This window comes from Rutidosis leptorrhynchoides, chromosome 1 (assembly GCF_046630445.1).
Source record: "Rutidosis leptorrhynchoides isolate AG116_Rl617_1_P2 chromosome 1, CSIRO_AGI_Rlap_v1, whole genome shotgun sequence".
NCBI lineage: Eukaryota > Viridiplantae > Streptophyta > Magnoliopsida > Asterales > Asteraceae > Rutidosis > Rutidosis leptorrhynchoides.
This window is the reverse complement of record NC_092333.1, coordinates 628,654,814-628,726,902: the sequence shown is the minus strand read 5'-3', so window position 1 is coordinate 628,726,902 and position 72,089 is coordinate 628,654,814. Positions and strand designations below refer to the sequence as shown.

Genomic DNA, 72,089 nt, shown 5'->3' with positions numbered 1-72,089 from the left:
TTCGAAAGTCTAAATCTCCACCAACCAAGACCGTTGAACCAGAAAAAACGATTGGTAAGAACCATGTTGTTTTACCAACTCCAACGGTAGTGCTTAATAATAATAAAACGCCTAAGTGTGGGGAAAATGAAGTAACACCTAATGATGACATGATAACAAAGAACCCCGTTATTGATACGAAATTAAATGACCCCGTTATTAACAGTTCAATGAAGAAACTTTTTAAACGGGCTATTGATGCTAGAAGTAAGGGGAACTTTAAGTTATGTAACCGGTTAGTATCCAATCTGTCGCCTAAAGAAAGGGCGAAACTAGTTGAAATTGTGGATATTACACAGGAATCCGACCAATGGCTTAAAGAAAAAGTCACGGATATGCAAGTTGATTATGGACCAAGAGAAATTGACAATGAAGTTAATCACAATTTCAACACCACAGCTACCTAAGTGTGGGGAGATTCAAATGTTCTAAAAAGAAAATGCTATCTAGAGTTAGTTGTTATGTTCTCGTGTAGTTCCGAGAATGGAATCCGATTGGTCTTTTCCGCTAGCAGACACTAAAGAACTAGTTTTCTCCCTCCATTCTGAATTTTTGTTTTGTAGGTTTTTTTTATGAAATTAATATGCATTTTAATTTAAGTTTTTAAAAACAAAATTTACTTTAATTCATTAAGTTGAAAAAATGATTTCTAAAATTCGTCGTGAGTTGAAGACTAGGTCATTAAGCCGAAATTACTTTACCCGAGGGCGGGGCGACAAATTTTGTTATCATTATTTTTAATTTTATTGATTTAAAGTATGCCAAAAATATTATACTTTATAAATTTTTGAAAAGTGGGGTTATAAACCAAACTTCAAAAATATATATATATATATATATATATATATATATATATATATATATATATATGTTTGTATTTTATCTTATGTACAAAACAGGGTAAAACAACGCACTTTCAAAGACTGTCATTAAGTTCAACAAAAGGTACTAATTTTGACGACAAGACGTAAAATATCAAATGTGAGATAACAACAAGATGTTTGCAAACTGGGTATTTTTAATCATTTCTCTACGCTAATCACCCTCATGAATTTATAATTATAGTCTGATTTCATGCAAATGAGGGCATTGTATGATCTTAAGTGTGGGGAAGGGTTATAAATTCTCTCGGGTTTACACTTAGTTTATTTGCCAAATTTTGTGAAAATTTGAAAAATTTTCAATTAAATGAAGTCAAAATCATGTTTATACATATTTATGAACGGTGAAAACTAGGTGATAATACCGAAATTATCGTTACCTCGGAAAGGACATAAATTGAGAAACACCCTAAAACGATTGAATTCATTTAAAATGGAATAAAGGAGAATAAAAAAAGCAAAGAAAGAAACTAAGTGTGGGGAGAATGTACCAAGTTATTCAATTAAAAACTATCTATCACATGTTTCTGTAAAGTTATTGCAGGTACTTTTGTTTTGGACGATTTTAATCAGTATTACCCAATTTACTGTAAGAAAGATGGATCTACACGATGAATCAATTCCATCATTAAAAGGAAGTAAAGTCTTCCGAAAAAGACACGCGCTTCTTGATTTAGGTCATGAAGTTGTCGTCCAGACCAGCTGTAGGTTGACGAAACATCTAGAAAAGTCATCTCTAAAATCAGCAGGAAATCCACGGACCTCAGCATCAAACAGGGTCGCCAAGTGGTCAGATTTATCCTAACCATGAGAAGGATTTATCTCGTACAATGGGGATGCACCGTGCAAATTAGCTTGATAAGACTAATGAATCAGATCCCCAGAAAAGGATAATCTCCTTAAAGATTAAAAATCAGCTTTTAAGACTGATAATACTCAATCCTAGAGATTGACCTTAAAGATTGAGAATTCAAACTCATGGAATTCAATGATATCTAAACTCGAGCTTGAACGAGAAAATATTTTGATCAAAATTGCAAACCGATTTGTTTTTTGAAAATCCATTTTCAATGCGTTCATTACCATTGAACGTAAAATCCTAAGAAATTCACCTGGAATTCATTAGGTCACCTGAACCAAATCGGGTGTCAACCGTAAGAACGGTGGTTGCATAGCATGGTCGGAGACAGGACCTTGTGCCAGACCGAAAAATTATAGGATGATCTTTACTATCGCTCCTACCAAGGATAGTTCTAGCATCCGACACGTTAAAAGACCATAATCATCTGCATGTCACGGGACATTGCCTTAACAGTTTCTTGTTCATCGCTTTCCTTTACAACCGGACGGTAGTTTACCGAAAGGTAATATACGGAACAAGTAAACTGGATGTGTGCTTTCCGATACCGGGATAGCAGTGGATTACACGAACCTAAAAGTTTTAGCCAAAATATTGATCCACAAATATATTTTGCAACACCAATGATGGATCAAATCAGAAAACTTGTCTAGGGTAAAATCTAGCTTGAATTTTCAAAAGATCAAATGTTTTCATAAAGATCCAATTTCCTTAAGGATCTAAATTTTTATAGTCATGTGGGACTGTAAACCGCCTTTCAAATGTGCACTTTGCTTTGGAAACCGAAAGTAAATCGGCTATTTGATTGCAAGTGTCGTTGACCTAAACCCAAGGCAACTGTGGATGGCACAACCACCTTTAACCATGGTTCTATCGTTACTATCATTGTTTATAACACCGTATCAAAATCACTGATGTATAAAGTGTGAAGAATAAAGAAGTGATTCTAGTATGTTTTTATTTCAAGACTGTATTGCTTGAGGACAAGCAACGCTCAAGTGTGGGGATATTGATAAGGCTAAAAAGGAACATATATTTCATAGCATTATTCCCCAAGAAAGACAAGATTTTAGTTGCAATTGTTCCATTTTCAAGTAATATTCGTTTATATTTAATAAGTGCGAAGACAAAAGGCGAAAACGACGAATTGAAGACGCAAAGGTCCAAAAAGCTAAAAAGTACAAGATACAATAAAAAAGGTTCAAATTATTGATGAGGAACGTCTAAAAACGACAAGAGTACAAGTTACAAAACGCAAAGAACACGATATAAAATTGTGCGAAAGGACGTTCGAAAATCCGGAACCGACACATGAACCAACTTTCAACGCTCAACGCAACGGATCTGAAAGTACAAGTCAACTATGCACAAGAATATAATATAATATTTAAATAATTCATAATAAGAATAATATTAAATATTAAAAAGTTGTTAATTGAACATAGTTCAGGGGTCATAAGTGAAAATTTCAATTTATCATTTGCCTATAAAAGGCCATCTAAATCGATGATTTAGATACACCTTTTCAATTCTCTTTCTTTGTAACATATATATTTATAATATTAATTTTAATTTTAAGTTTAATAATAATTTTGGGGTAGTGTAACAAATGTTTAACGGGTTTTAAGTCGGAACTCTGTCCGTGTAACGCTACGCTATAAATAATCATTGTAAGTTATGTTCTTCCTTTTTAAATTAATGTCTCGTAACTAAGTTATTATTATGCTTATTTGAGCCGAAGTAATCGTGATGTTAGGCTAAAATATTAAGATGGGGTTATTGAACTTTGGACCATAATTAAGGTTTGGGCAAAAGACCGACACTTGTGGAAATTGGACTATTGACTATTAATAGATGGGGGGTATTGTCTAATTGAGTGACAACTCATTGGAGTCTGTCGAACCTATCTTCAAATTAATTAACCTAATAATTAATAATGATTATGGTTGTCCTATTTAGTGACGTTCATATGGAATCTGTTATAATCATTTAATTAATCAATTGGGTTGGGTAATTGATTATTCATTCTGATCAAGTGGATGAATTAATATTCATAAACTAATTAAAACATGGGTGGATTACATACAGTGATAACTGGTGTAATTGTTGACAGAAGTGATAACTGCGTCACAGTTTAAATCCTTAATCAGTTGGAATATTTGACTTCGGGTATAAGGGTAATTTGACGAGGATACTCGCACTTTATATTTATGACCGATGGACTATTATGGACAAAAACCAGATAGACATATCAAATAAACCAGGACAAAGGACAATTAACCCATGGTAATAAATTAAAATCAACACGTCAAACATCATGATTACGGAAGTTTAAATAAGCATAATTCTTTTATTGTATTTCTCATCGTATCTTTATTTACTGTCATTTTATTACTCGCAATTTTATTTACTGTCATTTTATTTATTGTCATTATTTTACGCACTTTAATTATCGTCATTTATCTTTGCGCTTAAAATATAGAATCGACAAACCGGTCACTAAACGGTAAAAACCCCCTTTTATAATAATAATAATACTACTTATATTTATATATTTTTGTAAAAATATAGTTTTATAAAAATATAGCGTTAAACTTCACGAGCTCCCTGTGGAACGAACCGGACTTACTAAAAACTACACTACTCTACGATTAGGTACACTGCCTATAAGTGTTGTAGCAAGGTTTAGGTATATCCATCCGTAAAATAATTAAAACTTGTGTAATATTTTGTAGTATTTCGTAGTAAAATTAATACTATTTCGTACCCTCACGCTACAATCATCAAGTTTTTGGCGCCGCTGCCGGGGAGCGCTAAAACGCTATATTTTTAAATATAATAATATTGAAATAAAATATAATAATATAATAATATTGAAATAGAATATAATAATATAATAATATTGAAATAGAATATAATAATATAATAATATTTTAAAATCAAAATTGAATCGTAAAAGTTTTAAAAAATCGTATTTATTAAATACTTCAGGGGTATATATTGTAACTTATAATTAATAATTTCTATCATGTCGCTTTCATGTGAATAGTAAATTAATTAATTTCTTTCCATTTACTATTCATGAATAGTAAATGAGTTAAAAAAAAAGTTTTGAAAAAAAATAATATTATAATAAAAAATATTCGTTTGTAAAAAAAAAAAAAAAACGTTTTTTTTTTAAAAAAAAAAATTCGTTTTAAAAAAAATTGTAAAAAAAAATCATTTTTTTTAAAAAAAAAAAAAAAATTTTAAAAAAAATAATAAATAATAATATTTTTTTTTTAAGTTTTATTACCTTTAGATTTTTAGATTATAGTGACAACTTTTAGTATTAAGTTTATTTTTGGCGTAGTTATTTTTTTTATTTCTAGATTTTTAGGCTTTGCCGTAAAATCCCTTAAGTGCTTATTCCTTAGACTAAGATTTAGGTGCTTTAGAATTTTGCGACGCCATTTTTCGTGCTACCTTCTTATTTTTATTTTTCGACGCTTATTTTTCGACCTTTTTATTTTTCGACACTTTTCGACGCGCAATCTTTTTCTTTCTTATTTCTCGACGCTCTAGTTATAGGATATAGAATTTTCTTTACTTCTTATCTAATTCTTCAAACAGAAAGAAAAATTATTTAAGCGGTTAAGTTAATAGACGTTGACATTTTTCTGGTTCGTAGTAATAGTTGGATTTGTTAGTGACAAGTTGTGGGCTTCCGATTTAAAGGGTCCTGGCTTCCTGCTGCATCTTTTGGCTATTCGAAACGTGGGCAAAATCAGAAAAGTCTATTAATTGGACAACTTATATAAGTTTTTCTATTTTTATAACTAATAGGATATCCTGTGAATGCACCGAGCAAAACGTTCACCACCTTTCATACGTTCACCACCTATAACTCGATCAAGACATCTAGCGAATATTGCCGCCGTTGATTTTTCTTTAGAATCATCATCTAATCAAACAAGAACTCCAACTCAAATTTCCGATAATCCATCTTTTGAACCCGATTTCACAACTGAGAACCCGGAGGATATTCAAGGACAATTCCAAGATCCTGAACCACTAATTATTCCTCCTGAACCACAAACCGTTAAATCAGAGTCCTCTAGTGATTCGTATTCAACGAATTCAATTATGGAAAATCTAGAACCTCTAAGTATGGAAGATCGAATGAGAGCTAAACGCACTGGCCAAGGTCACGCCATTATTAAGCCAGAAGTTAATGCTCCAGATTATGAAATCAAAGGACAAATCCTACACATGGTAACTAATCAGTGCCAATATAGTGGTACGCCGAATGAAGACCCAAATGAACATCTTCGTACGTTCAATAGGATCTGTACACTATTCAAAATCCGAGAAGTGGAGGATGAACAGATCTATCTCATGTTATTTCCCTGGACCTTAAAGGGAGAAGCCAAAGATTGGTTAGAATCGTTACCTGAAGGGGCGATTGATACATGGGATGTTTTAGTAGAAAAATTTCTTAAACAATTCTTTCCGGCATCCAAAGCCGTGAGACTTCAAGGAGAAATTGTTACATTCGCGCAAAAGCCAAATGAAACATTATATGAGGCGTGGACAAGATTCGGAAGGATGTTGAGAGGATGTCCTCAACACGGATTAGATACTTTTCAAATAGTACAAATCTTCTATAAAGGCGTAGACATCGCCACACGAAAAGACATCGACATAACCGCTGGTGGATCCATTATGAAGAAAACCGCAACTGAAGCTTACAAAATTATTGATAACACAGCCTCCCACTCACATGAGTGGCACCAAGAAAAAGATATCTTTCAATCATCTAAAGCGGCTAGAGCCGATTCTAGCCATGACTTTGATTCCGTTTCCGCAAAAATAGATGCTTTCGAAAGACGAATGGAAAAGATGAATAAAGATATTCACGCAATACGAATCAATTGTGAGCAATGCGGTGGACCACACTTATTGAAAGATTGTCACATTGAACCAACCATGGAACAACGAGAGAATGTTTTCTATATGAACCAAAGGCCGGGAAATAATTATCAAAATAATTATCAACCGCCAAGGCTAAACTTAAATCGAAATCAAAACATTCTTTACAATCCAAAAGGACCCGAAAATAACTGGTATAACCAACAAGGTCCGAATAACCAACCGACTCAAAACAACACTTTCAATCAACAAAGACCTAGCTTGTATAAACCACCACAACAACCCGAAGAGAAAAAGCCAAATCTAGAAGAAATGATGGCAAAGCTGATTGAATCTCAAACACAATTCATTACATCTCAAACCCAAACGAACGAGAGGTTTGATCAGTCATTAAGAACTCAACAAGCTTCCATTTTGAATCTTGAAAAACACGTAGGTACTCTTGCTAGCATGATGAGTGAGAGGGAACAAGGAAAGCTACCGAGTAATACTGAAGTAAATCCTCGGAATGAGAATGTTAATATGGTTTCAACGAATTCTGAAAAACCAGCACCAGAAGATGGGAAGGTTTTAGATGAGAGTAACAATGAAGAAGTTACACCACCACCACCCGAGTATGTAAAGCCAGTGGTGGCACCATACAAACCACCCATCCCGTTTCCAAGAAAAGGAGTTGAGTATGAGCAAGTGATAGTTAATAAAGATTGTGATACCATTGGAAAGAAGAAGAAGAAAAAGAATAAGAAAGTGCAAGAAACAAAAACAGTAGAAGTAAACCCGGTGAATACAGTTCCATCAAAACCTCCACCTAGGGTAGGTGATCCGGGTGAATTTATTGTTCCTTGTCTACTTATCGATTGTGTCATGTATGATGCACTAGCAGATTTAGGTGCAAGTGTGAGTGTTATGTCTCTTTCATTATATAAGAGATTAGGAGTAGGTGGGTTAAGTCCAACGGATATGAGTGTTCGACTCTTTGATCAAACCATTAAGCACCCAGTTGGAATTGCTGACAGCCTACCCATTCAAGTAGGTAATTTAACCTTTCTAGTCGAATTCATTGTCATTGACATAGAAGAGGACCCAAACATTCCTCTAATTTTAGGTCGACCATTCTTTGCGTCCACCGGGGCGTTATTTGATGTAGGAAATGGAAGAATGACACTTAAAAGTGGTGACAAATCTATCACCTTTATGATTCGAAAGTCTAAATCTCCACCAACCAAGACCGTTGAACCAGAAAAAACGATTGGTAAGAACCATGTTGTTTTACCAACTCCAACGGTAGTGCTTAATAATAATAAAACGCCTAAGTGTGGGGAAAATGAAGTAACACCTAATGATGACATGATAACAAAGAACCCCGTTATTGATACGAAATTAAATGACCCCGTTATTAACAGTTCAATGAAGAAACTTTTTAAACGGGCTATTGATGCTAGAAGTAAGGGGAACTTTAAGTTATGTAACCGGTTAGTATCCAATCTGTCGCCTAAAGAAAGGGCGAAACTAGTTGAAATTGTGGATATTACACAGGAATCCGACCAATGGCTTAAAGAAAAAGTCACGGATATGCAAGTTGATTATGGACCAAGAGAAATTGACAATGAAGTTAATCACAATTTCAACACCACAGCTACCTAAGTGTGGGGAGATTCAAATGTTCTAAAAAGAAAATGCTATCTAGAGTTAGTTGTTATGTTCTCGTGTAGTTCCGAGAATGGAATCCGATTGGTCTTTTCCGCTAGCAGACACTAAAGAACTAGTTTTCTCCCTCCATTCTGAATTTTTGTTTTGTAGGTTTTTTTTATGAAATTAATATGCATTTTAATTTAAGTTTTTAAAAACAAAATTTACTTTAATTCATTAAGTTGAAAAAATGATTTCTAAAATTCGTCGTGAGTTGAAGACTAGGTCATTAAGCCGAAATTACTTTACCCGAGGGCGGGGCGACAAATTTTGTTATCATTATTTTTAATTTTATTGATTTAAAGTATGCCAAAAATATTATACTTTATAAATTTTTGAAAAGTGGGGTTATAAACCAAACTTCAAAAAAAAAAATATATATATATATATATATATATATATATATATATATATATATATATATATATATATATATATATATATATATATATATATATATGTTTGTATTTTATCTTATGTACAAAACAGGGTAAAACAACGCACTTTCAAAGACTGTCATTAAGTTCAACAAAAGGTACTAATTTTGACGACAAGACGTAAAATATCAAATGTGAGATAACAACAAGATGTTTGCAAACTGGGTATTTTTAATCATTTCTCTACGCTAATCACCCTCATGAATTTATAATTATAGTCTGATTTCATGCAAATGAGGGCATTGTATGATCTTAAGTGTGGGGAAGGGTTATAAATTCTCTCGGGTTTACACTTAGTTTATTTGCCAAATTTTGTGAAAATTTGAAAAATTTTCAATTAAATGAAGTCAAAATCATGTTTATACATATTTATGAACGGTGAAAACTAGGTGATAATACCGAAATTATCGTTACCTCGGAAAGGACATAAATTGAGAAACACCCTAAAACGATTGAATTCATTTAAAATGGAATAAAGGAGAATAAAAAAAGCAAAGAAAGAAACTAAGTGTGGGGAGAATGTACCAAGTTATTCAATTAAAAACTATCTATCACATGTTTCTGTAAAGTTATTGCAGGTACTTTTATTTTGGACGATTTTAATCAGTATTACCCAATTTACTGTAAGAAAGATGGATCTACACGATGAATCAATTCCATCATTAAAAGGAAGTAAAGTCTTCCGAAAAAGACACGCGCTTCTTGATTTAGGTCATGAAGTTGTCGTCCAGACCAGCTGTAGGTTGACGAAAAATCTAGAAAAGTCATCTCTAAAATCAGCAGGAAATCCACGGACCTCAGCATCAAACAGGGTCACCAAGTGGTCAGATTTATCCTAACCATGAGAAGGATTTATCTCGTACAATGGGGATGCACCGTGCAAATTAGCTTGATAAGACTAATGAATCAGATCCCCAGAAAAGGATAATCTCCTTAAAGATTAAAAATCAGCTTTTAAGACTGATAATACTCAATCCTAGAGATTGACCTTAAAGATTGAGAATTCAAACTCATGGAATTCAATGATATCTAAACTCGAGCTTGAACGAGAAAATATTTTGATCAAAATTGCAAACCGATTTGTTTTTTGAAAATCCATTTTCAATGCGTTCATTACCATTGAACGTAAAATCCTAAGAAATTCACCTTGAATTCATTAGGTCACCTGAACCAAATCGGGTGTCAACCGTAAGAACGGTGGTTGCATAGCATGGTCGGAGACAGGACCTTGTGCCAGACCGAAAAATTATAGGATGATCTTTACTATCGCTCCTACCAAGGATAGTTCTAGCATCCGACACGTTAAAAGACCATAATCATCTGCATGTCACGGGACATTGCCTTAACAGTTTCTTGTTCATCGCTTTCCTTTACAACCGGACGGTAGTTTACCGAAAGGTAATATACGGAACAAGTAAACTGGATGTGTGCTTTCCGATACCGGGATAGCAGTGGATTACACGAACCTAAAAGTTTTAGCCAAAATATTAATCCACAAATATATTTTGCAACACCAATGATGGATCAAATCAGAAAACTTGTCTAGGGTAAAATCTAGCTTGAATTTTCAAAAGATCAAATGTTTTCATAAAGATCCAATTTCCTTAAGGATCTAAATTTTTATAGTCATGTGGGACTGTAAACCGCCTTTCAAATGTACACTTTGCTTTGGAAACCGAAAGTAAATCGGCTATTTGATTGCAAGTGTCGTTGACCTAAACCCAAGGCAACTGTGGATGGCACAACCACCTTTAACCATGGTTCTATCGTTACAATCATTGTTTATAACACCGTATCAAAATCACTGATGTATAAAGTGTGAAGAATAAAGAAGTGATTCTAGTATGTTTTTATTTCAAGACTGTATTGCTTGAGGACAAGCAACGCTCAAGTGTGGGGATATTGATAAGGCTAAAAAGGAACATATATTTCATAGCATTATTCCCCAAGAAAGACAAGATTTTAGTTGCAATTGTTCCATTTTCAAGTAATATTCGTTTATATTTAATAAGTGCGAAGACAAAAGGCGAAAACGACGAATTGAAGACGCAAAGGTCCAAAAAGCTAAAAAGTACAAGATACGATAAAAAAGGTTCAAATTATTGATGAGGAACGTCTAAAAACGACAAGAGTACAAGTTACAAAACGCAAAGAACACGATATAAAATTGTGCGAAAGGACGTTCGAAAATCCGGAACCGACACATGAACCAACTTTCAACGCTCAACGCAACGGATCTGAAAGTACAAGTCAACTATGCACAAGAATATAATATAATATTTAAATAATTCATAATAAGAATAATATTAAATATTAAAAAGTTGTTAATTGAACATAGTTCAGGGGTCATAAGTGAAAATTTCAATTTATCATTTGCCTATAAAAGGCCATCTAAATCGATGATTTAGATACACCTTTTCAATTCTCTTTCTTTGTAACATATATATTTATAATATTAATTTTAATTTTAAGTTTAATAATAATTTTGGGGTAGTGTAACAAATGTTTAACGGGTTTTAAGTCGGAACTCTGTCCGTGTAACGCTACGCTATAAATAATCATTGTAAGTTATGTTCTTCCTTTTTAAATTAATGTCTCGTAACTAAGTTATTATTATGCTTATTTGAGCCGAAGTAATCGTGATGTTAGGCTAAAATATTAAGATGGGGTTATTGAACTTTGGACCATAATTAAGGTTTGGGCAAAAGACCGACACTTGTGGAAATTGGACTATTGACTATTAATAGATGGGGGGTATTGTCTAATTGAGTGACAACTCATTGGAGTCTGTCGAACCTATCTTCAAATTAATTAACCTAATAATTAATAATGATTATGGTTGTCCTATTTAGTGACGTTCATATGGAATCTGTTATAATCATTTAATTAATCAATTGGGTTGGGTAATTGATTATTCATTCTGATCAAGTGGATGAATTAATATTCATAAACTAATTAAAACAGGGGTGGATTACATACAGTGATAACTGGTGTAATTGTTGACAGAAGTGATAACTGCGTCACAGTTTAAATCCTTAATCAGTTGGAATATTTGACTTCGGGTATAAGGGTAATTTGACGAGGATACTCGCACTTTATATTTATGACCGATGGACTATTATGGACAAAAACCAGATAGACATATCAAATAAACCAGGACAAAGGACAATTAACCCATGGTAATAAATTAAAATCAACACGTCAAACATCATGATTACGGAAGTTTAAATAAGCATAATTCTTTTATTGTATTTCTCATCGTATCTTTATTTACTGTCATTTTATTACTCGCAATTTTATTTACTGTCATTTTATTTATTGTCATTATTTTACGCACTTTAATTATCGTCATTTATCTTTGCGCTTAAAATATAGAATCGACAAACCGGTCACTAAACGGTAAAAACCCCCTTTTATAATAATAATAATACTACTTATATTTATATATTTTTGTAAAAATATAGTTTTATAAAAATATAGCGTTAAACTTCACGAGCTCCCTGTGGAACGAACCTGACTTACTAAAAACTACACTACTCTACGATTAGGTACACTGCCTATAAGTGTTGTAGCAAGGTTTAGGTATATCCATCCGTAAAATAATTAAAACTTGTGTAATATTTTGTAGTATTTCGTAGTAAAATTAATACTATTTCGTACCCTCACGCTACAATCATCACATATGCACATTAAAAGTATTGTTTGTTGCTTTTTATAGATTGTTATAATACAAGTTGCATTTATTTAATTTTAGTGATTCTTTTTATTTATTTTTTCATACTGTTGCTACATTTTAAGTCACATGACGTTTTGATGATAATTTGTTACATATCATATGCGACTCTGTTTTTGGTAGAATTTTTTTATGATTACCGTATTTGATACATAAGTATGAATAAATGTTTATCATGCTCAAATATAAATATTTGATTATTTGTCATATAAAGATTACTGTCGTTAGCTTGGCAAAACGATAATACAAGCTTGAACTTTTGTCTTATTTTTTAGTGTTGAAAAATTTGAGATTTTTTAAAATTTTTGAAGATTTCAAAAATCAAGTGTAGTTATTTTATTGAGCAGGTGTTATCACTATTGCGAGTTGAATTGTGCAGGTACCTCAATGATGTTTGGTGTTTTGTATTTTTCTTTTGTTTTTGTGTGCATGTGTATGTGTTTAAAAGGAAGTAAAGTCTTCATGTTGTCCCATTTAAAACTTAGAAGTAAAGTCTTTCAAGATTGGTTATACTTGATATAAAATCTTCCTAAACTATACCATTTCGTACTTACATCTTTTCTGGTGTAAAGGTAGTGTGAGATGAGAGAGTCTTGAACTTTAAAAACTATCATGTTACATTTCCATCTTACTCCTTCAACACCGGAGTGATTTTGTTAGGGTTTATTACTTGTTTCGTGTCACTGACCATACCATGTTGGCTATGGATGACACTTAAACACTCACAATTGGCAAATGTTACCTCATCGCTTTTCTCTATTACCGAGAAGTTTGTCTACGGTGGTAGTATGTTGTCCGTGCGGTTGTTCGACACCAGAATGGCCTTGAGTGCACATGACCTTGTAGGCTAAAATTCCGGAAAACTTGTTAGTGTAAAAGCTAGCTTGTTTATCCTTTTAAAATGATAAAATGTTTTCATAAGGTCATGTGTTCCCTAGGATCAAATTTTTCTGCAACTCGCCTATCTCATTATAAATCACGTGAGACTTAAATTCCAAGACCCTCCTTCGAGTGTCCACCCTGCTCTAGAGCCACCAGAGTAGTCATTGGAGCATGAGATGAGTGTCGTTGTCCTGATCCCGGGGACAACCATCTTAGCACACCCACCGGTTTAACTGTATTTCACCCATGAATTGACGGTAACACTTCTAGTTATACAATTAGACTGTAGTTTGTAATTTGTACTAGGTTCTCTTGTGATGTGCTCATTGATGACTATACATTTAAAGAACTTGAATTTAACGCCCCGTCCTAATCCATCCGGACGAAGTCCATATCGATTATAAATGATTCACAACAGTTGATTACATCGTGAGGTACTTGACCTCTATATGATACATTTTACAAACATTGCATTCGTTTTTGAAAAGACAAACTTTCATTTCATTGAAAGTTGACAGGCTTGCATACCATTTCATAATATATCCAACTATAATTGACTTTATAATAATCTTGATGAACTCGACGACTCGAATGCAACATCTTTTGAAATATGCCATGAATGACTCCAAGTAATATCTATAAAATGAGCAAATACACAGCGGAAGATTTCTTTCGTATCTGAGAATAAACATGCTTTAAAGTGTCAACCAAAAGGTTGGTGAGTTCATTAGTTTAACATAAATAATCATTCCATAATTTTAATAGACCACAAGATTTCATATTTCCATTTCTCATAAACATACGTCCCATGCATAGAGACAAAAATATCATTCATATGGATTGAACACCTGGTAACCGACATTCACAATATACATATTAGAATATCCCCATCATTCCGGGATCCTCCTTCGGACATGATATAAATTTCGAAGTACTAAAGCATCCGGTACTTTGGATGGGGCTTGTTGGGCCCGATAGATCTATCTTTAGAGTTCGCGTCAATTAGGGTGTCTGTTCCCTAATTCTTAGATTACCAGACTTAATAAAAAGGGGCATATTCGATTTCGATAATTCAACCATATAATGTAGTTTTGATTACTTGTGTCTATTTCGTAAAACAGTTATAAAAACAACGCATGTATTCTCAGTCCCAAAAATATATATTGCAAAAGCATTTAAAAAGGGAGAAAATTAAACTCACACATATAAATATTGTAAAACAGTTAATAAAGCATTTGCATGTATTCTCAGCCCAAAAATGTAAAGAGTAAAAAGGGAGCAAATGAAACTCACCTAATGTATTTTGTAGTAAAAATACATATGATTAAACTGAACAATGCAGGGTTGACCTTGGATTCACGAACCTATATCATGTGTATATATATTAACACACGTAATTGTAATCGAACAATTATTTATATTATTATTAATGGTAATTTTTATATTTATAATTTATATATTTTATTATATATTCACCTTGTATATTTTAGATAAATAACTAGAAGTATCAATATATTTAGATTATAGGTGTTAAATATATTTTTATATATTTACTCTTTCATTTACAAAATACTAGTTATAATAACACTAGATCAATTATAATGATGAAAATAACAATTTTTATACTACTAATAATAATAATAATAGTTTTTATAAGAATATAGATTTAATGTAATGATACTTTTAGTAATTGTTATACTAATTTTTATTAATAACAGTACTTGTTAATAATATTTCATATTAACGAGGATGCTAATACTATTAATAAATCTTACGTCCATACTAATAATATAACATGATATTAATACTTTTATTGAGGAAAATAATAATAAATTATATTATTTTCATACTAATAATGATAGTACTAATTAAAATCATAAAAATGATAGTAATATTTATTTTTAGTAATAAAATGAGAAAATTTTATTTTAAATGATAATGATGTTAGTATTATCAATAATAATTACAATAATAATAATAATAATAACAATTGATAAGTAATTCTTATACTAGTAATAATGGCAAATATAATACTCAAAAATGTAATTAAGTATAACAATAATAATATGTTAATAATTAATAATAGTAATAATAATAAGTAGGTAAGTAGATAAATAACTACCTCCATAAAAAGTGGTTTCTGTTAAAAGAAAACGTCTTGGTGCAGACTTGAACCCGCGACCTCTCGAAACCCGACCAAGTACCCAACCATTCCTCTGTCCTAGCCTTTTTGTTTTATTTCCCCTATGTATTTATTTTAACCCGTATATCTCAGTTTCTTCTTCAACTTTACTAAACCCGTCCAACAGGCCATCTATCTCGGCCCAATTACTTAACGGATCTCGGCCCAACTGAGAAAAAGAAATAATTAATTTGCAGCAACCTTGGTTCGAACTCAAGACCTCTCGCTTACCCTAAACACACCTTAACCATTCAACCGCTTGTATTTTCTATTATAATCTTTCGTGCATATTTATATATCATATATTTTTCGTATGTCATCATCTTCAACATTTTCTATTCATCTTCATTCTCATCTACTCATCATCATCATCTATTAATATCGTCATCATCATTAGTATCATATATCATTGTGATCACCATTATCGATCGTTAACCACCATACACATCATCATGCTTCACCACCATCGTCATCTATAATATATAAACTTGACCAACAATTATTCATCATCGTTGTAACAATGAGTTCGAAAGAGAAAGAAAGAAAAAAAAATATATGAATTCGCGACCACTGCATCCTCAACATCATTCTTTTCATCTCATCGTGTTCATCATCGATCTGTCATCACAGAACCTTCATCACGTTTGTAATTATAATTTCACATCATCTGGGTTTCGTGATTTAAAAAAAATAAAAATCGTAGCATCACGTTTTTAGAGGTGGTTTGATGGTGGTCCGGTTAGTAAGCAATTGACGAAGGTGTGTGCAGGTGTGTATTATTGATAGGTCTCGGTCTGAACGAGATACAAAAATAGAATAAGCAGGAGGTGATTCAAGGTGGTGCAAGATGATGTGAGTTCACTGTAGCAGTTTTGTTTTAGCTTTAGAACAAGAACAGAAAGCAAACGGTTTTATTATCATCATCGATATCATCTTCTATCATCATCATCTTGTCACGAAGTCTATAGACCCGGCACTAGAGCTACTTAACATAAAGTTTATTCAGTTATTGAATCCGTTACTGATAGTCGGAATGCTTTATAAGCCGGATGTTGTAAGTGTTAATAGTGTTGTCGGGAATACGTGATCGTAGGTAAATGAACGTGGATATATTCTCCAGAATACATGAAGATGAGTACAATTCCGTGAACACTTAAACAGTGTTACTTTCGTGTGCTGGGAGCCGTGATTTGCAGAACAAGGAGAGAGAGGAAGTGGTGGTTATGTGGCGGTTTAGGGTGGTGGAAGTGATTGTTGGGGGTGTGTTAATGGAAGGTGGTGATCAAGGGTTGGAGTGTTCTTGTATATAACACATACGTATGTATATATATCTATAATATCTATCTATATGATTATGCATATTTATCTATATGTATATAGAGGAAATATAGAGAGATGATAGTTTAGTTAATAAAATAGAAACAGTGTCAATCACAATAGTATTTTAATTCCTAAAATTACGGATGGCATTATATGGATCAAGTGGGTGTTAGTTGCTTGTTATTTTCAATCGCTGTATACAGAAAAATATATAATATATTAATCAAATAAATAAAAAAAACATGTGAGTTAAGACAATAGTAAAGCAATCTCATTTGATTCATTGTACCAAAAGTTTACACGAGTGCTATATCGTGTTCTGTGGTTAACGGATAAGATTATTCAGAAAAATTCCATATTTTTAAATTAAGTATATTTATTTATTTTGTTCGTCATGGTATAAAATTCGAGCATTAACTATTAAATAAAAATTACATTAATTATTTACTCCCAACCTCAACTAAAAAAAAAATAATTTAAAACTCAATAAATAGTTCCTAAATATATTTTTAGTAAGCCTAAAATTTATAGAACTCATTTTCGGATCATTGTTTATTTTAAAATTACATAAGTTCCTTTTTAACTCATTTTCTATTCATTCAATAACAATTGAGCGTTACCATCGTTTACGAAATAAATTCGAAATCATAAAATATATATTTAATATACTTTATTTATGTACACAGATATGTTTTAAATATTAATTATCATAATATCATATTTTTATTTTATTTTATATACTTAGCTTTAATAACCACAACATATAATACTTCAAATATTCTTTCAAATTATTATTTATATATACATACACACATATCTATTTACAATTAATTGTTCGTGAATCCTCGGGAATGGTCAAAGTCAAATGGTATAATGAAATAGTTCCAAAGTTTTTCAAGACTCAATATTACAGACTTTGTTTATCGTGTCCAAAATATAATATTGTATCGAGAGTTTGGTTTAAAATTAGTCGAAATTTTCCGGGTCACTACAGTACCTACCCCGTTAAAGAAATTTCGTCCCGAAATTTGAATGGGATGGTTATGACTGACAAAAAGTATGTTTTCATGACTCGTACAAGTTGAAAATTAAAGTTTTATCATTGAGTAATGTGGATAAAACAATACGTTTATGTGAAGAGTATGAGTGAGGCTATCGCAAAAGAGTGAAATGAGAAAATAAAGTTTCGTCATAACTTTTACTAGTCATGGTTGATTTTAGAAAATAAGGTGCGTCTTAACTTTTAACGTAGAGGGTTGAATTCCGGAATTCAAGGGATATAAAGAAAATTTTCGAAATCTAAAAGATTTGATTCTTCGACGAATAAGGAAATTAGGATCTCTCTAATTAAATGTGGAGATCTGCCTTGATTTTCTCTATCAGATATTTCACTATAAATTAACTTGTTCCCTTCCTTTACTTTTACCATTCCTGTACTCAATTTCCAAATTCAAAAGATTGTGAAAAATACTTAATCCAGTTCTGATCCTTGTCCTTATCCTTACTATCGCAACAATCATTCTCCTTTTCCAACTTCCACCAGAGGAATCTGTTTTCTTCTACTACGCCCTCGGGGTTATAGCGTTTTTAATTTTCCCGTGTCTTTACGTTGCGATAAACATTGATATACACGATTTGTAATTTATGTGTTGTTGGGTTTTATATCTTCCCTTATATTTCGAATCTTTTTGCCTTTTTATTCTCTTCTCGATCTCTAGTAAAGCGAGTAATGGTCCAGAATTCGTAGGTATGAATTTCGGAATAAACATAGTTAATGTTCTAAGAAGGAAATCGTAATGGAACGATCTTGATTTGGTAAATTACTAGAATATCCGGAAAGATAGAACTATCAAGAAGATATGTTCTTGATACGTTTGGAGATTGGGTAGAATGTAAGAGCCGTGTAAATGGCACATGATGACGGTATGTTCTGTGAATCATCACGTTCCATTAGAAACTCAGCATGAATTACTGTAATATAATCACGTTGATCAAGTGTCATTATATTATACTAACTCATGCATCGGTTCTCAACACTACTTCAAAATCATTCGTATTTAAACTCGAAAGTTTACAGAATATAGAAACTAACAGTTTCTATATGATGTAACACTGATAGCACGAAGAGATTAATGATTTCAGATAAGAATAATTATAAAAATATCTTCAGAAATATGGAGGATATTTATAATGAAAGATACAATAACATCTTTGAATATCTAAGATCAGAGAATGATGGAGACTATTGTCTGCAAGGGTTTAGAGTAACGAGCAAGATATTCGCTAAAGACTTCAGCAGACATTGAATCATTTAGATTCTTTAAAGTCAAACTTATTCTTTGTGATTTGTCCACGGCTTTCTTCATAATTTCGCATAATCTGCTTTTCGGTACTAAATTTTCTCTTGAATGTTTCCAATATAATGATACACAGGAAGCATGAAGAGGTATATAATTTCGGACGAGAATATTTTTGAAAATATCCTCAAAAATATCGAAGATATTGATGATGATATTTTGGAATTTCTAAGTTCGATGGTTGATGGAGAAAGATTTTTCCGCAAGATTTTAACATGACTTCGGAGCAAGATATTCTCTAAAGATTTCATCGGATTCTGAATTACCTGGATTCTTTGAATATAGGGTTTGGTCCTTGTATTTGTCCTTGGTCTCCTTCGTGGTTAGCTCAATCCGTTTTCCAATTCCAACTTTTCTGAGCTTTTTTAACATACTATTCTTTATCATCAAACTTCTGATGATTAAGGTCATTTACGGTTGTCTATGGTTTATGCTCCTTCATTCAACTTTTTCAACATTCATAGTATTGATTTGTGACTGAGTGCTTTTCAGAATTTCAGAATGAGAGATCATAATTCTAAGAAATAAATGTCATACATATAACTGTTGATATAGATATGATGTGAGTTTTCAAAGTACTGATTGTTGATTTCAGGTAATTGGTATGGCAGTTCTCGTTAAAAGATGCGGATGAGTATATGATAAGGTTTCAATGAATAAATATAATGATTTGTCAGAGAGATTTAAGCCAAGAAGCAACGAGGTTGCTGGTACGTCTGCTGGTAATATGGTGGAATATAAAAGAATTCTCCGGTATCAACAGGGTAATCGTATATATATCAGGATTATAGTAAGGCTACTTCGATTGAAAAGTCGAAGTTGACTTGTTGGGGCTGTGACAAAATTGGCTACTTTGAAAAGGAATCGCAAAATTATTTTTGTTAATAAATGCCAAAGGATCTAACGCGGTTACGTGTTACACTTTTACTCAGTTGTCGAGAGTTTCTCAGGTGCATGACTATATGCATAAATCTTTCCTTCCGTAGATAAAGTGCGGTTGATTCATCCTATCGATTGAGGTGTTTTCAAGAATCATGAAAGGTTTGAACGCAGATTGTAATCGTCAAGATACAATTGGGGTTTAAGATGAAATCAAGTGGCAAACTTGAAGTATTGTTTAGTTTCATATGTTATAATCAATATTTTAATTCATTTTAATTGTCCACTGTTGATAGTCCTCAGTTGATTAGTCCACAGTTAGCTAGGATTTTGTTAGCGTGGATTCTTAACAAAATTTCTCATAGTTAATTTGTTTGTTTCTAACAAATTTTACTCCGTTAAATGTTTTCTTCATTATGCCACTTGTTGGATTCTGATAGGTCAAAATTCAAATATGAAATTTGAATGGAAATGGGTATTCTGTGGTGAACGGATTCGTATATCGGTGGTTGTAAGTAGGATAGTAAATGATTGTTGAATCAGATTCGAAGAATGTACAATGTAACTTATTAATGAGAAATCTAAATATTCCTCGGGTATTACCTACCCGTTAAAATATTTTCACCATTAACAGTTTGTACGAAAGAATTTTTTAATTACAATCTTTATGAAAATATATATACATATATATTTTCTTCAAATATAATCATGGATTTAATGAGTTAATATAATATTAATTTCATTTGATTCACTGTTAGATCTAGATTACATAATCATCATGAAGAACGAAGGTATTTGATGTAGAACGATACGTAGAACGATGATTATATTCGAGGTACAGAATGAGATGTTGAGGCGTGTGATGTTGAAACTTGTGTTGTTGGTAGTACTGTTGATGTCGGTGATGTTGCTGAAGCTGGTATGTTTTGCACCATATTCTCCAAATTGATTACTCGAGCGCGAAGTTCGTTGACTTCATGTATTACTCCGGGATGATTGCCGGTCGGAGCGAGCGGATGAATAAGGTTTAGAATTTTAGATAGAATATAATTGTGGTGAGATACTCTGGAAATGAATGTGAGAATGGTGTTTCGAACAGGTTCGCCGGTAAGTGTTTCAGGTTCTTCGCCAAGAGGGCAATTTGGTTGGTGGAAAAGATCGCCTTCTTCGCGTCTCCATTGATTAAGTCGACTACGAACTCATCAGATGAATTGGGGATGGCTGATTGGTTGATTCATTCCGGTGACACTGTTTTCGGAGCTTGAGTGAAACTCTATGTTGGAATAGCTGTCGGAATAACTATCGGAATAGTTATCGGAATCTAAGGGACTCGAACTGGTTGAGGGACTCATCTCCTACGATTAGATGAAGGATTTTCGATAAGGAATAGAATAGGATGTAGATTAGTACCCTGCAATACATAATTTACATGTGCGTATATAATACTAAAATCCTATAAGTTACGGAGGAATCTACGGAAGCTGTCAGGCAAAGGTAACAATAACAGATACACTAAGATATGAGTTTATCTATACACTATCTATGCAATAGAGGCAGTAAGACGTGTCTAGACTTTAAGGATGATAAACAAATAGTTTCTGACACTAATGATAAGCAAAACTTTTGACATGCAGACACGGTCGAAGTCCAGACTCACTAATGCATCCTAACGACTTATCAGTTATACACACTAATGCAAGACCTGGTTCACTAAGACCACCGCTCTGATACCAACTTTAACGCCCCATCCTAATCCATCCAGACGAAGTCCATATCGATTATAAACGATTCACAACAGTTGATTACATCGCGAGGTACTTGACCTCTATATGATACATTTTACAAACATTGCATTCGTTTTTGAAAAGACAAACTTTCATTTCATCGAAAGTTGACAGGCTTGCATACCATTTCATAATATATCCAACTATAATTGACTTGATAATAATCTTGATGAACTCGATGACTCGAATGCAACATCTTTTGAAATATGCCATGAATGACTCCAAGTAATATCTATAAAATGAGCAAATACACGGCGGAAGATTTCTTTCGTACCTGAGAATAAACATGCTTTAAAGTGTCAACCAAAAGGTTGGTGAGTTCATTAGTTTAACATAAATAATCATTCCATAATTTTAATAGACCACAAGATTTCATATTTCCATTTCTCATAAACATACGTCCCATGCATAGAGACAAAAATATCATTCATATGGATTGAACACCTGGTAACCAACATTCACAATATACATATTAGAATATCCCCATCATTCCGGGATCCTCCTTCGGACATGATATAAATTTCGAAGTACTAAAGCATCCGGTACTTTGGATGGGGCTTGTTGGGCCTGATAGATCTATCTTTAGAGTTCGCGTCAATTAGGGTGTCTGTTCCCTAATTCTTAGATTACCAGACTTAATAAAAAGGGGCATATTCGATTTCGATAATTCAACCATATAATGTAGTTTTGATTACTTGTGTCTATTTCATAAAACAGTTATAAAAACAACGCATGTATTCTCAGTCCCAAAAATATATATTGCAAAAGCATTTAAAAAGGGAGCAAATGAAACTCACACATATAAATATTGTAAAACGGTTAATAAAGCATTTGCATGTATTCTCAGCCCAAAAATGTAAAGAGTAAAAAGGGAGCAAATGAAACTCACCTAATGTATTTTGTAGTAAAAATACATATGATTAAACTGAACAATGCAGGGTTGACCTTGGATTCACGAACCTATATCATGTGTATATATATTAACACACGTAATTGTAATCGAACAATTATTTATATTATTATTAATGGTAATTTTTATAATTATAATTTATATATTTTATTATATATTCACCTTGTATATTTTAGATAAATAACTAGAAGTATCAATATATTTAGATTATATGTGTTAAATATATTTTTATATATTTACTCTTTCGTTTACAAAATACTAGTTATAATAACACTAGATCAATTATAATGATGAAAATAACAATTTTTATACTAGTAATAATAATAATGATAGTAATAATAATAATAGTTTTTATAATAATATAGATTTAATGTAATGATACTTTTAGTAATAGTTATACTAATTTTTATTAATAACAGTACTTGTTAATAATATTTCATATTAACGAGGATGCTAATACTATTAATAAATCTTACGTCCATACTAATAATATAACATGATACTAATACTTTTATTGAGGAAAATAATAATAAATTATATTATTTTCATACTAATAATGATAATACTAATTAAAATCATAAAAATGATAGTAATATTTATTTTTAGTAATAAAATGAGAAAATTTTATTTTAAATGATAATGATGTTAGTATTATCAATAATAATTACAATAATAATAATAATAATAATAACAATTGATAAGTAATTCTTATACTAGTAATAATGGCAAATATAATACTCAAAAATGTAATTAAGTATAACAATAATAATATGTTAATAATTAATAATAGTAATAATAATAAGTAGGTAAGTAGATAAATAACTACCTCCATAAAAAGTGGTTTCTGTTAAAAGAAAACGTCTTGGTGCAGACTTGAACCCGCGACCTCTCGAAACCCGACCAAGTACCCAACCATTCCTCTGTCCTAGCCTTTTTGTTTTATTTCCCCTATGTATTTATTTTAACCCGTATATCTCAGTTTCTTCTTCAACTTTACTAAACCCGTCCAACAGGCCATCTATCTCGGCCCAATTACTTAACGGATCTCGGCCCAACTGAGTAAAAGAAATAATTAATTTGCAGCAACCTTGGTTCGAACTCAAGACCTCTCGCTTACCCTAAACACACCTTAACCATTCAACCGCTTGTATTTTCTATTATAATCTTTCGTGCATATTTATATATCATATATTTTTCGTATGTCATCATCTTCAACATTTTCTATTCATCTTCATTCTCATCTACTCATCATCATCATCTATTAATATCGTCATCATCATTAGTATCATATATCATTGTGACCACCATTATCGATCGTTAACCACCATACACATCATCATGCTTCACCACCATCGTCATCTATAATATATAAACTTGACCAACAATTATTCATCATCGTTGTAACAATGAGTTCGAAAGAGAAAGAAAGAAAAAAAATATATGAATTCGCGACCACTGCATCCTCAACATCATTCTTTTCATCTCATCGTGTTCATCATCGATCTGTCATCACAGAACCTTCATCATGTTTGTAATTATAATTTCACATCATCTGGGTTTCGTGATTTAAAAAAAAAAAATCGTAGCATCACGTTTTTAGAGGTGGTTTGATGGTGGTCCGGTTAGTAAACAATCGACGAAGGTGTGTGCAGGTGTGTATTATTGATGGGTCTCGGTCTGAACGAGATACAAAAATAGAATAAGCAGGAGGTGATTCAAGGTGGTGCAAGATGATGGGAGTTCACTGTAGCAGTTTTGTTTTAGCTTTAGAACAAGAACAGAAAGCAAACGGTTTTATTATCATCATTGATATCATCTTCTATCATCATCATCTTGTCACGAAGTCTATAGACCCGGCACTAGAGCTACTTAACATAAAGTTTATTCAGTTGTTGAATCCGTTACTGATAGTCGGAATGCTTTATAAGCCGGATGTTGTAAGTGTTAACAGTGTTGTCGGGAATACGTGATCGTAGGTAAATGAACGTGGATATATACTCCAGAATACATGAAGATGAGTACAATTCCGTGAACACTTAAACGGTGTTACTTTCGTGTGCTGGGAGCCGTGATTTGCAGAACAAGGAGAGAGAGGAAGTGTTGGTTATGTGGCGGTTTAGGGTGGTGGAAGTGATTGTTGGGGGTGTGTTAATGGAAGGTGGTGATCAAGGGTGGGAGTGTTCTTGTATATAACACATACGTATGTATATATATCTATAATATCTATCTATATGATTATGCATATTTATCTATATGTATATAGAGGAAATATAGAGAGATGATAGTTTAGTTAATAAAATAGAAACAGTGTCAATCACAATAGTATTTTAATTCCTAAAATTACGGATGGCATTATATGGATCAAGTGGGTGTTAGTTGCTTGTTATTTTCAATCGCTGTATACAGAAAAATATATACTATATTAATCAGATAAAAAAAAACATGTGATTTAAGAAAATAGTAAAGCAATCTCATTTGATTCATTGTACCAAAAGTTTACACGAGTGCTATATCGTGTTCTGTGATTAACGGATAAGATTATTCAGAAAAATTCCATATTTTTAAATTAAGTATATTTATTTATTTTGTTCGTCATGGTATAAAATTCGAGCATTAACTATTAAATAAAAATTACATTAATTATTTACTCCCAACCTCAACTAAAAAAAAATAATAATTTAAAACTCAATAAATAGTTCCTAAATATATTTTTAGTAAGCCTAAAATTTATAGAACTCATTTTCGGATCATTGTTTATTTTAAAATTACATAAGTTCCTTTTTAACTCATTTACTATTCATTCAATAACAATTGAGCGTTACCATCGTTTACGAAATAAATTCGAAATCATAAAATATATATTTAATATACTTTATTTATATACACAAATATGTTTTAAATATTAATTATCATAATATCATATTTTTATTTTATTTTATATACTTAGCTTTAATAACCACAACATATAATACTTCAAATATTCTTTCAAATTATTATTTATATATACATACACACATATCTATTTACAATTAATTGTTCATGAATCCTCGGGAATGGTCAAAGTCAAATGGTATAATGAAATAGTTCCAAAGTTTTTCGAGACTCAATATTACAGACTTTGCTTATCGTGTCCAAAATATAATATTGTATCGAGAGTTTGGTTTAAAATTAGTCGAAATTTTCCGGGTCACTACATTGAAGACTTGAACCTTGCAAATGCTTGTTGAAGATCACACGTATTGGTTTTGATTGCTCATGATGATAATATTGGTGCATCTTAGTTCTATGATTGTTAAAGACACGCTTTGGGTACGTTTACTTTTGCATTGGTTGATTTTATATTTGAAGATTGACTTACTCGAGGACAAGCAAGGTTCAAGTGTGGGGGAAGTTGATATTGCTCGTTTTATACATCTTTATCTCGCAGTATCGGGTTCCGTTTCGTTAGTTTTATGATAAAGATTGAAGATTTATAATAATTTTAGTTGAAGATAACGCCTTTTATGTCAAGGTGGTGTTTTGGTTAAAAGTTGGTGATTTTTGGTGGTTTTCAAGTGTTTCGGAGCCAAAAAGTCATATATAAAGTTCCAGGTTCGAACCCGAGTTAACGTCAAAAGTTATAGTGATTTTTCAAGTTGAAAGTGGAGTTTCGGGCCTCGGGATCGCAAGGATTTGGTCACCAGTCGCGAGGACAAAGTCGAGGTCATGTTCGTGAACCGAGAAAATGAAAAACGACCGCAAAACCCACTATCTGGTAGGCTCGCGATCGCGAGCTACATACACACAAAACTCTCGCGATCGCGAGATTTACACAGATAACAATAGCTATTTAAATCCCATTGTCGATCAACAATTTTTCATACCCTAATTTTTATGGAACAAGAGCTAGAGTTGGGCGGTTTTGGCCATTCAAAAGCCATTCTTCACCAAATCTAAGGAGTTTTTCATCTCGGATTGAAGATTTAGTCATATATTAAGATTGGTACTAAAGTTTTCATCAATGTTTGTGAGATTATTATTAATTCTTTTGTATGTATGATTTTGATTGTTTATTTCATTAATATGTCTAGCTAAACCTTTAATGATTGATTGGTTGTGAAACCTTTATGAGATGGATTGTCTTATATCGAGGATTATTATGTTTAGTTGATAAATTTTTTTATTAAGTTATATCATTGATCCATTGTTATGAAAGCTTATTGCTAGTGGATATCACCTCCGCCGTAAACAATAACGACATGCGTTGAAAATAAAAAGTGATCGTACGCAACACATAAAGTCTTGTATCATCATAACACTTACCTCCATTGTTTAATATCCCTCCACTTACCTCCATAGTTCTTGAAATATGAGTTCATTCAAACCAACAAAATTATCAATTAATAAAAAGCCATTAAATAGCCCATGTGATTTAAAAGCCAACATTATCAATTCATAAACCGTCGGTGGTGGTCAGAGGCAAAACCGTAGGTGGTGGTCAGATCCACTCCGACCGGAGACAAAACCACAGGTGGTGGTCATGGACAAACTCGCCGGAGATGGTAGTCATGGTGAAGAAATAACTAGGGTTCATGATTTTGGATGATGAAGATGAATATTGCTAAAAAATAAAGATGAAATCAGTAGTGTTGGGTGGGAATAAATGACTAATGACGACATAAAAAATAAATATAAATGACTAACATGTGGTAATATCTTTTTTTTTGAACAACGATTAGGATCACCCGAGAGGGACTAAATTCCCGTTGCGACATCGCTGCCCGGGAGGAAACCTTGAAAACGATATAAGGGCACGGCCAAGTAAACCCATGAAAAAGGTGTCATATGTGGATACTTCATGGCATAGATGAAATTATGTTTTTAATATGTAGTCAACGGGGATCGAACTCCCGACTTCCCCTAAAGGAGGCAGACCACCAACCGCTTGATCACATCGAAACTAACGATGTAATTTTGTCTGGATATGAAATTGAGGTTATAATTATTAACTGTTATCGTAACTGAAACACTATTATTTATTTACCAATCTTGAGCCGCAACATTTGACTGTTAAACTAAATAAGCAATATGCATAATTCATTTATTTATCTTAGGAGATTTAATATGTTTAACTTAAATACATTTATAATATTATTTTACATATTATATACTCCCTATTAGTTTACCTGTTACGACATATTAAATAGATACAATAAAACAATTTAAATAGTTAAATGCATCAAATAAAAAAATTAAAAGGTGAATGCATAAATATTTAGTGAAAATTTAACTACATTTTTATTTTTATTTTCCAAAAGAATTTGAATGTCACCATCAAAAACTGTATCAATCCTTCCCCTGTTTTTCTATCTCATCTAAATAAATCTCAATGTCAGTAATAATGAATAATTTATAATTTATTTATAATTTTAATCCAATTTAATAATTTAATACTATACTAATTATTAATAATAATCAATAAATAAATAATAAATAATAAATAATAAGTATAATATAAGTAAATAAATTAATCTATTCTCAAATTTCGTTTTAACATTTGGAATTTGGAAAAGAACCCTAGCTTTTCTAAAACTAAAACCTCCGATGTCCATTACTTCTTCCTCACCAACAGGTTACATTACTCCCAAGCATCTCTCGTTTTTCGTTAATTTTAATTCTTTTATATTCCCGTCCATAAACTTATACAAGATCCTTCGATCTCTGTTTATAAAATTGATGTAACAGTTTGTTGATAATAAAAACAAATGGAGGCAGTAACGGCGCCTGCGACACATAAAACACCGGAGGAGGTTTTTAATGACTTTAAAGGAAGAAGAGCTGGTTTAATTAAAGCCCTAACTACCGGTATGTTTATATGCAAATTGTGTATGTAATTAGGTTTTGTATTAGGGTTTTTTTGTACTGATTTATGGCTTTGTGGTTTTGCAGATGCTCAGAAGTTTTATCAGATGTGTGACCCTGGTAATCTTTATTTTCTCTCTCCGGTCTTCATTCATAAGACAAACGAATTTATATAACAGTAATTACATAACTTTATTTAGTGTATAATAATTCATTTAATTGTTGGCTTATTGCTTATTCCATTTAAACTAAGAACTGCAATTAGCACTTTTGAAGTGTTTGGGTAATGTTGCTGTTTAGCTTTATTTCAAGCCGGTTGATTGAGTTTATTTTTAACACCTTTCCGCCACAAGCACCTAAAAAGATGTTTTTTTTTTTTTTTTTTTTTTGGATCAGATAAGCACTTTTGGCTGTTTTGGTGAAAAACGAAATGCTTACTTATATGTTAATCCTTAGGAGATGAGTAGAGCAGTATAGTAAATTTTTTTGGATAAGCACTTTTTAAAATGATTATTTTGTTAATTTGGTTTGACATGGAATGTTGTTAAATGTTAATTAAACATTTAGCTTAGGATGTTTAGCAAATATTAAGCACCTCTAGAGTTGATTAAGTTTTTTAAGTGAAGTTTTGATTTAACAGATTTCAATGGATCTTTTGTATGTTTTTTTGTTTGTTCTTTATTATATATAACCGATATATCGTGTTTGTAGCTTTCTACTTTATTGGAAATTATCAATCTGATTAAGAAGACATAATGTTTATTCTCCCTCATTTCCTATAAAAATGCTACATGTTGATTTGTGATGTCAAATTTGGTATTTTGGTACTTACAGATAGCTAAAACCAACCCTTTGGACACTACCAGTATTCTTAATTCTTAATTAATGTATAATACAGAATATGGATTACAGATAAAGTTCAAACTAAAGATAAAAAAATGTCTTGTTGGAAAATATGATATATACAAATATGAACTTGCAGAATATTCGAAGTTAATATGTAGCTCTTTTTATGGAATGAAGGGAGGATCAGTTTCGGACTTTCAACAGTAAGAGGACCGTGTTTCTTTTTGTACATTCATCATTATTATTTATTGGAGCGACATGTGTAACTTGTTAAAACATACAAGTGCAGTTTTACTATATGTTTATGTATTAGACTGAAGTTTCCCACACTATCTCAAATGTTTACCTAAATTCTTGTTCTATTGTAGGTCAATTCCCTCGGTTTTTTTTTTTTTTTTTTTTTTTTTTTTTTTTGTAGTTATAATTTATAATTTATTTATGTTGTTATTTAACAGAGAAGGATAATCTGTGTCTATATGGTTTCCCGAATGAAGGATGGGAAGTCAATTTGCCTGTTGAGGAGGTCCCTCCTGAACTTCCGGAACCAGCTTTAGGTATAAACTTTGCTCGGGATGGTATGAAGGAGAATGACTGGTTATATCTTGTAGCAGTTCACTCTGATTCATGGCTGCTCGCTGTTGCCTTCTATTTTGGTGCACGCTTCGGGTTTGGTAAAAGTGATAGGTAATATTTTTGTTTGAGCTTTTCATTCTTATAAATAAAAAACATGTGCAATTTTAAAGTCTGTTTTTTTGCTTGCAAAAGGTATGATGTTTTTTAAAGGTTATATAATTTGATACTTGGTCAAGCAAGAATTAGGGGTAATCTATTAGGGACTATCAACAATCAGAATAACATGAGCCAAGTGAAATACATTTGATTTTTTGGATGCTTTATGGAATTTGTCTACTCTATTGTTGAGAACTGGGGAGTTACTGTTAAGGACATTATTCGTGTAAAATTATGTAGGGTGCGTGAGTTTTCCATTCTAAAAAACGAAAATAAAAAAAGTTAGATCGCGTAGTCATGCCAGTGAACAGATTTAACTGTGGAGATTATAGCTAGTGTATTCTCTTATACATATGAAGGTGAGTGTAAGTTATGCAGCTCAATTTAGTCCTTTCTGTTTTTTAATTAGATGTTTACCTTTCCTAGTTATCTAGTACTAACCACATCATACAGTGTTTCAGTCTATTTTACATATTGTTATTATTATATATATATATATATATATATATATATATATATATATATATATATATATATATATATATATATATATATATATTATATTATATTATATTATATCCTCGTATATTGTAGACATTGAATTGCTTTGTTCATACATTATATCAATGTTAGTTTTAGAATCATTCATAGGTGTATATCATTCATATGCCTGTTGCTCATACTTCGTTTGACGGTGCTTGATTTGATGAGACACGTCTCCAATGATATTCGTAATCTTAAGTTTCTTAATATTGATATGCTTGACCCTTATGTAAACTTTCTTTGACGCGTTCTTAGTATCCATTGGTTTACAATTTCAGGAAAAGGCTCTTCCAAATGATAAATGATCTTCCTACTGTATTTGAGGTTGTGTCAGGAAAAGCTACAAATTTTAAGGATCAGGCTGAAATTCGAAATAATGGCAGTAAAAGCAAGTCTAATGGGAAAATTGTAAGGCCATTAAAAATTTGTGCATTGGTTTCATTAAGCTTATTTTCTTATTTTCTGAGTCCATTCATGTGATGTTTTTCAATGGTTAAACGGTTTAAATAAAATAGAAATTAGGTTAAACGCAAACAGGTCAAGTGTTAAAAATTTGACTTTTTAAATTCTTTATTAAAAGATTAGATAAGTATGGGGTAATTGTTATATAAATTGTGAGGGTTTTTGGGTCAACCTGTCCCCTTTGACTAATTAACCAACCTGCCTGGACCTTTCATATTTATTTTTAACAAATTATCTTGATTAAATTGACAGTCAAGGCTATCTGAATCGCGTCCCAAGGGAATAAAGATGAGCCCCTTACCCGAAGTTGATGATGAAAGTGGAGAGGAAGAAGAAGATGATGATGATGAACAGGGAGCAATATGTGGAGCTTGTGGTGACAATTATGCAAGGGATGAGTTTTGGATTTGTTGTGATATCTGCGAGAGATGGTTCCATGGAAAATGTGTAAAAATTACACCTGCCAAAGCTGCGCATATCAATCACTACAAATGCCCAACCTGCTGCACCAAAAGGGCCCGTTCTTAAGGTTAAGTTTTATGCCCAAACCTATAGTTATTATGGCATTACATTTTTCGTTTATCAGTTGTTAGTACCAAGGATATGGTGATCAATTACTTTTGATGTCCTTTAATTAAGTTTATATGATCAACACTATGGCATTACCTTTGTATAGGTTGCTGGATTTTCTCTAAGGTAAAAAAATGAGCTTTTCTTGTTTACATTATGATATATTCTGTTTTGGTCATATATGTCTGTTTTACTGGCACCTTTTGCAATAGCCTTTTGTTTTGATGTTTGTGTCCTGTTAGATCAATTTATGATAGCGGGTAAATTATGTATGGACAACCAAGTCGTCACAAATGATATGATATCATATATTATTAGCTTCTATTTATTTAAGGATAAATGATAAATGACGTCGTTTGTTTATATATGAAAAAACTGAATAGTCCGAACTTAGATTTTGATTAATTAATGGTGTCCAAATGTAAATGTTTAATCCTGAAAAGTGAACTTTTTAAAATAGTGACGATTTTGATTAATTTTAATAATTTGAAATCGATCATTTGGTAAGGTTCTCATCTTATCGCTACATTTGATAAAACTGAATAATAAATTATTGAATGGTTCATTTTCTGTGTGATTTAAATGTTGTATGGAGATTAAATTAAGAACATAAAAGAAGCCGATAGCTTTTCTTAATTTCTCATGAATGAATAATAATATGATAATAAAACTAAGTTTTAAAAATAAACAAATTCCATTTGAATACTAGCTAGTCAAACTAAAGAAATAGAAAACGAGATAAGGATAAACACAAAATTTAAAACCAAACGTGTTAAAAAATCAAAGACTCCCAAATTCATGTGATACTAGCCATTCACTTCCTGTCTACCCAAAAGCATGCTTACCGTTCTTAACTATATATTCAATTCATGGGCCCAAAGCTCAACTACGAATTTAATCAAACAAAGCTACTCGATTTGAGCCTTCCTCTTGATCCACCTTCGATTCTGTATCATCTCTTTCTTTCAAAAGACTCGTCCTCGAGTCTACAACATCGCCACTATCTCCGACGTATGGTGTCAAATCAGTAACTTTAAAAGTGGCTGATACAATGTAATGACCCGGGAATTCAATCGTGTCTACATTGTCGTTATTTTCCTAGTTCACAAAAAACACCATCAGTTGTCGTTGTAGCGACCCGACCAAATCATGTTTGACGGCGCCGTCTACTTAGGTCCCGTTACGTGGTCATAAGTCTTTAAGACAAAGTTTGACCAAAATATGTCGCCTTCATTTCAAAATAAAGATTGTTCCCAAAGTTTACAAGAATTGTTCAACCAATAGTTAAGTTACAACGTTATAATACGAATGAAATCTAGGCGACACGGTTTAAAGTAAAGTCAAAAGACGCTCCATGAAATGCACATATACTCGACATCCAATGCAAGTATCAAATAATGAGCGGAAGCATGTATCATGTATCGTTCAAGGACCTGAGAAAAACATAGAAATCTGTCAACGAAAACGTTGGTGAAATCATAGGTTTAAGTAAGTAAGCACAAGTGAACCACAAGATTTGCATCAATGAAATAATAGTAATACATTCCAAAAGTTTGTTTCACGAGCACCCAATTATCAAAGCTTAACATTCCTTCCATTGTATACCCCATCACTTAGTGCTAGAACAAACACTGATTCTCGAAAATATATTTCATCCGTAGACGGTAGCGAACCGTCAAAGATGAGGGTTGTCAACCCATATGGCCATATAACATAAGTTCTCGCTTACACCCGGCAAGTGTAACTAATGATAATCGAATTGAGGATTTTTGTTCTAAACTCGTATGTAGAATGTTTGTTTTCCCGTTCTTGTGTTCACTTAGTTCAAAAGAATCGTTTATGTTTTCTCATCCCAATATAAGTTCAAAAAGAGTAAAAGTGGGACTATGATCTCACCTTGAGTGCACGAGTAGTAAAGTACTTCGACAAGTAAACGTGTGCAAAGAACAATGCTAGTCTTGACCTAAACAATAGGTTTGTATCAATAACGGTAAACACGATAGGTCAAAGATGTTCAATTAGTCCTATGGCTCGTTACGACTCGATTATGTAGCATGTGAATCAACTAGTCAAGTTTCATGCACGATACAAGTAACTAAACATGTTAGAACGATCGTATAATTGTTTGGTTAAGTTTGACTAAAAGTCAAACTTGGTCAAAGTCAAAGTCAACGGGGTCGGATCGGGTGTCCGACAATTTTCTCATGATGAGAAATCATTTATGAGCAGAATGGCCAAGTTTCATGTTAATCGGAGTTACGGTTAAGCGGGAAACATTTTGTGAAAGGAAAAATAAAAACTAAAATGAGCTGGGCATATGCGCGGCGCGCAATGGGTTGCGCGGCGCGCACCCAAGTGTAAATCCTGATCAGAACTTAACCAAAGGGGGTAAATATCTGGGATTTCTGTTTTGCGCGGCGCGCGGGTATATGCGCGGCGCGCAATACCTGGGAAACATGCAGTTTGCAGAAAAATGGTCCAAGTCACGAACCAAAATGCAAACAATCACATTTTATGATCCGCAAACAATTAGAACATGTATCTTATATCATCGGAAAGGTATTTTTACAAGGAATACAACTAAACACAATTCATCAATCACAAACATCATTTACAATAGCCGAAATCTCATCAAGTGATCAATAAAAGTCCATTTTCAAAGTTTCAAGTTCGTAAAACGTATTTTATGATTCGGGAATCCAATTTACACATACGATATGCCGTTCCGAAGGTAATTAAGCATACAATGTGTCTAAACACTTACTAACAACATTAACAAGCATTCAACGCAACAAAAGTTCATTTCAAAGTCTATCAAACCCTAACCAAAATTCACAAAAATCAATAATCATGTGTTTGAAGTTTTCTTAATCAACCTACGCATCAAAACGAAGCTAGTGATACTAGTAACACAATTAAAACATCAACTTTTAACATCTAACAACATATGATCATCCAAAATTCAAGAACAACACACCAAAATTCAAGTTCATGCTAGTTACACTAAAACAACGAGATCGAGCATATAAATCATATATTCATGTTAGACTTGAGCCATAGACACTAATTAACACTTTTATAAGTTAAAAACATCAAGAACACAAAATCTAGTGATTTTAGAAAGTTACCCAAATGAGATGAAGTTGGTACCAAAATGAAGAGGATGAAGAGAGGATCACGAATATGTAATTTATTTTGTTGTAAGCCTCCTAGATCGAATTTAGATGATGATTAAATGAATATGGTTTTGGGTGTGTGTGTTCTTGCTAGAGAGAAAGAGAGAGAGAGAGATGAAGATGAAATGAATGGGTGAAAGGGGTTTGACCCTTTGACCTAGTCAAGGGTTTGATCCCTTGTCAAGTTTAGTCCCTCAACTTTCGTTCGGGTGCGGGAATTACCTAAACGAGATAATTTAAAACGCGTATCAACGGGAGATGTTATAAACATATAACGGACTTTATATTAGTATAACGGAAAAGAAAACGGAAAAAGGTGGGATGTTACATTACCTACTCCTTAAAAGAAATTTCGTCCCGAAATTTAAGTAGGCGTAGTAGTCGTTGTTTCTTCCTCGAGATCTTGCGTTTCTGAATTCACAAAAAGATGAGGATACTTCCTTTGCATTTGATCTTGTCTTTCCCAAGTAAACTCGGGTCCTCTTTTGGCATCCCAACGAACCTTGACAATTGGGATTCGGCTTTGTTTCAATGTCTTGACGGAGGTGTCCACAATTTCAACCGGTTCCTCCACAAAATGAAGTTTGTCATCCATAGTAAGTTCTTCGAGAGGGATGTCGATATCGGGTTCGGCAAGACACTTTTTCAAGTTAGATACATGGAAGGTAGGATGAACGGAGTTCAATTGAGGCGGAAGATCTAAACGATAAGCAACGGTTCCAATACGCTCCAAGATTTCGAAAGGACCAATATACCGCGGATTTAGCTTCCCGCGTTTCCCAAAACGGATTACACCCTTCCAAGGTGCGACTTTTAACATTACTCGGTCACCGACTTGAAATTCAAGATCGTTGCGTCGTTTGTCGGTATAGCTCTTTTGACGACTTCGGGCCGTCCTAAGCCTATCTCGGATTTGAACGATTTTCTCGGTGGTTTCGTGAATGAGTTCGGGTCCGGTGATTTGCACGTCGCCTACCTCGGCCCAACAAAGAGGTGAACGACATTTGCGGCCATATAGCGCTTCAAAAGGTGCGGCTTTAATACTCGCGTGATAACTATTGTTGTAAGAGAACTCGGCGAGAGGTAAGTGCTTGTCCCAAGCTTTTCCGAAATCAACCACGCAAGCTCGTAACATGTCCTCTAAGGTTTGAATTGTACGTTCGCTTTGTCCATCGGTTTGAGGATGATATGCGGTGCTCATGTCTAAACGCGTTCCCAACGCTTCTTGCAAAGTACGCCAAAATCTAGAAACGAAACGGCCATCTCGGTCGGAGATAATCGATAAAGGTACACCGTGTCGGGCTACGATCTCCTTAATGTAAAGTTGTGCAAGTTTCTCCATTTTGTCCGTTTCTTTCATGGCAAGGAAGTGTGCGGATTTGGTGAGACGGTCAACAATAACCCAAATGGTATCATAACCGCCCGTCGTTTTTGGTAGTTTGGTGATAAAATCCATCGTTATCCTTTCCCACTTCCATTGCGGGATCTCGGGTTGTTGAAGTAGTCCGGACGGTCTTTGGTGTTCGGCTTTGACTTTGGAACATGTCAAACACTTGGAAACATAAGTAGCTACATCCCTTTTGATGTTCGGCCACCAATATAGTTGTTTAAGGTCGTGGTACATCTTATTGGCACCGGGGTGAATCGAGTATCGTGACTTATGGGCTTCATCTAAAATAAGGCTTCGTAGGTCCCCATAACTAGGCACCCAAATCCTTCCGGCGAAATATCGGAGTCCGGTTTCTTTAACTTCGAATCGAGAGGTGAGGACGTTCAAGTGTTCGAGAGAGATGTTTTCATCCTTGAGAGCCTCATCTTGGGCTACCCGAATTTGGCTATTAAGGTTGGTGTGAATGGTGATGTTTAAAGCTCGGACACGGAGAGGCACCGCTCTTTCTTTTCGACTTAAGGCATCGGCTACTACATTTGCCTTCCCGGGATGGTAACGAAGCTCGCAATCGTAATCGTTTAAGGTTTCAATCCACCTTCGTTGTCTCATGTTTAGTTGCTTTTGATCGAAAATGTGTTGAAGGCTTTTGTGATCGGTGAAGATAGTACTCTTGGTTCCATAAAGATAGTGTCTCCACATTTTAAGTGCAAAGACAACGGCTCCGAGTTCGAGATCATGTGTCGTATAGTTTCGTTCATGAATTTTGAGTTGTCGAGAAGCATAAGCAATGACTTTCGTTCGTTGCATCAATACACACCCAAAACCATGTTTCGAGGCATCACAATATACAACAAAGTCATCATTGCCTTCGGGAAGTGACAAGATAGGAGCGGTGGTTAGCTTCGTTTTCAAGATTTGGAATGCGGATTCATGTTCGGTCGCCCAAACGAATTTCTTTCCCTTGTGAGTCAATGCGGTCAGAGGACGTGCAACCAAAGAGAAATTTTCGATGAATCTACGATAGTACCCGGCGAGACCCAAAAATTGACGAATGTGAGTAGGAGTAGTAGGAGTCTCCCATTTACTAATGGCTTCGATCTTTGTGGGATCGACTTTAATGCCTTGATCACTTACAACATGACCAAGAAATTGAACTTCCTTCAACCAAAATTCACACTTGGAGAATTTGGCATAAAGTCGTTCTTGTCTCAAGAGTTCAAGCACAAGTCGGAGATGTTGTTCGTGCTCTTCTTCATTTTTAGAATAGATCAATATATCATCGATGAACACAATAACGAATTTATCGAGATACGGTTTGCACACGCGGTTCATAAGATCCATGAACACCGCCGGTGCGTTAGTGAGACCAAATGGCATGACGAGGAATTCATAACTACCATAGCGAGTCCGGAAAGCGGTTTTGGAGACATCTTCCCCCTTAACCCTTAATTGATGATAACCCGAGCGGAGATCGATTTTTGAATATACACAAGACCCTTGTAGTTGATCAAAGAGGTCATCGATGCGAGGAAGAGGATATCGGTTCTTAACCGTCAATTTATTTAGTTCACGATAATCAATGCACATTCGTAGGGATCCGTCTTTCTTTTTAACAAACAAAATCGGAGCGCCCCAAGGTGAATGGCTAGGTTGGATAAAACCTCGATCAAGTAGTTCTTGGATTTGACTTTGCAATTCTTGCATTTCAGATGGAGCGAGTCTATATGGTGCACGTGCTACGGGTGCGGCTCCCGGAATAAGATCGATTTGGAATTCAACCGGTCGATGAGGCGGAAGACCCGGCAATTCGTCGGGAAATACATCGGAATAGTCACTAACAATTGGCACATCATCGATGGGCTTCTCATCGGACTCGACTTTCTTAACGTGAGCAAGGATCGCAAAACAACCCTTACGGAGTAGTTTTCTAACTTTAACACACGAAACGAGGTTGAGTCCGGTGCAACTCTTATCGCCATAGACGATCAAAGGTTCACCATTCTCGATAGGAATTCGGATTGCGTTAAGATCACAAAGAATGTGAGATTTCGTTTTGACTAACCAATTCATACCGATTATTACATCAAAGCTTCCTAGTTCCATGGGTATCAAGTCAATTTCAAATTCCTTACCCAAAATGTTTAACGTACACCCCCGGTAATATGTGTTGGCACTTAATAGTTTCCCGTTAGCCACTTCAATGGTATAAGGGGTATCTAATGGAAGAGGTGGAGTGCTAAAAGAATGAGTCAAAGTCTTGGATACAAAGCATTTATCGGCACCTGAATCGAATAAGCAAGAGACATAAGAATTGTTGAGAAGAAACGTACCCGTGACTAGTTCAGTGTCATCCCGGGCTTCCTCGATGTTGATGTTGAAAGCTCGGCCGCGCGTATTGGGGTTATCTTTCTTCTTTGGGCATGCATTTCTATAATGACCCGTTTGGCCACATTCGTAACAAGTGCCCGTCTTTGGTGCATTGGGCCACTTTCGAGCGACGGGAGTGGCACTTTTACAATCGTTGGCCTTATGACCAACTCCTTGGCACCGGTGGCAAATTAACTTACTACATTCGCCAAAGTGATGTTTGTTGCATTTGTTGCAAAGAGGTAGATTCCCGGCATAACCCTTCTTGCCGTCGAAAGTGAAAGATTTCTTGGCAAAGTTGTTGTTGCTTGATTGGGAGGGTTCCCACTTTCTTTTGTTGCCGCCCGATTTATCCTCGGCCTTAGGTGCCGGAACTACGATTTCGTCAACCGTTTCAATTAGTTGGCGAGCCATGTTCATAGCGGCTTGATGAGTAGTGGGTTTGGATGACATCACCCCTTGTTTGATGCTTTTTGGAAGACCGAGCATGTAGAGCTCAATCCTTTGAGATTCGGGGTTAACAAGATTAGGACACATCAAGGATAGTTCGGCGAAGCGTTGATTATAAGCTTTAAGATCGTTTCCGACCGCTTTCAAAGCTCTTAGTTCTTCCTCGAGCTTTCGGGTTTCTTCGCGCGGAAAATATTCAACAATCATCTTTTCCTTTAGATCGGCCCAAGAGAGGGCATGAGCTTCATCGGTACCCACCGATTGAACATAGGTGTTCCACCATGTTAGAGCAATTCCGGAGAAAGTGTGAGTGGAGTATTTGACCTTGTCTTGATCTCGGCAACCGCTTATGCTAAAGACGGCCTCGGTTTGTTCAAACCAACGAGTAAGCACAACCGGTCCCCCGGTTCCATCATAAGTGTGGGGTTTGCACCCCATGAAAGCTTTGTAGGAGCACCCTTCGCTAGAGTTACCGGCTCCTTGGTTGTTGTTGTTGTTGTTGTTGTTGTGGTTGTTATTATTATTGTTGTTGGATGAGTGACCGGCCATGGCCGCATCTACGGCGGTAGCTATCATCCGTTCGAGAGCTTGTTCGGGAGTTTCATTGCGGCGTACACGACGAGGAGCCATTGTTCCTTCAAGACACAGGAATATCATTGATTAGTATTCTCAATAATACTAACCGTGATATAGAATAAAGATAAAGAGAAGTTTTTCCTCGACTCGCCTTAAATTCTTTATGTCATAATGTCGGAACGTTCATATGAGTCACCGTAATATAATCCCGGAAATTATATTACCCTGATTCGTATGTGCATTCGACATCATTTCATATAGTCAAGGTGGCGCGTCAATCAAATTAAACAACGTGAGATTAAGATGAACTAAGAGTAGATATGAGTAGAAGCGTTCGAGTATAAATGCACAAGTAGTCAAGTAATTCCTACTTCAAGTCTATATGCCGGTTGTAGTCTAGACTCACCAATGTACCCTATGACTCGGGGTTGACACTAATGAACTCTAAATCCCTACAACCAACGCTCTGATACCATCTGTAGCGACCCGACCAAATCATGTTTGACGGCGCCGTCTACTTAGGTCCCGTTACGTGGTCATAAGTCTTTAAGACAAAGTTTGACCAAAATATGTCGCCTTCATTTCAAAATAAAGATTGTTCCCAAAGTTTACAAGAATTGTTCAACCAATAGTTAAGTTACAACGTTATAATACGAATGAAATCTAGGCGACACGGTTTAAAGTAAAGTCAAAAGACGCTCCATGAAATGCACATATACTCGACATCCAATGCAAGTATCAAATAATGAGCGGAAGCATGTATCATGTATCGTTCAAGGACCTGAGAAAAACATAGAAATCTGTCAACGAAAACGTTGGTGAAATCATAGGTTTAAGTAAGTAAGCACAAGTGAACCACAAGATTTGCATCAATGAAATAATAGTAATACATTCCAAAAGTTTGTTTCACGAGCACCCAATTATCAAAGCTTAACATTCCTTCCATTGTATACCCCATCACTTAGTGCTAGAACAAACACTGATTCTCGAAAATATATTTCATCCGTAGACAGTAGCGAACCGTCAAAGATGAGGGTTGTCAACCCATATGGCCATATAACATAAGTTCTCGCTTACACCCGGCAAGTGTAACTAATGATAATCGAATTGAGGATTTTTGTTCTAAACTCGTATGTAGAATGTTTGTTTTCCCGTTCTTGTGTTCACTTAGTTCAAAAGAATCGTTTATGTTTTCTCATCCCAATATAAGTTCAAAAAGAGTAAAAGTGGGACTATGATCTCACCTTGAGTGCACGAGTAGTAAAGTACTTCGACAAGTAAACGTGTGCAAAGAACAATGCTAGTCTTGACCTAAACAATAGGTTTGTATCAATAACGGTAAACACGATAGGTCAAAGATGTTCAATTAGTCCTATGGCTCGTTACGACTCGATTATGTAGCATGTGAATCAACTAGTCAAGTTTCATGCACGATACAAGTAACTAAACATGTTAGAACGATCGTATAATTGTTTGGTTAAGTTTGACTAAAAGTCAAACTTGGTCAAAGTCAAAGTCAACGGGGTCGGATCGGGTGTCCGACAATTTTCTCATGATGAGAAATCATTTATGAGCAGAATGGCCAAGTTTCATGTTAATCGGAGTTACGGTTAAGCGGGAAACATTTTGTGAAAGGAAAAATAAAAACTAAAATGAGCTGGGCATATGCGCGGCGCGCAATGGGTTGCGCGGCGCGCACCCAAGTGTAAATCCTGGTCAGAACTTAACCAAAGGGGGTAAATATCTGGGATTTCTGTTTTGCGCGGCGCGCGGGTATATGCGCGGCGCGCAATACCTGGGAAACATGCAGTTTGCAGAAAAATGGTCCAAGTCACGAACCAAAATGCAAACAATCACATTTTATGATCCGCAAACAATTAGAACATGTATCTTATATCATCGGAAAGGTATTTTTACAAGGAATACAACTAAACACAATTCATCAATCACAAACATCATTTACAATAGCCGAAATCTCATCAAGTGATCAATAAAAGTCCATTTTCAAAGTTTCAAGTTCATAAAACGTATTTTATGATTCGGGAATCCAATTTACACATACGATATGCCGTTCCGAAGGTAATTAAGCATACAATGTGTCTAAACACTTACTAACAACATTAACAAGCATTCAACGCAACAAAAGTTCATTTCAAAGTCTATCAAACCCTAACCAAAATTCACAAAAATCAATAATCATGTGTTTGAAGTTTTCTTAATCAACCTACGCATCAAAACGAAGCTAGTGATACTAGTAACACAATTAAAACATCAACTTTTAACATCTAACAACATATGATCATCCAAAATTCAAGAACAACACACCAAAATTCAAGTTCATGCTAGTTACACTAAAACAACGAGATCGAGCATATAAATCATATATTCATGTTAGACTTGAGCCATAGACACTAATTAACACTTTTATAAGTTAAAAACATCAAGAACACAAAATCTAGTGATTTTAGAAAGTTACCCAAATGAGATGAAGTTGGTACCAAAATGAAGAGGATGAAGAGAGGATCACGAATATGTAATTTATTTTGTTGTAAGCCTCCTAGATCGAATTTAGATGATGATTGAATGAATATGGTTTTGGGTGTGTGTGTTCTTGCTAGAGAGAAAGAGAGAGAGAGAGATGAAGATGAAATGAATGGGTGAAAGGGGTTTGACCCTTTGACCTAGTCAAGGGTTTGATCCCTTGTCAAGTTTAGTCCCTCAACTTTCGTTCGGGTGCGGGAATTACCTAAACGAGATAATTTAAAACGCGTATCAACGGGAGATGTTATAAACATATAACGGACTTTATATTAGTATAACGGAAAAGAAAACGGAAAAAGGTGGGATGTTACAGTCGTGTCTCACTATCACAAGCGATTGGAGACACCAAAGGTGCCAAGGTGATGTTCATAACTATTTTACAACGTAGACACGAGTAACTAAAACATGATATGCATGAGTAGAGAACCAAAAAACATATAGCTCGAATACGTTAATTACGCGCGAATCACAAAGATAGATCTATCGAAATTTGACAACCCCACCCCGCCAACTTTGTCACTTCGTAATACTATGTGCACAGAACTAAACTAAGGGTATAAGGAAGACGTATGGGATATCATGCGTGGTGTTAAGTGTCATAGCTCGAGTGCTCATGTTGTATATAATATTTTTGCAACTGTTTATGAAAACTAAAATATCGTGGTCTATGCATTTATTGATGAAACTAAACCTATGAATTTGCTCAACCGTTGTGTTGACTTTTAGCATGTTATTCTCAGGTAATTAAATTTACCTAACGCTTCAACAACAAGAGCAAGGTTTAGAGGTCAAGCATGGCGTATTTGAATTTAAGCATATAGACAGGGGCGGTTTTATTTAGGGGCAAGCGGGGGCAGCCGCCCCCAGTGGATTTGCAATTTTTAGTGTAAAATTTTTGGATTTTTCGACTTTGCCTATGGTGGATTTTTTTTCCGCCCTAAAACCTTCAGATTTTGCCCCTAAACCTTCAGATTTTGTTCAAAAAATTTCAAATTTTACCTCAAAACCTTCAAATTTTGCCCGCAAACCTTCAAATTTTGCCCCAAAACCTCCATAATTTGCCTAAAAACCTCCATTTTTTTGCCCCAAAACCTCCATTTTTTGCCCAAAAAATTGCTACGGTTTTAATTTTTTTTTGCCCCCAGTGAAAAAAAATCCTGGTTCCGCCACTGCATATAGAGTGCGTCGACTGGAATTTGACCTCTGGTAACATGGTGCGTCATGACACTTTTTGACGGGGTGTTACAGCCAGCGAAGAAACAAGGGTCGATGGTGAAACGACGCTAGGGTTTTTTTCTTAATCGAATTCGTAAATAATGTAGTTACTGCAAAGGCTTTGATAATTTATATTGTCTTTAGCAAATGCAGTTTATATTATATTATATCATATTGCAATTAAAACTTAGTAACAATGTATGTTTTTTAATAATTCTGTAAGTAGTTTTTTATTCTATAATTTTCTTTAGACTTTTTTGCTCAGTTGGTCCCTCTATTATACCCCAAATCGCTAGTTTGGTCCCTCAGTTTTTAATTTGGCAATCAGCGTCCCTGAGTTATTTTAATTTTGCAATTGGCGTCCCTCCGTCAAATTTCTGTTAAAAAGCTCCGTTAACCTGGTCATGTGCAATGCATGTGAGGGTAAAATCGTCTTTTTACTAAAACAAGGGACCACCGGCGCAAAACTAAAACTGAGGGACCACTGGCGCAAAAATAAAAACATAGAATTTTTCTCTTTTTTCTGTTCTTTTTTTTATTCTTTTTTTTCTCTTTTTTTTTTAATTTTTTCCTTTTTTTTCTTTTTTTTTAACTTTTTTTTTTGTATCGAAACTTTTTTTAACTTTTTTTAATTCTTTTTTTTAACTTTTTTTTGTATCGAAACTTTTTTTAACTTTTTTTTAATTCTTTTTTTTAACTTTTTTTTCTTGTTCGAAACTTTTTTTCTTGTTCAAACCCATTTCAACGTTTTGATTATTACGATTGAGTATTGTTTTGGGCCGATTGGTTTGAAGAAAATGATGAAGGGAATAAAAACATTATTAATACGGGTTATATATTTACGGGTCTCACATTTAATCAGAAAAACAGAATGGTTCGATACAAAAAAAAAGTTAAAAAAAAGTTTCGAACAAGAAAAAAAAGTTAAAAAAAAGAATTAAAAAAAAGTTAAAAAAAGTTTCGATACAAAAAAAAGTTAAAAAAAAGAATTAAAAAAAGTTAAAAAAAGTTTCGATACAAAAAAAAAAGTTAAAAAAAAAGAAAAAAAAGGAAAAAATTAAAAAAAAAAGAGAAAAAAAAGAATAAAAAAAAGAACAGAAAAAAGAGAAAAATTCTATATTTTTATTTTTGCGCCAGTGGTCCCTCAGTTTTAGTTTTGCGCCGGTGGTCCCTTGTTTTAGTAAAAAGACGATTTTACCCTCACATGCATTGCACATGACCAGGTTAACGGAGCTTTTTAACAGAAATTTGACGGAGGGACGCCAATTGCAAAATTAAAATAACTCAGGGACGCTGATTGCCAAATTAAAAACTGAGGGACCAAACTAGCGATTTGGGGTATAATAGAGGGACCAACTGAGCAAAAAAGTCTAATAATAATAATGAAACCGGGTTGTCACATTTGTTGTATTATTTCGATAAAAAAAAGTTAAAAAAAGAAGAAAAAAGGAAAAAAAAAAAAGAATAAAAAAAGAACAGAAAAAAAAGAAAAGAAAAAAAAGAGAAAAATTCTATATTTTTATTTTTGCGCCAGTGGTCCCTCAGTTTTAGTTTTGCGCCGGTGGTCCCTTGTTTTAGTAAAAAGACGATTTTACCCTCACATGCATTGCACATGACCAGGTTAACGGAGCTTTTTAACAGAAATTTGACAGAGGGACGCCAATTGCAAAATTAAAATAACTCAGGGACGCTGATTGCCACATTAAAAACCGAGGGACCAAACTAGCGATTTGAGGTATAATAGAGGGACCAACTGTGAAAAAAGTCTTTTCTTTAATTCATCCGTATTTTTAGAGGTCATACAACTAAGTTAATACACAACTAAATTAATATTCACAAAATTTCTAGAAGTTACAGCAGTAATTGTGAAAACATAAAAACAGTCGGACAGAAAACTACGTGTCTATGTGATTCCGGGACAGACAAAAACTAGAATCTTTTTGAAAGGGAACGCCTCAAACCAAACTAAACTTCAGCCTTTTTATTTTATTTCTATCTTCTTAATTATTTTCTTCAATTTCAATGAAACAAAAAATTAAAAAAGAAGTAAATTCACTTTTATTTTTCCCTCCCCAAATTCGAACCTCAAAACCCTAATTTCTCACTTATCACATACATTTACTTTTATCCAAATCTGTCAGATCTATAACATTAACACCATCACTGATTAACTAAAATGTCTGCAAATCGCAACAGTAGCTACAGTGGTGGTGCTGTAGTTGTTGATCCAAGCAATTTGCATCTGAAAAAAGAGTTAACTCAGATTCGTAAAGCTGCTCGAACTTTACGAGATCCTGGTACAACTTCTTCATGGCGGTCCCCACTTGCTTCTTCTAGATCCACCTCACTTGTTCCTGGTTCATCTTCTAATCATTATAATCATCATTATTTTATTAATCCTGATATTAATAATAATATTAATAATAATAGTAATAGTACTAGTAATGTTAATGTTAATGTTAATGTTAGTAGTAGTAGTATTAATAATGGTAATGGTAGGAAAGAAAAGAAGGTGTTTTTGTATAATTGGAAAACACAGAGATCAGAGAGTGAGACGAGTGCATCGATTCAGCGAAAAAGTAATGTAGATGATGAAATTGGTGATGGGGATGATAGTTTAAGCGATGCGAGAAATGAGTGTGATTCGAAGAGTGTTTCGTCTTCTACGAAGATGTTTAGTGCGTGTAGAGATGTGAATGATCTTATGATGCCACCGATTAGGAGGGCGTCGTTGATGAAGAATAGGAAGAAGGAGAAAAGGGGGCTTCAGTCGTCGGTTGATGCGTTGAAAAGTCAAATGCAGAGACGGATGGATTTGGTTGAGGGATTTGATGATGTGAATTCGGATGATGTAGGTGTGAAAGGGAGTTCGGTGACATCACCATTGTTGTCTAGGATTAAAGCTTCGAAAATGTTGAGAGGTGGTAGTACGAAAGATGATTCTTCGTATTGTTATAGTACGCCACCTTTGTCTACTAGTTCGTTTAATAAGTACTGGGCTAGGAATCCGGGTACGGTTGGTTCGTGGGATGCAATGACGGGTTCGTTGAATGACGGGGATGATGATGATGATGATGACGATGATGAGTTGGGTTTATCGGGTCGAAAAGGATGTGGGATTCCGTGTTATTGGTCATCGTCGAAAAGAAGTACTCCGAAAGGTAGTTGTTATTCGCCGTCGTTTTCTGATACGTTAAGAAGAAAAGGAAGTAGTTTGTTATGCGGTAGTCAAAGTAGTTATCATAGGCGACGTTATGGATCATCTACGGGTGCTTACAAGAAGAAGAGGCTCACGCACAAAACGTCACACGTTCCATTGCTAACAAACGGTGATGAAAGTAGAGATCATTCATCTGATGGTACAGATGATGAACTTTCAACTAATTACGGTGAGCTTGATTTAGAAGCTTTGAGTCGATTAGATGGAAGAAGATGGTCAACAGGGTACAAAAGTCAAGAAGGGTTGGAGCTCGTGGCTTTAAACGAGGAAATAGAAGGTGGGTCCGGGTCACCTTCATCTGTTGATAACAGTAATTGCTTTAGCTATAAGTATAGGCCGATGTTCTTTGAAGATATAGTTGGTCAAAACGTCGTGGTCCAATCACTTGTGAATTCTATAAACAGGGGCAGAATTGCACCTATATACCTGTTTCAAGGTCCCCGTGGTACTGGGAAAACATCAACGGCTAGGATCTTTGCTGCAGCTTTAAATTGTCTTGCAACTGGAGACACGAGACCTTGTGGGATTTGCAGGGAATGTGCTGAGTTCATTTCAGGCAAAAGTCGGGTCTTGACTGAAATGGACGGGTCAAATAAGAAGGGGGTCGATAAAGTTAAAATCTTGATGAAGAAACTGCAAATAGTCCCTTCTACATCAACTTTTATAAGGCATGATGTTTATGTTATTGATGAATGTCATTTATTACCATCTACGTTATGGTTGGCATTTCAGAAGTTTCTTGAAGAACCTCCCAAAAGTGTCGTGTTCATCTTTATAACTACTGATCTTGATAATGTGCCACGTGCTGTTTTGTCACGGTGCCAAAAGTATACTTTTAATAAAATCAAAGATAGTGAGATAGTTAACAGGTTGATGAAGATATCAGAAGAAGAGAATCTTGATGTTGAAGAAGATGCGTTAGATTTGATTGCTATGAATGTAGAGGGTTCACTTCGGGATGCAGAAACTATGTTGGATCAGTTAAGTTTGTTAGGAAAAAGAATCACTACGGATCTCGTGAATGAACTTGTGAGTTTCCTAAACTTGTTAAAAATTATAGTTCTGCTAACTTTGTTTCTATATATAGAGATAGCAAAATTAAACATTGCTTTCATCTTTTGTTTTTATTTTAAATGTTTGTTGATTGAATATAGGTGGGAGTAGTCTCTGATGAGAAGTTGTTGGAACTTTTGGAGTTAGCGATGTCATCAAACACGGCTGAAACAGTAAAAAGGGCAAGAGAATTAATGGACTTGGGAGTTGACCCGATGGTTTTGATGTCTCAAATGGCTACACTAATTATGGACATCATTGCTGGGACCTACCAAGTGGTTGACGCCCGATATGGTGACTCATTATACGACGGTAGAAGCTGTAAGTTCTTATTAACTGGTTTATATGGAAAGATTATTAGCAAGAGTTATCAATTATTTTGCTCTAAAAACTGTGTGTGTTTACATAATATAACATGTAACATGTTCACTAGATTTTTTTTTTTTTTTTTTTTTTTTTTTTGAAAAGCAAGAAGTACTTATATTAAACAATCACGAATAGTACATGGTTGACTGGGCAACCTTAACAACACGATACATCACGAAAGAAATAGAACATGTTCACTAGATTCTAAAATAGAAAATCGAACAACATATATTATTGGCAGAGGATAATGTGTTTGTGCGGTTATTTAACTAACCAATAACTAGTCGGGATACATACACTCATGCCCTTTACAGTTGACTGATTATTTGGCTTTTGACTTTAGTTTTGTAACATCTGAAGAATTATAACTCGTTGCATGCTATATAACTGCCCAATTTGGCTTACTTTGAAAAGTGGTTGTATTCAACTCATTTAGAGTTGGCCAAATATGATCTGGGTAATGCATAAAAGGGGAGTTCTAGATCTTAACTGGGCGGGTATATGGAAAACATTATTATTTCAACAATAATAATAATGTAATTTTTTCAAATAAAATGATTTAGGGTTTTTTTTTTTTTTACATTTTCTCAATAGACTCTCGACCCATTTGATCTATATTTTTTTTGAAGCTAAACCGGTTGAAATGTTAGTCTTGACCACTAGCATACATTTTTTTAGCTGGCCAATCTGCACATTTATTTGCATCATCAGTATTAATGGTTGTAAACTATTCACCAGTGACTGAAGCTGAACTGGAGAGATTAAAGCATGCTTTGAAACTTCTTTCTGAGGCTGAGAAACAATTAAGACTTTCGAGTGAACGGTCAACATGGTTTACAGCAACACTTTTACAACTCGGCTCTGCCCCGTCAGCAGATCCTACTCCATCAGGAAGCAGTAGAAGACAAAGTTCAAGAACAACTGATGATGACCCGTCTGCAACCTTTAAAGATATTTATTTCCAAAAACAAAAAACAGATTCTCAATATACACCCCAAAAGTCTACTCCTAATCCTAATCCCCCTAAACTTTATCGTAGACACTCGGCTAGCCCTGAAGATCTACTCGTACCAATGAGGCAAATCTTGAATGTTGATGGCCCGTCTGTTTCACATGAAGAAGTGGTCACTGGAAATAGTATACAAGCCCGTAGTAATTCTAATATATTGGATGATATCTGGGTCCGCTGCATCGCTAAGTGCCATTCGAAAACGCTGAGGCAGCTACTACATACTTACGGGAATCTTGTTTCTATTTCTGAAGATAAAGGTATGATACGTTTATATGTTCTTCACTCCATGAGTGGGTTGGGTAATGGTTCAAATGGGTGGTTTCTATTACACGAGTTAGGTTTGTCTTTTTATTTTAAAATGTACCACATTGTTCAAGACAGTACCATATGGTGATTCATATTTTAAAATATCATGATTGTCATTTGAAGTAACTTAGACTGGCTTTCAACCCTTTATTTTGTTTAAAACTAGATTATGCAGTAAATATTATAAAAAGTATTTTTTATATTACAACGATAATCTAAAGTTTTTAATTGAGGGATTTAGGATATTGTTTGCTTAAATTTTATTTTTAGCTACTTATGATTCGACTTGTTTGTCCACCTCACTGTTTGCTGGTTATTGCATTTGACCTGTTTCAGACGAAGATAAATCGATCTGTATAATAGTATAAATTGCTATCTGTAGAAAGTATGCTAATGTAGTATTTTGTGAATCCATTGTGAACATTAAATATGAATTTCTTCATAGTAAATTCTAGGATAAAGATATTATTAAGTTAATGAAGGCTATTATATGTGTATGCACTGTCCTTTATGACTTATTTATTCATCTTGCAGGTACCCTTGTTGCTTATATTGTCTTTAGGAATAAAGATATCAAAAACAGAGCCGAAAGATTCCTTAGCAGTATCACAAACTCATTTGAAATCGTTCTCCATCGCAATGTAGAAGTTAGAACTACATTACTATCAGATGACGATACTGCCCCAAACAACGGACAATCAGTTGTACCAAAAACTAAGTCAACATCAGTTGATAATCGCACACATTCGGATTCACTTCAAGAATCAAACAATACAAGAAAAAGTGGAAACCCTGTTCAAAGAATAGAATCAATCATACATGAGCAGAGATTAGAAACTGCATGGTTACAAACTGCTGAAAAAGGCACTCCTGGATCATTGAATCGATTAAAACCCGAGAGGAATCAAGTGTTACCTCAAGATGGTATTGGTCATTTGATTTCACTTGAGACATCACAGCAGCAATTGGAAGATGAGGTGACCCGGGAACTTAATCTTTTGAAGATAAATGGGGGGAAAACGACCCTTTCAAAGGAACATAATATATCACCAAGTTTGTTGCACGATAGCAATTTAGTTGCCAGGTACAACAAAGAAAGCACGTGAGTGGTTATTTTTTGGGAAGCATTCTACTTATGAGCAACTTACTATCATATCAAACTTTAAGTCAAAATTCATGTGGTTTTGTTTGTGCAGGGGATACGAGTCTGGATCAGGAGGCGCTGGGGGTTGTTTCTGTTGGAATAAACCCAAGCAGAACCGTAGGGGAAAGGTAAATTTTTATTAACTGTGAGCATCAAAAGAAATTTTCAGATAGAGTAGAATGTGAGCACTCTTGGTGACTAAATGGGTGGGTCAAATGGGCTGATGTATTAACATAGCACTGGTAGCACGTGCTACTGGTGGAATAAATCATATAGTGAAAAAATTTTGGGCTTTTAACTAGCGACACTATTGGATAGTGTAAATTTTCTAAGTGACACCACTGGATAGTGTATTTTTCTAGCCTTTAACTCGTGACACCCGTGAGTCGTGACTACGATTTATAGATCTGCATCACTGGGTCAAATCAACATTTATATAGATTTTATGTTTTTGTTATCTTAAAATTTTAGAATATATCAAGTATGATTACAAAAAATGTTATCACAGTGACAAATCAACATTCGATTAGGTCATGAGGTTCAACCTGTTGCACCAATGTTCTTTTAAGCCTTTATCACCAATTCGTCTTGTTATTACAAAACCTTTAGTAACATTGACATGTTTTAAACAGATGAAACCTGGAACTCCGGTTGGTCCTCGTAGAGGCGCGAGATTTTCATTATTCGGAGAGTGTGGGAAGCAAGGAAAGACGCAGCACAGATCAAGAAGATGATATTGAGAACCAGAATTTTAAGTTAATATTTATTTATTATTCATCAGAACATTTCCTAATTTATTGTTCTTGTAGTTGTTATGGAGATTCATGTAAAGTTTTTTTGTTTACCTTGGATTTCTACATTTGTCCATTTTTTCCTGGGAGCAATAAAAGTGAGGAGGGGCCATTCTTTCTTCCCTTTTAATTTATTTACTCGGTCACATGCTATTTATATTTTCAACCATTTTTTATTCATCTTTTCTTTTTGAAATTTTTTACAACTTATCCGAGACTGCTTCAACGAAATATAATGAATTATTATCCAATACTAGTAAAATGACCCGTAAAATTACGGGTTTAAATGAAACAATTTAATGACATGTTTTAGGTATTAAGTGAATGTAAATGCTAAAGTCATTTATTTTAATGACTCGTTTGACTAAGAAATTTGTCGTTGTTTTTACAAATATATAGAAACATGTATTTTCGCATACATATGTAACGTAATTAATTTCGTAAAAATAATCCATATTTGAATATTAATAATATAATAATTATAATAATATTTATTATATTAAAAGTAAATAATAATAAATTCGCTCAAAGTTGAGTATTTATATTTTTAATAATAATAATAATAATTATTATTATTATTAGTAATAATAAATGTCTTTTAAATTATTTTAAAAAATAAAAAATTACATTTTAGGAGAGATTAGTATTTTCATTTATAAAAGATTTCGTATTATTTTTTTATTAAATTAATATATAATTATGACATCATCATTATAAAAATTAAAGAGTAATTAGCTTAATGATGACATCATCATTTTAGAGTTTTATATGAGAACAAATTACTTGGATAGTCCCTGTGTTTTACACTATATTTCTCCGTTAATCCCTGAATTTCTATTTTTACCTGAGTGATCATTGTGATTTACAAATGTTACATGGGTGGTCCCTGCCTTTAATAGCCGTTAAAAATCTGTTAACTTAGGGGTATTTTCGTCCTTTCAATGATTTCTCACCCATTTATATTTACAAATATTACGTGGGTGGTCCCTGTGACTTAGAAATATTATATATGTATTTATATTATAGTTATATTTATTATATATGTATTTATATTATATTTATTATATATGTAGTTTTATTATATTTATATTTATTATATACATATTATATTATATTTATATTATTATACATGTTTATATCATATTTATATTATTATACGTCTTTATATTATAATTATATTTATTATATACGTAGTTTTATTATATTCATATTTATTATATACGTATTTATATTATAGTCATATTTATATATACATATTATATATGCGTTTGTTATTGATTTCCCCATACAAGTAAATTGGTCAAGAATAAATATCCCAAAGTTCACTAAACCTAATATAAATACGTATATAAATAATATAAATATAAAAAAATTATGTATATAATAAATTATAAACACGTATAATAATATAAATATTATAGAATACGTATATATAATACGCATATAACAAATATAATATGACTACGTATATAATAAATATAAATTTAACATACATACGTATATAATAAATGTTAAATAACCAAATCATTAGTTATGAAGGTGGATTTCGCTCCCAACCGCCCCCAACCACCCCATACACACGCCTAATAACTTTTATGCAACACGATGGATATATAAAAGGTTGCATGATGTATATGTAATATCACTTTCGACCTGAAAATTTTTCTTCAAAGACTAATTGGATGATGAAAGAATTCGCTTGTTGGTAAAATATCGGGTAGATACGTCTGAAGATTGCGACAAAGGAAGAAGTGGAGAATGAGTTGAAGAAATTATGACATTATTAATAAATATAAATACATGTATAAGAAATATAAATATAAATATAAATATAAATGTAATATAAATATGTGCATAAATACATATAATAATACATATATAATTAATATAAATATAATATAACATGTATGATAATATAAATATAATACGTATATATATATAATATAAATATAATACCAATATATAAATATGAATATAATATAAATATAATATACGTATATAAAATATAAATATAATATGTACATATAAATATGAATATAATATAAATACGTAGAGTAAATAATAAATATAAATATAATATTATTACATGTATAATAAATATAAATATAAATACATATATAATAAATATAACTATAATATAAATACATATATAATATTTCTAAATCACAGGGACCACTCACGTAACATTTGTAAATATAAATGGGTGAGAAATCATTGAAAGGACGAAATTACCCCTCAGTTAACGGATTTTTTAAACAGCTGTTAGAGGCAGGGACCACCCACGTAGCATTTGTAAATCACAGGGATCACTCAGGTCAAAATAGAAATTCAGGGATTAACGGAGAAATATGGTATAAAACACAGGGACTATCCAAGTAATTTTTTCTTTATATGATTATATAGATACTAATACACAATGAATAGTGTGCCGTTTGACATTGGGTTAGATTGTCGTTTGCCACTACTTATCAAGGGCATATAGGTCTTTTCCAGTAAAAATTATGATCCATCTACACTTTTGTCTCGTAAATTCACAGTTATATTTTTAGAAAGTTGAACTTATATTATTATTTTAAATATAATTAAGGGTATAATAGTAAATTAGGTGTAAATGGATCAAAAAGTGATGTGTGAGGATCACTCCCTATTTCTTATCATTCAATCATATAACTGTTGTACTATTCTAATGTACTATTCTAAAACTGTAACCAAATTTATAGTGGATAACAAATACATGTCGTATTGGTACAAAATTGCATCACTAAACTAGCCCAATCAAAATTTGATTGTTAAATGTAACTATTAATTTAAAAAATAGAGTTGTAATACCTTGAATTCAATAATTTACTTAAAATTTAACGGACCAATCAGAGTGCGACATGTGACGTGACAATCATATTTGATTGAAAAAAAAAAGAAATTTTTTAAAAAAAAATTTTAAATTTTTTTTTTTGAAAAATTTTTTTTCGAAATTTTTTTAATATTTTTTTTTTAAAATTTAGAATGTTAAATCCAATCACATGTAATTGTCAAACCCAATCACAAGTGATTGTAAAACACAATCACATGTGATTCTGCATGTAAAATCCAATCACATGTGATTGAAAAAAAATTCAATTTTTTTTTCAAAAAATATTTCAACAGAAAACATACTTTAATTCGGTAATTTGATTAAGTTTGTTAGCGTTTCGTGATCATATCTTCAAAATTTCAGACTTTAATTCGGTGATTTGATCAAGTTTTGATAAAAAAACTTGGTGTTTAAAGGTTTTAGCACAAATTTACTGAAATTCGTCATTTTACTAAATAAATTTTTTTTCAATCGCATGTTATTGGATTTGAAATGCAGAATCACATGTGATTGAGTTTTACAATCAAATGTGATTGGCATGCAGAATCACATGTGATTTACTGCATGTCAAATTTAATCAAATGTGATTGAAAAAAAAACGAAAAAACAATTAAAAAAATCGAAAAAAATTATAAAAAAAAATTTTTGAATTTTTTTTTTTTGAATTTTTTTTTTAACAATCACATGTGATTATCGCATCACGTGTCGCACTCTGATTGGTCCCTTGGATCTCAACTTAAAAGTTAGTTTCATTTGAATATTTCTCTTAAAAAATAATACCTGGCTTTAATTTATACACCTTTTGTGTGCGTGTGTGTGTTGTTGAAACAATGAAACCCTAGCACAACCTAAAATTCATGAACTATTTGTTTTAGAGTTGGGCCTAAGAATTGCATCACTAATCCAGCCCAATCAAAAGGATCCAGTGACCCACCCACAACACAAAGCAAAGCAATCCATCAATATTCCTCTCAACGAAATCGGAGAGCAAACCATCTGAACGATCAATCAATAGGTCAATCGATTGCTGCTACTGAAAATGGGGAAACCATTAGGACCGACCGGCGAGTTTTTCCGGCGACGGGATGAGTGGAGGAAACATCCGATGCTCACCAATCAGTTCCGTCACGCTACTCCCGGCCTCGGAATTGCACTCGTAGCCTTTGGAATCTACGTCGTCGGTGAAATGGCGTACGATAAGATCTACAACGCTCCTTCTCACTCTCACTCAACTTCTTCTTCTCACTCTCATTGATTTCCATCTCACCTCAGGTCAGTTTCTATTACTTCCAGTTGTTATGGAATATCATTTCATTTCTAGGGTTTTGTTATGATTATTTTTCAATTGTTTAACCTCGTGTGAAGTAGTAACATGTTAGTGGATCAAATATGCTGCTTCTATTAAGTAAATTTAGCGGAGCTTAAGGTTTTATGAATTTATATAACCCTAATTACTATTAATTCAATTCAGTTTCAGTTAATTCTGATTCGCGTTGACATTTACTGAAACTTTGAATATCTCATTACCCTCACATACTCAGTCCAGATGTTAGCAGCTAACTGGCTCATTACTGTTCATTATCCTTTTTCGTCACTGGCTATAGCCTTCGGTAGTTTCAAACAAAGTCCGTTATTATTTATTACGTGTATGTTTGACAGAGATGTTTTCACATAAATCTACTCAGAATTTACTATTGAGATACATTATCGGCTATAATTGAAATCATGAGTTGCAAGCTAAGATATTCCTAAATGCCATTGAACTAGCGTTTTTTGTTGTCATCTAATATTCCAAATATGATGATTTCAGTCATTCCAAATTGGAACAAAATGCCTGCCAAGAAATTTGAGTTATACCTAATCATGAAAAATCAAGTTGCAACTTGCAACTTGCAACAGTTTTGGTTTCACTAGAACCTAAGGTCTTCCCAGGATTATATAGCAACTGTAAGTAAATTTGCATCATTGACCCCGATTGAGGAGTTTTGAAGACTATATTTTAACTTTAGATTATCTAGCTTCCATCATAAATATAGCTCATTACTTAAGGAGAAAAGCAAAACAAATTATTATCCCTGATTTATGGTTACAATATCCGTAACTGTACGACATATCACGTATGAACGTTAATGTTTCAACTTCTGGATCAACTGTGGCTCTGTGCAATTCTCTTACTCGTGGACACGGACTTTTCACCCTAAAGTATAAGTATAATGGACTCCACAGAACTAGATACCTACTACTTATACAATGATAGTGTCAATTTGGTGGCTATGTATGATTATTAGATTATAATGTACTTCACATGGCCTTTCATATGTTACATCTTTGATCATCTTTGAAATATGGGTTTTCGCACTCTGTTGATCTAAGTAGAAAAGCATAAGCATGCAATTTCTGATATTATGTATGGTATCATATTTTCTCAGGTACTGTGGAGAATGCAGGCAGGTTCTTACATTTTATTTGCCTTTTGAATAAATAAAAACATTGTAGCAGGATTTGGTCGAATTGTAAGCTATTCTCTGTTGGTCATGTAAGATACTTCGACTGTTGTATGAGGATACATACATGTAGGGATGGTATCGGTACCATCCAATACCGTGTAAAATTAACGGTCTTTATAATATCTACTGTTTTGTACATTTCGTTGGAAATTTGTGTTCAGGACAATGCCGCCTTCCCTTTTTTTACTACCTCAAGCTAATTATCCAATCATGTTTTTGAAATCAACTATGAATGATTATGTTTAGCAAAATGGTAACTGATTTATGTAGAGAGATATCTTAGTGGTTATCCATCTTTGATCTTTTCTGAAATTCAAGGAAAACTACAATAAATTGTTATTGTATTCTTGCTGTTTATCATTTGATCGTATGATTTGATCATATGATTTGATAATCATATTTAAATGGGGGGACATTAAAATAAAAGACAAAAGATATACGTGCAAGAAATGGTAGGGGTTTTTGGTCAGGAAGTTAATCGAAATGTTCTTTTTCGAATGACTTATAACAATTTAATCAGAATAACATTGCAAATATGTCCTAACGAAATCCAAAAAGCAACACATAAATTGCGCCGAGGTTCTTTCGTTTTGCCTGTCTGAGAATTTCGGTCATTACCGAAAAAGTTGTAATTGGGACCTACGTGCTTGGACACGCAACGCACACGCCGGTTTGTGCGTCTTGTGTTTGCGTGTAAGGTACCCGTCCAAAATGGTCTTTTCCGGATAAGATTTATCAAAAGATTTCCGGAAATGTTATAGATTTTATCGGATAGCGTTCGATCCAAAGATGTTATATAAGGCCCGAGACCATTTGGTCATGGTGTGGGTTTGGGGTTTTAGTGTGGCGTGATAATGTTGTGAGAAAGTGGGTTGTTATGGGAAATGTTGTATAAAATGTTTGTGGAAGGTTGTGACATGAGTAATGTAGTAAAATATGATTGGTAGTAAATGGAACAAAGACAACAAACACTATTGTAACGAATGGGTGTTATGCATTAAGACACACTTTGTGCAACTTTCCAACCATACGACTCGTTTACTAGTAGTAACTTGATTTCATTTGTTTATTTTTATTTATTCATTACTAGAATATCTTTGGACAATATATTACGTAGTAAGTAGGTCAGTAGGTGATAACCGCCTACTCTATGTTTTCCTTTTTAGCTCATTGCTAATAACGTTTCTAACTTTTTATACAACTCATTAAATGTAAACATACCAATCTAGTAGAGTGACTCCAACTTTTAGAAAACAAATATAGAGATTGGCATCAAAGCAGTTTTCTAGGTTCATATCTTTTTTAGCTGTTTAGCCAATATAACTATATTGGCATATATATGTATATATGTATATGTGTATATATATATATATATATATATATATATATATATATATATATATATATATATATATATATATATATATATATATATATATATATATGAATATTAATTAAATTGTCTTTTGCTAATCTTACAAGGCTACGCTTGAAGAGACCTTACCTTTTTCAATGAAGAAGGTAAACGGTAAACACTTTGTTTGTTTAAAACTAAGTTTATTTTAATTGTGCATTGAAGTGTGGCGTTAAAACATACTCCGTATATGATTATATAATTATACATGTATGAATGAATGTAATTTTCTTTGTACGTTTGTGCATTTTACTGAAGTTAAAAAGTAGAAAGAATTTATTTTCCGTTTGTTGTAGGGAGTGTTCAAGTTTTGATTTTTTCAAGTTGTTGAAATTGTATTGTTCTTTGAATCCAACAGATACACAATGGTGGAATAGTGAATCAAACCCTCTAGTGAATATGATGTGCTTTTTGGGAATGATTTAGTCAAACCACAACAAGGGTTTTGTGATTAGATCAACACCTTGAGCTATTATTCACATTTTGCAAGGATTTAGGCTTGAAGCACAGAGAGAGAATCAGACAGGTTACCAGACTTGAGTGATTAAAACAAATGAGAGGCTTAACCTAAGATGAAGAACATAACACTTTATATACCTCAGCTGTTAAGTCAACCGTACGGTTCAAGTCTCACTCGTACGAGTGAACTGTCTCAGACGTGCGGTTGATCACTCACTCGTGTGGGTGTCATCAGATTAGGTTTTAGACTCAGCTCAGCACAACCGTGCGTATGAGCTTGTCATCCGTATGAGTGAGGCTTCACTCGTACGTTTGACTGAGTCTAACTAGGTCAAACTTTCATATCTTGTTCCTGCAGTTCCTGTAAACGCGTGTAAACAAAGATAGAATAATAACGAGCGATCATGGTAACCCGATAACTGAAGTACTAATCATAAACGTGTGTTAGATGTCTAGGGACTCATGCAAAATGCACTAACGCACAACCTTTGGAGAAAACTCCCCCCTAGAATTTGAACATGTACCTATTTTTACAAAAATACGGGCCTAGAACTAACTGATTTTTTTTACCACTCAACCAATAGTTTGGTGGTATTCAATACTTTTGGTGAGGTTACAAATTATAATTTGACTATATTTCTAATATATATCTATTTTAATATAATAGCAATAATATAACTATAATAATAAACATATTGTTGGTGATTTAGGGTTTTAAGAAAACAATTTTTCAATTAATTATTATCATGTACATACATATAATAACAATAACTTTAAGCGGAAGCGTATTAATTATATTGAATTAAATAAATCACCAAAAACGGATCCATATGATTTATACGGTTAAATAAATAAATACAACAAGAGAGTTTAAAGATTATACCTTTCTTGTAGAACCGGATTGAAGGAAGAGAAACTAACAATCAAATGTATGATTGCTGCTAGGGTAGTCCACACTACACTTCGAACAACGTCAAACGGATGTGCTAGTCCCGTCAAGTAACAATAAATAATCACAAGGATTATTTACTCTTTTAAATTGCAGTGATAAGAAAATAAAACCTTTGGAGAAAACTCCCCCCTAGAATTTGAACATGTACCTATTTTTACAAAAATACGAGCCTAGAACTAACTGATTTTTTTTACCATCAACCAATAGTTTGGTGGTATTCAATACTTTTGGTGAGGTTACAAATTATAATTTGACTATATTTCTAATATATATCTATTTTAATATAATAGCAATAATATAACTATAATAATAAACATATTGTTGGTGATTTAGGGTTTTAAGAAAACAATTTTTCAATTAATTATTATCATGTACATACATATAATAACAATAACTTTAAGCGGAAGCGTATTAATTATATTGAATTAAATAAATCACCAAAAACGGATCCATATGATTTATACGGTTAAATAAATAAATACAACAAGAGAGTTTAAAGATTATACCTTTCTTGTAGAACCGGATTGAAGGAAGAGAAACTAACAATCAAATGTATGATTGTTGCTAGGGTAGTCCACACTACACTTCGAACAACGTCAAACGGATGTGCTAGTCCCGTCAAGTAACAATAAATAATCACAAGGATTATTTACTCTTTTAAATTGCAGTGATAAGAAAATAATATTTCTGGTTCGTCGATAAACACAAACCGAAGAAGGTGTATGTTTATTTTGCCGTAAAAACAAATTGATTTAGTGGGATTTTTGTTTCTTCTGTAAAACCATAAATGGAACTTTTGGAATTCTTGTTGTGTACCAACGACAAAAAAAAAAAAAAAAAAAAAACATGATATATGTTAATTTATATATCGATTTCAATATCTTACGCAAAGTCGGTTTTATAAAAAAACGAATCCCACCAAATCTTTTACTCCGTATTACTTTTCCTTGTATCACAAGAATATCTTGATCCATAAGCAATTATTAATTAATTTAATTAACTAATTAATTAAATAATTTTATTTATTACTTGAATAATATATATTAGATATATATTATTAATTGACGTCTAGGTGTATAAGTGTGTGACCCCGAAAGCTCAAATGAATTCAGCCATATAGTTATGTGTTGTACCTTGCGCATTAATCCTACAGACTCCCACTTGTGCATTGCACAACACCAAGTAGCTATACTAACAATGGTTAGCGTCTAGCAACACGCCATTGTCCCAAAATTAATGTGAGGGTAGTTTCTCAAAACTGGTCATAGTAAGTGTTAAATGTCATTTATCCATTTGTTTCAGATACTTTAGTTAAACTTGAGACATGGATCATCAGTCATTCTCATTTGTTTAACAATTTTGTTTCTCGATCTTAGAAGTGAATCAGATCACCAAACTAATTAAGTATCATCTCAATTACATTTGGGTGCGGCCACACAAATATCTTATTCATTCATCGAGGAGCTCAAAAGTATCTAACTCCAAATAGGTTGGAGGAACAAATCCTATTTTACCTACACGTGTCTGTCACGAGCTTCACATTACTCCCAATAATGGCTTTTATAACAGCCTTATTCAGGACAACGTTTAACCATATCAAAGTATAATGCTCCACACATCGAAACCGGCGTGCATCTCAAGTCGAAGGACATTATGACATAACCACTTGCGAGTTTCACTATTGACGCTGATCCATGCAGTGAAATCTCGAAGGTTGGGTCATTCCAATATGCATCCTATGAATACATGTGAGTTTGATACTAGCACTTTACACCATATCAAACACTCACATTTGTCTTAGTTTGATGTTACTCCCGTATCATCAATCGACAATGGAAAATTTAGAATAAGTCATTATTCACGGATTTAAACATGCAAATATAGAACACGGTAATTATGAATAAAAACGATCATAACACATTATATCAATTCATTACAAATAAAAACTGCTTTGATGTTCCAATTATCCAAATACTAAAATTACATAAAACTATTAGCTGGTCTAAGCCCAATGTTCCTAGAATGCTCGACATGCTTGGTACAAGACATTGGCTTTGTGAACGGGTCAGCTAGATTGTCTTCTGTTGGAACCTTTTGAATACGTACGTCACCTCTCTCTATAACTTCACGTATGTAGTGAAATTTTCGAAGGATGTGTTTGGCACCACGTAGAACTCCTGATTCATTTGCTATTACTATAGCACCAGTATTGTCGCAATACATGTCCATGGGATTTTCAATGCTGGGAACAACGCCAAGCCCAGATATGAATTTTCTGATCCAAACAGCTTCCTGAGCAGCTTCAGATGCAGCAATGTATTCTGATTCTGTTGTAGACATCGCTATAGTGCTCTGCTTCGAGCTTCTCCAGTAGACTGCACCTCCGTTCATAACGAAAACGTAGCCAGATTGTGATCGACTATCATCTCGATCAGTTTCGAAACTAGCATCAGTGTAACACTTTACGCTCAGTTCATCGAAACCTCCGTAAACTAAGAACATATCTTTAGTGTTTCTCAAATACTTCAATATATTCTTTACAGCAGTCCAGTGACTATCACCTGGATTCTGTTGGTATCGGCTCGTCATATTGAGAGCGAAAGAAACATCTGGTCTAGTGCACCTCATAGCATACATGATGGATCCAATAGCTGAAGCATATGGAACTCCAGTCATTCGCTTCACCTCTGCGGGTGTAGAGGGGGCTTGAGTCTTACTCAATACCACATTTGGTTGCATTGGAAGACTACCTCACTTGGAAGCTTCCATCTTAAATCGCTTTAAGATTTTGTCAACATATGCACTTTGACTTAGACCTATTAACCGCTTAGATCTGTCTCTATAGATCTTGATTCCTAGGATATACGCTGCATCTCCCAGATCTTTCATGGAGAAACATTTTCCAAGCCAGGACTTAACGTCTTGTAGTGTTGGAATATGATTTCCCATGAGTAATATGTCATCAACATATAAGATCAGAAAGACTTTAACGCTCCCACTAGCTCTCATGTACACACAGGGTTGGTCAAGATTTTGTGAGAAACCAAACTCTTTGATTTTCTCATCAAACTTCTTGTTCCAACTCCTTGATGCTTGCTTTAATCCATAAATGGATTTCTGAAGCTTGCATACTTTATTAGGATACTTAGGATTCACAAACCCCTCAGGTTGCACCATATATACGTCCGCGCTAAGGTGACCATTTAGGAATGCGATTTTGACATCCATTTGCCAAATCTCATAGTCATAGTACGCTGCTATAGCTATGAGTATCCTAATAGCTTTAATGTTCGCCACTGGAGAAAAGGTCTCTTCATAATCAACCCTGTAGGTTTGAGTATAACCTTTTGCTACCAAGCGGGCCTTAAAGGTGTGTACATTTGCATCCATGTCGGTCTTCTTCTTGAAGATCCATTTACACCCAACAGGCTTGATGTTTGGTGGGAGATCAATCAAGCGCCAAACTTGATTATCTTTCATGGACTGCATCTCTTCATTCATAGCATCTTTCCATTTATCAGATTCAGGATCTGACAATGCAGCTTTATAATTAGCGGGTTCGCCCATATCCCCTAATTCCAAGTCCTCCGTCGTAACCATAAGGTTTAACCTTTCAGGTGGACGAGAGGTTCTATTAGATCTACGAATGATACATGCTTCGTCCTGTGCCTCGACACTTTCATGTTGAGGCTCAGTACGAATTTCACTAGTGCCTACAGAAGGTAATGTATCTTGTTCTTGAATTTCTTCAAGATCTACAGTGCTCCCACTTGCTTCCTGTAAGAGGAGACTCTTCTCCAAAAACTCAGCATATCTAGCAGTGAAAACCTTGTTTTCTGCTGGATAGTAGAAGTAGTATCCCATCGTTTCCTTTGGGTATCCTACAAAGATACACTTGATAGTTCTGGACTCAAGTTTGTTTGGCGTATCACGCTTCACGTGAGCCTCACAACCCCAGACTTTCAAGTAAGACAGATTTGGGACTTTTCCATGCCATATTTCATATGGTGTCTTGTTTACCTTCTTGGTTGGAACCATGTTGAGAATGCGTGCAGCAGACTCTAGAGCATATCCCCAAAAGGATGCTGGTAGAGTTGTTAGACTCATCATTGATCGAACCATGTCAAGCAAAGTTCGATTTCTCCTTTCTGACACCCCATTATGCTGAGGTGTGTAAGGAGGAGTAAACTGTGAGACAATCCCACGATCTCTCAGATGATCTAAAAACTCTTGACTCATATATTCGCCTCCACGGTCGGACCATAGAATCTTAATGGTCTTTCCGAGTTAATTTTCTACTTCATTTTGAAACGCTTTGAACGTTTCAAATACTTCATGTTTATGTTTAATCAAGTAAACATAACCATATCTACTGAAATCATCAGTAAAAGTAATGAAGTAGGTAGCTCCATCTCTAGACATTGTTCTAAATGGGCCACATACATCAGTATAAATGAGTCCAAGTAGATCACTCGCCCTTTCAACCTGGTGGGTAAAGGGTTTCTTTGTCATTTTTTCAGATAAACAAGATTCACATATGTCAAACGACTCATTGCCGGTTGACTCAAGAAGCCCATCGTGTTGCAGCTTTGTTATGCGTTTTTTGTTTATATGACCAAGACGACAATGCCATAGATATGTGGAATTCAAATCATGCTTGAATTTCTTAGAGCTACAGTTAAATATAGAACTTTCGTTTGGAACAAGATTATGCATGTCAATTTCAAAAATACCATCTCTAGGAATATCATTAAAATAAAAAATATTATCCTTAGAAACCGAAATACCATAATCTGTGAATACATGATTAAAACCATTATCTTTCAAACGAGAAATTGAAATAACACCTCTAGTAATAGAAGGTGCATAATGACAATTATCTAAAATAAGAATAAGTCCACTTGGGAGGATGAGCTCATAGCTTCCTATAGCTTCGACAGCTGCACGATCGCCATTGCCAACGTACAAATCCAAAGCCCCCTTATTCAGCTTTCGAATTTTCCTAAGTCCCTGCATATCATTACAAATATGAGTACAACAACCAGTGTCATACACCCAAGTTTTATTAGGAAAATTATAGAGTTCTATAACGAAGATACCTGAAGTGCTGGTCGAACCAGCCTTTCCCTTCTTCAACTCTTCCAAGTAAAGCACACAGTTTCATCTCCAATGACCAATCTGGCAGAAATGGTGACAAGCCATGTCCTTTGCGGGATGCTCTTTCTTTGCTGGTGGTGGAATTTTCTTCTTAGGTGTGTAAGCTTGCTTACTCTTTCCTTTTGCCTTTCCACTTCCAGCTTGCGACTTTCTTTTCTAGATTTTACCTTCCTTTATGGTTAAGACTGCAGGAGTCTTCTTTGGTAGCCCCTTTTCAGCTTGCTTAAGCATTGCATGTAGCTAAGGAATGGTTTTTCCCATGCTATGCATATTGTAATTCATTACAAATCCATCATAGTCCTTGGATAGTGAAGTAAGTATCAAGTGATTTATCTTTAAATGATTTAATGTTTTCAACACGATAAGCAAAGTCTGTAATGTTGAGTCTCAAGTTTTGGAACTATATTCATGTAATCAATTATTCTTTGACGGTTCTCGAAGATTCATGAACAATATATATATAACTTAATGTGCATATATATATATATATATATATATATATATATATATATATATATATATATATATATATATATATATATATATATATATATATATATATATATATATATATATATATATATATATATATGATTTCAAGTTATTTAGTAAACGATAGTAACATTCGATTATTGATTCGATTGATATTTAGATAAGTTAACTAAAACATTTAAGATGAACCAGTAAAACACTAATTTGCTACAGTATTTTTGAATTGCTACAGTACCCGAAAAGCTACAGTGTTTTCGAAAATCACTATTTGCTACAGTAACTTTGCTACAGTAAAACACTATTTCAAAATGAAAATGTATATATGTATATGTATATACTACGAGACGATGATTTAAAGAAACAAATAACCAAAACACTTAATTGATTAAAGCTACACTTCGAGTGACATAGTTTATCAATTATTAAGTTTAATTTTTGATAAAGGTACACGTCGCGTAACGAAAAGTACTAGTTTTCTAAGCGTACGAAAACGCATTCGAGAAACCGGAACCGGGACATAAGTCGAGTGACAACGTACGAGTCAACGGACCAAAAATTACAAATTAACTATGCACGAGAATATAATATAATATATAATTAATTAATATAAATTATATAAATTATATAATATATTAATATGTCGACGAACTAAATTACAAAACAAATGTGAGCTGGCAGGAGTAGCCATGCGATCGCATGGCATATAGACACAGAGCCCATGCGATCGCATGGGGTCTAGATTCAGAAAACACTAAAAAGCTCGATCAGTTTGTGTTCAAATTCATTCATCTATCTCTCTGATCTTCACACATACTCTGTAATATTTATTTTTTTATTTAAAGATTATTATTATTATTATTATTATTATTATTATTATTATTATTATTATTATTATTATTATTATTATTATTATTATTATTATTATTAATCTTATTATTAATAGTATTAGTATTATTATTTTTACGATACAAAAATAATAATATACATAAGAGTGATGTCCAAATGATTTCAAAATGGGTTTTCAAGCGGGATAGAGCTAAGGAAACTATGAGTTATAACTATGGAGATTATGGGTAATATTCATGGGTACTGTTCCCAAGTCAAACCTAGTGTTTATCATCTCTGTTGCGTCTACGTACTTTAATGCAATATTGAATCACAATATTGATACGTGAGCATTCATATCTTATCTTTTATATATTATTTGTGTATCCATGTCTAGTGCTCGAGTATATATATTTATGCATGCTTGTATGCTAAATTTCGTCGTTAAACAGTTTATGATGAATCACGAATTAAATACATATATTACTGATAAAAGGTATATGATATGCATGTTTTTGGAAAGCTGGCAAAAAATCAATAAATTTTCATTTAGAAATCGCGTAATTTCAATGAACGAATCAAAAGATATGGTCAACTAAATTATGATTGATGTTAATTGGAATTGCTTTTGAATCTGCAATTAATATTTAAACAACTTGTTTGTAAGATTGATAAATTAGATTTTTGAATATTACTAATCGAGTAAATGAATTTCTATATAAGGCACGTCTCGTCTTGTTGAGCAATTGTCAAAATTGATTGTTTTATCATATTTTAAAGCCTTATAAAAACTATAGTCTAATTTTACAAGAATTGGAAAACTATGTAAAATGTTAAAATGTTTCGATTGCCATGATCATTCAACTATAGTATTGAGTCAGATTGACTTTTTGAAATGACTTTTGATAACTTTTGTATGTCAATCTCGAGCATTAGGATTGTGATACACTATGACCAGACCTAGCTTGATAAGACATTTATTGACCAACATATGTTCTCTAGGTTGAGATCTACGGTTAATTGGTATTCGAGTTTCGGTCACGTTTCGGTGAACGACTTTATGTGCTGCTAAGGTGAGTTTCATTTGCTCCCTTTTTAATTGCTTTTGCAATCTATATTTTTGGGCTGAGAATACATGCACTTTATTTTAACGCAATGGATACAAGTACATACTAAATTCTACACTGAGTTTGAACCGAAAATCCCTTAGCTTTGGTAACTAGTAACTGCTAGTTATAAGAACTGGTGGGCGCGAGTAGTAGTATATGGATCCATAGGGCTTGACATCCCCGTCTGTTCTGTAGTGACCCGAACTTTTCCATGTTTATATATATATTAAATGAAATTGTTATTTTACATGATTAAGTGTTTCCAACATGTTAAGGAATCAAACTTGTTAAGACTTGATTAATTGAAATAGGTTTCATATAGACAATTGACCACCCAAGTTGACCGGTGATTCACGAACGTTAAAACTTGTAAAAACTATATGATGACATATATATGGTTATATATATAGTTAACATGATATTATGATAAGTAAACATATCATTAAGTATATTAACAATGAACTACATATGTAAAAACAAGACTACTAACTTAATGATTTTGAAACGAGACATATATGTAACGATTATCGTTGTAACGACATTTAATGTATATATATATCATATTAAGATATATTCATACATCATAATATCATGATAATATAATAATTTAAAATCTCTTTTGATATTATAAACATTGGGTTAACAACATTTAACAAGATCGTTAACCTAAAGGTTTCAAAACAACACTTACATGTAACGACTAACGATGACTTAACGACTCAGTTAAAATGTATATAGATGTAGTGTTTTAATATGTATTCATACACTTTTGAAAGACTTCAAGACACTTATCAAAATACTTCTACTTAACAAAAATGCTTACAATTACATCCTCGTTCAGTTTCATCAACAATTCTACTCGTATGCACCCGTATTTGTACTCGTACAATACACAGCTTTTAGATGTATGTACTATTGGTATATACACTCCAATGATTAGCTCTTAGCAGCCCATGTGAGTCACCTAACACATGTGGGAACCATCATTTGGCAACTAGCATGAAATATCTCATAAAATTACAAAAATATGAGTAATCATTCATGACTTATTTACATGAAAACAAAATTACATATCCTTTATATCTAATCCATACACCAACGACCAAAAACACCTACAAATACTTTCATTCTTCAATTTTCTTCATCTAATTGATCTCTCTCAAGTTATATCTTCAAGTTCTAAGTGTTCTTCATAAATTCCAAAAGTTCTAGTTTCATAAAATCAAGAATACTTCCAAGATTACAAGTTTACTTCCAAGTTTTCTAAATCCATTCCAAGTAATCATCCAAGATCAAGAAACCTTTGTTACTTACAGTAGGTTATCTTTCTAATACAAGGTAATAATCATATTCAAACTTTAATTCAATTTCTATAACTATAACAATCTTATTTCGAGTGGAAATCTTACTTGAAATTGTTTTCGTGTCATGATTCTGCTTCAAGAACTTTCAAGCCATCCAAGGATCCTTTGAAGCTAGATCCATTTTTCTGATTTCCAGTAGGTTTATCCAAGGAACTTGAGGTAGTAATGACGTTCATAACATCATTCGATTCATACATAAAAAGCTGTCTTATTCAACGTTATAAACTTGTAATCACTAGAACATAGTTTAGTTAATTCTAAACTTGTTCGCAAATAAAGTTAATCCTTCTAACTAGACTTTTAAAATCAACTAAACACATGCTCTATATCTATATTATATGCTAACTTAATGATTTAAAACCCGAAAACACGATAAACACCATAAAACTGGATATACGTCGTCGTAGTAAAACCAGGGGCTGTTTTGGTTGGGATAATTAAAAGCTAAGAAGAACTTTGATTTAAAAGCTATACTTCTGGAAAAATGATTTTTCTTATGAACATGAAACTATATCCAAAAATCATGGTTAAACTCAAAGTGAAAGTATGTTTTTCAAAATGGTCATCAAGATGTCGTTCTTTCGACGGAAATGACTACCTCTTTCAAAAACGACTTGTAACTTATATTTTCGACTGTAAACTTATACTTTTTCTGTTTAGATTCATAAATTTAAGTTCAATACGAAACCGTGGCCACTGGAATCACTCAAAACGGATTAGAAACGAAGAAATGGCGATTAAAACAAGATTGATAAAAACTACTCATTTTACCTACGTGAAAGTTAGTAATAAATCTATTCCAACCATAACCTAATCAACTTATATTGTATATTATGTAATCTTGAGATACCATAGACACGTATACAATATTTCGACCTATCATGTCGACCCATCTATATATATATTGCTGAACAACCATAGACACTCTATATGTGAATGTTGGAGTTAACTATACAGGGTTAAGGTTGATTCCAAAATATATATATAGTTTGAGTTGTGATCAATACTGAGATACGTATACACTGGGTCGTGGATTGATTCAAGATAATATTTATCGATTTATTTCTGTACATCTAACTGTGGACAACTAGTTGTAGGTTACTAACGAGGACAGCTGACTTAATAAACTTAAAACATCAAAATATATTAAAAGTGTTGTAAATATATTTTGAACATACTTTGATATATATGTATATATTGTTATAGGTTCGTGAATCAACCAGTGGCCAAGTCTTACTTCCCGACGAATTAAAAATCTGTGAAAGTGAGTTATAGTCCCACTTTTAAAATCTAATATTTTTGGGATGAGAATACATGCAGGTTTTATAAATGATTTATAAAATAGACACAAGTACGTGAAACTACATTCTATGGTTGAATTATCGAAATCGAATATGCCCCTTTTTATTAAGTCTGGTAATCTAAGAATTAGGGAACAGACACCCTAATTGACGTGAATCCTAAAGATAGATCTATTGGGCCTAACAAACCCCATCCAAAGTACCGGATGCTTTAGTACTTCGAAATTTATATCATATCCGAAGGGTGTCCCGGAATGATGGGGATATTCTTATATATGCATCTTGTTAATGTCGGTTACCAGGTGAAAACCGCCCAAAGTCGACAAAAGAGCTACGCTGACATTAAAAGAAAAGATATAGAATTTGAAACTGGAGAGATGGTCATGCTTAAAGTTGCACCTTGGAAAGGCGTTGTTCGATTCGGTAAACGAGGGAAATTAAATCCAAGGTATATTGGACCATTCAAGATTATTGATCGTGTCGAACCAGTAGCTTACCGACTTTAGTTACCTCAACAACTCACGGCTGTACATAACACTTTCCACGTCTCGAATTTGAAGAAATGTTTTGCTAAAGAAGATCTCACTATTCCGTTAGATGAAATCCAAATCAATGAAAAACTTCAATTCATCGAAGAACCCGTCGAAATAATGGATCGTGAGGTTAAAAGACTTAAGCAAAACAAGATACCAATTGTTAAGGTTCGATGGAATGCTCGTAGAGGACCCGAGTTCACCTGGGAGCGTGAAGATCAGATAAAGAAGAAATACCCGCATCTATTTCCAGAAGATTCGTCAACACCTTCAACAGCTTAAAATTTCGGGACGAAATTTATTTAACGGGTAGGTACTGTAGTGACCCGAAGTTTTCCATGTTTATATATATTAATTGAGATTGATATTTACATGATTAAATGTTTCCAACATGTTAAGCAATCAAACTTGTTAAGACTTGATTAATTGAAATATGTTTCATATAGACAATTGACCACCCAAGTTGACCGGTGATTCACGAACGTTAAAACTTGTAAAAACTATATGATGACATATATATGGATATATATATATAGTTAACATGATACTATGATAAGTAAACATATCATTAAGTATATTAACAATGAACTACATATGTAAAAACAAGACTACTAACTTAATGATTTTTAAACGAGACATATATGTAACGATTATCGTTGTAAAGACATTTAATGTATATATATATCATATTAAGAGATATTCATACATGATAATATCATGATAATATAATAATTTAAAATCTCATTTGATATTATAAACATTGGGTTAACAACATTTAACAAGATCGTTAACCTAAAGGTTTCAAAACAACACTTACATGTAACGACTAACGATGACTTAACGACTCAGTTAAAATGTATATACATGTAGTGTTTTAATATGTATTTATACACTTTTGAAAGACTTCAATACACTTATCAAAATACTTCTACTTAACAAAAATTCTTACAATTACATCCTCGTTCAGTTTCATCAACAATTCTACTCGTATGCACCCGTATTCGTACTCGTACAATACACAGCTTTTAGATGTATGTACTATTGGTATATACACTCCAATGATCAGATCTTAGCAGCCCATTTGAGTCACCTAACACATGTGGGAACCATCATTTGGCAACTAGCATGAAATATCTCATAAAATTACAAAAATATGAGTAATCATTCATGACTTATTTACATGAAAACAAAATTACATATCCTTTATATCTAATCCATACACCAACGACCAAAAACACCTACAAACACTTTCATTCTTCAATTTTCTTCATCTAATTGATCTCTCTCAAGTTATATCTTCAAGTTATAAGTGTTCTTCATAAATTCTACAAGTTCTAGTTACATAAAATCAAGAATACTTTCAAGTTTGCTAGCTCACTTCCAATCTTGTATGGTGATCATCCAACCTCAAGAAATCTTTGTTTCTTACAGTAGGTTATCATTCTAATACAAGGTAATAATCATATTTAAACTTTGGTTCAATTTCTATAACTATATCAATCTTATTTCAAGTGATGATCTTACTTGAACTTGTTTTCGTGTCATGATTCTGCTTCAAGAACTTCGAGCCATCCAAGGATCCGTTGAAGCTAGATCCATTTTTATCTTTTTTAGTAGGTTTATTCAAGGAACTTAAGGTAGTAATGATGTTCATAACATCATTC

General features: G+C 33.4%; 4 protein-coding genes across 5 annotated transcripts; 3 read left to right on the top strand and 1 right to left on the bottom strand.

Moving 5' to 3' along the window:
* Positions 1-28,411: 28,411 nt before the first annotated feature.
* On the top strand, positions 28,412-32,016 carry LOC139885628 (PHD finger protein Alfin1-like). Of its 2 annotated transcripts, none has more exons than XM_071869378.1 (6): positions 28,412-28,474; positions 28,588-28,707; positions 28,792-28,824; positions 30,045-30,234; positions 31,101-31,230; positions 31,537-32,016. In XM_071869378.1, exons 2-6 carry the CDS (start codon positions 28,608-28,610, stop codon positions 31,810-31,812), a joined length of 729 nt encoding a protein of 242 aa, XP_071725479.1. In that variant the 5' UTR covers positions 28,412-28,474; positions 28,588-28,607; the 3' UTR covers positions 31,813-32,016. The 2 variants fall into 2 exon arrangements, with proteins under 2 accessions (XP_071725479.1, XP_071725478.1); XM_071869377.1 differs by having other exon boundaries at positions 30,006-30,234.
* A 13,690-nt stretch (positions 32,017-45,706) lies between these two features.
* Positions 45,707-51,404, top strand: LOC139885627 (protein STICHEL). The gene is made up of 6 exons (XM_071869375.1): positions 45,707-47,818; positions 47,944-48,163; positions 48,947-49,477; positions 50,061-50,610; positions 50,723-50,798; positions 51,303-51,404. Exons 1-6 carry the CDS (start codon positions 45,746-45,748, stop codon positions 51,402-51,404), a joined length of 3,552 nt encoding a protein of 1,183 aa, XP_071725476.1. The 5' UTR covers positions 45,707-45,745.
* Positions 51,405-55,275: 3,871 nt separating this feature from the next.
* On the top strand, positions 55,276-57,045 carry LOC139885626 (NADH dehydrogenase [ubiquinone] 1 beta subcomplex subunit 3-B-like). Its single transcript, XM_071869374.1, has 2 exons — positions 55,276-55,584; positions 56,742-57,045. The coding sequence occupies exon 1, from the start codon at positions 55,352-55,354 to the stop codon at positions 55,565-55,567; it is 216 nt and encodes a 71-aa protein (XP_071725475.1). The 5' UTR covers positions 55,276-55,351; the 3' UTR covers positions 55,568-55,584; positions 56,742-57,045.
* Positions 57,046-61,624: 4,579 nt separating this feature from the next.
* Positions 61,625-62,383, bottom strand: LOC139848799 (secreted RxLR effector protein 161-like). Its single transcript, XM_071838496.1, has one exon. It carries the CDS (start codon positions 62,381-62,383, stop codon positions 61,625-61,627), a length of 759 nt encoding a protein of 252 aa, XP_071694597.1.
* Between the last annotated feature and the right edge of the window lie 9,706 nt (positions 62,384-72,089).

Excerpts from the sequence above, each read along its gene's own strand:
- LOC139885628 (XM_071869377.1), top strand. The coding sequence starts at position 28,608 with ATGGAGGCAGTAACGGCGCCTGCGACACATAAAACACCGGAGGAGGTT. Across the intron at positions 28,825-30,005 it reads TTATCAGATGTGTGACCCTG|AGAAGGATAATCTGTGTCTA; the intron begins GTAATCTTTATT and ends GTTATTTAACAG. Across the intron at positions 31,231-31,536 it reads GCAAGTCTAATGGGAAAATT|TCAAGGCTATCTGAATCGCG; the intron begins GTAAGGCCATTA and ends TTAAATTGACAG.
- LOC139885627 (XM_071869375.1), top strand. The coding sequence starts at position 45,746 with ATGTCTGCAAATCGCAACAGTAGCTACAGTGGTGGTGCTGTAGTTGTT. Across the intron at positions 48,164-48,946 it reads ATTATACGACGGTAGAAGCT|TGACTGAAGCTGAACTGGAG; the intron begins GTAAGTTCTTAT and ends ACTATTCACCAG. Across the intron at positions 50,799-51,302 it reads AGCAGAACCGTAGGGGAAAG|ATGAAACCTGGAACTCCGGT; the intron begins GTAAATTTTTAT and ends TGTTTTAAACAG.
- LOC139885626 (XM_071869374.1), top strand. The coding sequence starts at position 55,352 with ATGGGGAAACCATTAGGACCGACCGGCGAGTTTTTCCGGCGACGGGAT.
- LOC139848799 (XM_071838496.1), bottom strand. The coding sequence starts at position 62,383 with ATGCAACCAAATGTGGTATTGAGTAAGACTCAAGCCCCCTCTACACCC.